This window comes from Henckelia pumila, chromosome 2 (genome assembly GCF_033568475.1).
Source record: "Henckelia pumila isolate YLH828 chromosome 2, ASM3356847v2, whole genome shotgun sequence".
NCBI lineage: Eukaryota > Viridiplantae > Streptophyta > Magnoliopsida > Lamiales > Gesneriaceae > Henckelia > Henckelia pumila.
The window spans coordinates 132,710,056-132,779,818 of NC_133121.1; the positions used below are offsets into that span (position 1 = coordinate 132,710,056).

Here is a 69,763-nt window from a genome sequence, read left to right on the forward strand (position 1 = left end):
GCGTCCCTGACTATCTTGTAGGTACCAAGTATTAGCACCGACCCTTCTGATAAGCTTGTATGGCCCCTCCCATCGGGCATCTAACTTCCCTACTTCCCCTGCTGGATTAACCTTCTTCAACACAAATTCTCCTTCTTTGAATCAGGCATTAGGGTGCGGATTACCCCAATTCCCCTATTTCTCCATTGTTTTTTCCTTTGATTGTGGTTGCTTTGTAGCAGCTAACGACTTCTGTATCATATTCTGAACATATGATTCGAGTTGATCCATAGGAATAATAATGTTCCGGCCCTGCTGGAGGCCATCTGGTGATGTTTGTTCATGAAAAACCATATCTACGTCTTATAGAACAAGTTTCCCACAGACGGCGCCAATGATGATGTTTGATAAAAACGAATGCCCGGGCTATCAAGGATAGTATAGTGGGCTTGACGAGCTGACCGGGCTAGTAGAGATGAAGTGTGGTTTGTCCCTCCTTGATCGAGATGATCTGTACACAAGGGAAAGAAATGAAAGCACATTAGTGGGACGCCAGAAGGTTTTTCGGCGGAGCCACTCCGATGCTTAAGTCAGACTCAGAAATAGAGTGGGCTTCAGGAAAAATGAATATAGTGCTTTGGAATTTTTGATGAACATACCTCTACAAACACCTGAGGCAAGAAATTTATAAGCCTTGGAGTGAGAGAGTCACTTAGCATTTCCAGGGTAGTGGCCACGATCTGGGTCGTGGGTGCAAGAGTTGCCCACGTTTACCTGTCACACATGATGAAGCCGGAAGGCTCGGGATTATGGCAATCGTGGGGATCATGCCCTGGAGAAATGGGCTTTGTCTAAGTCATGAAGACCTGGTCCTCCCGGGATCCTGGAGCTCGAGGTCTGCCTTTATACATCCCTAACGTCCCTGACTCGGTATAGCTCTGTTCACTGCCCTGACTAGCATCCCTGATGCTTCTGCTTTTCCTTAGCCCTGATACCCCTGACTTCCCGGGATATCACAACTCCTCCCTAAAAATAGTCGGGCTAGAACTCTGTTCGCTGTCCTGACTAGCATCCCTGATGCTTCTGCTTCTTCTTAGCCCTTATACCCCTGACTTCCCGGGATATCACAACTCCTCCCTAAAAATAGTCGGGCTAGAACCCTGTTCGCTGCCCTGACTAGCATCCCTGATGCTTCTGCTTCTGCTTCTCCTTAGCCCTGATACCCCTGACTTCCCGGGATATCTCCACTCCTCCCTAAAAATAATCGGGCTAGAACCCTGTTCGCTGCCCTGACTAGCATCCCTGATGCTTTTGCTTCTTCTTTGCCCTGATACCCCTGACTTCTCGGGATATCATGTTGCATTGCATAACATGTTATGTTTGTTATCCTTCAATATAGTCGTATTGAACAGGATTGCTCACTTCTTTTTCTTGGACAACCGGGGTACCGTGTGACATCAACTATCTACGGTGCAGATGTACAGTGTCCGAAACATTACGCCCAAGATCATAGACAGTGTGTGAGGCACCAATAGGATCTACAGAACAACATGCGCACACTTAAGTGCCTTTAGACTAAGACTAAGATTTTAGATTTGATATCTGATTACCAAAACATACATGTTTCATGCATTATAGATTTGTATACTCATGTTTTACGTACAATGACAATTTGTGGTCCACGTCCTTGTTTTTATTATTGGCTCCTCCATTCTACAAGACCGGTAGTTGGACATGCTAGACGGTAGGGCAATGGCTAGGCGAGGCCACTGATTATCGAGATGAGATTAATTGAGTTATTCACGTGCGGTTTTTAACATATTTCGATATGATTGTATAACAATAAATATTATTATTGTTTTGATGGTGATTGTATAACCATTTAAATTATGTTATGTTAATGCCGTCAATTTGATTATTTGTTTAATTTAACTTATCATGCATACTTAATTGGTCAAAGCATTTTTTTTTCATATAACGCGGTTATATATATTGATCCTGGTGAAATATAACACATTTTTACCGTTGAATCAAGTGTTCGAGAAAATCAAAAAAAATATATATATATATATACCGAATAGCCAATTGACAGTATATTCTTTCTATCAAACTACAGACGTGGCCCGTGGGCTGGCGACCGGTTCAAAATTTAAATAACAAATGGAAATTTATTTTATATATGGCTACTGCCGATAGTGAAATGAAAATCATACTCTTCAAAACAATTTTCAAATTAATTTCGGGAAATTGGAAGAAATCCATAATCGATTTCAGATCTACTTTTGAATCCAATAATCGATTCCCATTTCACTTCACTGAGTTCTTGTTGAAAAGCAAACATGTATAAACCTCAGCAGCAGCAGCATTTGGTAGACTTGCAAGACACCGCCGGGTTCGGTTCGGAGTCATGGCTATCAGGCGAGGACGAATCCTCACTCAGTCGCACCTTCTCCTCTCTGTCCGCCGCAGCCGCCACCGCCTCCGCCACCGGGAATGTGGACCGTGTTCTTTTTAACGATCTTGTGGAGATTGTTCCTCTCGTCCAGTCTCTAATTGTAAGATAACCGCTGCGTTTCAGTTCGTTCCATTTTTATTTTGTTTTTTGAAAAATTTGGAGAGATGTGTTTACTGTATTTCTTCTGTTTGACATTGAAACGCTAGGACCGGAAAGCGAGTTCTTCGTTTACGAGAAAGGGTTCAATGATCTATACCAAAACGCCGTCTAGAGAATCCCTTTACAAGAAGGTAACTTTTTTGTTCATTTTTTATGGTTTATGGAAGGCAATCTGTTTGAGATTTGTATGTCAAATGACTCCAATGCGTAGAGGGTTTGGGATCCTTTATAATGGACATTCTAAATGTGCACGAGATATTCAAAATATTACAACTTTGCTGTCAAGTACATCAATCCGAAAACACCCACAATCTACTTCGTTTTGGTCCTAACTCATGCATCACAAACTCAAATAATTAACAGGTTCAGAAGCTAGACCTTGCCAGAATCCTTCGAAAGTATAAAGAATACAAACAAAAATCCAAAATTTTATTGCAGCGAAATACAAAAGGGGGTATTCGAATAGAGGGAGGAGAGGGGCCAAATCAGACATTTATATGAGCATCATGAAAGAAAATCAACATTCAATCACAAATAATAAAAATATGGGATGGTGTATGTCTATTTTAGCCATTGCAGCATTCAATAATAAATTTTATGGATTGCAATTCATGCTGTTGATTATATTTGCCGCAGACAACGGGAAGGAGTGCTCTTCAAACTAAAAAGCAAAGGGAGGAGCCAAACAAAAATACAGCCAATAACCAAGATGGCTGCAATGACAATTTCTCAACTTTTTCCTCGAGGTCATTACTATCTGAAAAGGATAGAGAAGAACTGGTGGCATTACGGGACCAAGTGGAGGATCTGAAAAGGCAATTATCAGAAAAGGATGAACTTCTGAAATCAGCGGAGCTTTTGGAGAATGAGATGACTTCAATGCACTCGAAGTTCGCTGAGCTAAAAAATGAGGTTACAGAAAAGGACTCGTTGATTAAGTCCTCACAATTACAGCTCTCTGATGCGAAGGTATGAATGTCCTCAAAATCTGAAATTTTCTACTGGAACTAGGTTTATTATTTTGTCCTTTGCTGAATCTACCTACTCTTATCAAAAAGCGGTTATCCAAAAACATATCTTTCTCTAGATGTTACCTTGATCAGCTAGATTATGTGCTGATTTCTCACTTCTTTGCTTGGAACACTTCCATTTGCATTTCCATCCACTCCCCATTCAACTTAACTCCCAGGCATGAGTAATTGTTGGCCAAATTTGGCATAGACATAACCGGAGCATGTAAAATCGAGATTTTATTTTATTTGTTTCTTAGACAGTATTTATAAGACATCCGAAAAATGATTCCATTAGTCTCTCGCCTTTTTTCACTATTTCCCAGCAACAACTGTCACAATATATCATGTCAACAATGTGTCGATAACAATTTTAAAACAAGCAGCTTAATGTCTTTTTGATTGTAATTATATTTGTTATTCATCCCTACCAGCACCCCCTTTGGTGATGAATCATAACCGTCTCCCAAGATTTAAGACCTTACACAAAACTTAACATTTAAGGTGAGCCGCACCAAACCATCAATCCTTTTAGTCTGGATTTGTTTCTTGGTTGGTTCCTGTTAATAGAGGATAGATGTCCATGTGCGAATATTGCATTGGACTTTACTGAGGTTAAGAGAAACATATCAAGTGGAACAATGCCATTACACAATACTTGAGTGGAGGTGGCCAACTGTGGAGGTGGTGATATACAAGATGTTCTTGTGTTATACATGCTAAACTTAACCATCTGGGAGTAGGTATAGTGATTCAACACTTTATTCTCTCGTGCTTCTCCATTTTTCATTATAAAAGTGGTCATGTTGCGTCTGAAACTTATTATTAAATAAGAAACTACTATATGTCTGCCTCGTGCCTGAAAATTTGATTACTGAAGTAATGCTTTTTTTTTTTGTCTTACTATAGTTACACTGAAATGTGATATTTATTTCATCGTCTATCTCTGTTCTTGCGGGATATATATTGTTACAGATTAAGCTAGCAGACAAACAAGCTGCTGTGGAAAAACTACAGTGGGAGGCAATGACTTCCAACAAAAAAGTAGAGAAGCTTCAAGGAGACCTAACAAATGTAGAAGGAGAAATTTCATGTTTCATGTCATTAATCGAAGGCTTGGCAAGGACCGATTTGACTCTTTCTGATGGAGACTATGATTTTGTCTCATACCCTCTTGAAGAGGATCATGAGTCAGTAGGTTATTTATGCACATAAGCGCTATTCTTCTTTTGACCACCCTTCTCTTCCATTTACACTTCGTGTTTTAGAAAATATGTTCCATGTTCCAAGTAAAAAAAGTTGCCTGCACAAGTGCATTATATATGCACAAGTTTTATGCTTTTACTGTCCACTCCTTTTATTATTGTTCAGATCCTTTTCCATTTCGTACTTTATTTTATTTTAAAATACTGTAAGGTTGTGTAGGGTAGGGGGATAGCAGATTGATGATTCGTAACAGTGTATATTGCTATAAATAAGCTTGATGTATGACTTAAGTGAGTTGATATTTGCATTTAAAGATTTGACATGAAAGTATAGGTAAATGTGGAAATGTAGATCATACGAACTTTTCATGCCTTGGTTTATGTATGGACGACTATTTACTTCTCGTTTCGTCAAAATGGGCAGGAATCCTTTAATGAGATAGAGATGCAGGAATTGGAAGCGGCAAGGGAAGCTTACATCGCTGCAGTGGCGGAAGCAAAAGAAAAGCAAGACAATGAATCTATTGCTGCTGCCGCCAAAGCTAGATTTCATCTGCATTCGGTTGTTCTCAAATGAACATGAATATTGGACAACGACCAACTCCATGTGTCCAAATTCGTCAGATGCATATGTTGTTAACTTGTGTATTTTAGCTGTTGGAATGATTGTAATATAGTCCAATATATGTAATGTCTTAAATTAATCTGGTGGTACTGAGCTGGGATGGTTATTTTTGCATTTCGAGATGGGGTTTTATTATTAGTAACTTATGTCTGATTTGCCGGTTGACATAAATTACCTGTTCTAATTTAGTGCCGCATTTCCTTGAATGAATGACGAGTATTTAATTGAATTTCAAAATTATTTATAGCATTGATATGCCATTAAATTTACAAGTCTATTTTATATGTGCGTATAAAGTTAATGAAATGTTTAACTCGTAAACAAACACACTTATAAAAAAATCAAGTTTTAAATATTGTCAAAAACTCTTAAACAAACACACTTATATATATGTCACATTCACATTTTTATGAAACGTTCGCATTGAGAGTCAACCTGAACCCAAAAAATTGTCATGCTCTCGATCTGAACTCTAAGCATGATAAACGTTTAAGCCATTCCATGCAACACAAAGATTTACAAACAAAATCAAGAACAAAGTAATTAAGATGAAACGAGCTAGTTGCATTACATTGTAGCTAGCACATCAAAACACATTATAATGAACACCAAACGGCCCACATATTACGTATAACATGAAGGCTAGCTAGCTAACTAGCTAGTTTATTATATATCTCATCATTTGTCGAAACGACGCGATCAATCGGGGGTGCTGCTCGATGGCGTTTAGCTAGAATCTGCAGCAGTGAAGAAGCAAACTCGTGGCCTTGTGTTTTTCCGATTTGGGCATGTGAACCGGACTCCCTATCCATTCGACACCCAATCTGCATGCAATGTATAATCAAACCAAATTTAGCAAAAGTTTTATATATAGTGCATGCATGCGCATATGGCCACACTTGTTAAATTCTTCACTACAAGAAATTAATTTGCTGATAATAAATATTATTATATGAGATTTACTTTGGGAAGGAGAAGGAGTTTGTGCTAGTATCAGATTGATTAGAGTTACAAGACTCGAAAGAGTCTTCTTCGCATGCCTTAATGGCCCCAATATTGGTAGCAGACTCCATCTCTTTGATTTCATCTTCTGTCCACTCATGACTTTCCATCATCTCATTGTTGCTCCATTCTTTCTCATGACCCTACATGAAATGATCAAAATATATATCAAATCCGCCATTAATCATTTTGGAAGCATATAATTCTCCGAGTTGCACGATCTATCTATATATATATGTGTGAGAGGAACTAACTTTTTTGCTATTGTCATGATGATCATATGTTTTTGATGGCTTGTTTTCATTGATCATATGAATAGCTCCATCTTCTCTAAAGCAAAAAACTATGTAATCTTCTTCCGAAAACCGAGGCCATTTCGAATCTCTGCTTCCCTCTTCCACTGATTCACTCTCATGATTAGTACTATTATTCAGTTTCCAACTTTGAGCAGATGTCTCCCCTTTCTCTTCTTCATTGCATATTTTGTTTGCCACCGAGATTTTACTCGAACTCGCGTTTTGCATTGGAGGGAACGAGCTACTGATGGCATCAGATGATTCTTCGTCTAAATAGTAAATACATTTTAACACATGATATGAGTTTCTTGCAAAAAGTGTACTCCCATCTTTGAACTAGGATCAAGAACTAACAAACGTACGACACGGGAAATATTAAATTTGATGATTTTGAATTGGGAAAATCTTACCCAAGGGAAATCTGCAAGCGTAAAAGCATGAGGCCAGATCTTTTACTCGACATCGAACGAGCCTTGTACAAGGTGAGCTCATGATGATCCTTGTACGTAGTTTGTTGCTTTGCTTTTGTGTGTGTTAATTATTATGAAGAGGGAAGTAATGAGATTTTTGTTTCTAAAATTTGAATTTGAAATGAGATGAAATTTGGGCATTGAAAGGGAGTTAGTGTGGAGGATATATGGCCGGAGTCGGTTATGATTCTGTAAACATGGGATGTGAGTAAAATGTGGAGATTTAAAAGGTAAGTATCCATGAGAACGTTGGCTTCACTATTTTGATTTCCCAACCAAATTAGAATATATATTTTAAAAAAAGATTTATTAACGATCAAAAGTGTTGGGGTATCGCACATAAACATCACTCGATAAGAGAGATTTGAGAGTTTGAATCCGTGTTAACAATAAGAGAGATTTGAGAGTTCCATCCCGTTTCATTTTTTTTTTTATATAAAGAGTTTTGATTTGGTAGCATGTTTTCATTGTTTTGTGTTTGATTTGATATGATAGGGAAAAATGTTAAATAGCCTAAAAACATATATAGTTATTAGAAAAGTTTTGCAGAAAAGGAATTAACTTGTTAAAAATAGGTCCAGGTGCACTGGATTTGAGATTTTTTTTTTAAAAAAAAAAATTCGGATAAATAAAGGGATCATACCATAAACTCGATAAATTTTTAGAAGATGGTAAAAATTAACCAGATAGTGGAAAAATATTTTTGGTGTAATTTTTGAAAATTTCTGAAAAAAAATTATAAGACTAGTGATTTGATGAAAAAAGCTAAAATATAAGAAATATGTCTATATTCATAAAATTTAAAGAATATATGTTTGTAATTCTTACAAATATTTTACACATGTCCCAAAAAGTCTCTAAATTATTTTTGTCGTTTTTTTTCATAAAAAAACGAGCACATCACATAATTTTTCATGCTAAAAACTTGTCTCACAATTGTTTCTTTCAATTGCATACAACTGACTTGAAGAATTTAATATATATGTTGGTATTAACTATATTAGTTGTTCCTTTAAAAAAAACACTATATTAATTGTTAGCAAACCAAAATTAGTTTGCAACTAGCAAATTAACAACGGAGAAGAATACGGTGTTGAATACAATTATAATTAATCAATCAATAAATAAATCAAACACAAAATATTTATCAATGAATTATACTACATCTAACAATAAAATTTCAAATTGAAGACAAAATCTCATGATCTAACGTCTTGTTCGATTGTCAGACGAGTTATAATCAATCCGACGATATCATCACAAATTTAAAATAAAAATTTTCTATGTAATAACAAGGGATAATTATTTTAAAATCCCTAAACTTAAACATAAATTTCTCCTAACTTTCTACATTCAAATTTTTTAATTTGCACTCCCTAGTGGTCCCCAATTTTGATTAAACAAGTATTTAACTAATCTTTTATACTTTGGCGTTGTTTTACCTATCGAACCAGTTCATGTCGTGAAGAACTATTGGTTGCGCAAGGTTTCCAGCCTATATACTTTAGATTAGGGTCCAACATGCTTCCATAAAGTGAATCAAATTTAAATATCTATTTGACCATAATGTCGTCGGGTCATACCTGCCGAGTTTTACGAAGTGCTCCTCACACTCCAACCACGCAGTCGCAACAGATGGTTTCTGCACAAGCTCCTTCAACGACACCCAGCACAGCCTTAATTCGTTTTCTACCTTAAGGCGTATGGTATATAAATTTAATTATAAAATATGAACATGAAAGAACAAGAGACTTTAAAAAAATTATTCAGACATAATATTATTACATAAATCAACTCCTTTGAAGAGGAGAAGACAACTTGTTTAGCTACTCATAGTAGACTCGTTCTTGAAATACATAAACGAAAACTTATTACAATAGAAAGAGAAATATTACAACAATTTTATTCGTAAAAAAACTGAAGGGAATGATCGATGTCTTCAGCTTCCTCAAATGCTTGTATTTATAGCTGTAGTTCCACTCGTTTCACCGAGAAACTTCAGGGAATCTTACAGCTGTCTTGTATTTCTTTATGTCATTATTGATGACATCTTTTACTAGTGGAGGAGGAAGCTGTCTTGAATTTTTTTTATGCCATTATTGATGGCATCTTTTACTAGTGGAGGAATCACATGCCTGCCACTTTCTTTTGGCTTTATTTTCCTCACATGCCTGCTTTATTGTTGTCGGGGCATCTTTTGCTTTTGAAGTAGACCCCTGTGAAAACGCATCTTTGATGGTCCTTGTCCACCTTTGCTTGTCTCGGAAAAATCCTTTCGATCCGTTCGGGGTCTAAAGGTTTTTCCAAATTCTGGCTCCTTCTGATTTGGGCATTCTGGGCAGATATTCTCTGACCATCGTCCAATATGAGCCATGTTACAAAATTTTCGGCGAGTTTTTTTACTCCCCGGCAGCTTGTTGTTCCACAAAAGATTTCTCTTCTTTTCGAAGAGTTCTTCCGCAAATGCTGTAGTTTTTCCTGTCATTGTGTTCAACAGGAACGATCCGTTTACAGAATTCTGATAAAATTTGAATGGAAACTTGACTTTGTGTAAGACAGACCCAAATATCCCATGCCCTTCTGGTTGAGATCTCATTTTTCCCGAAAGTGGACACCAAGGATATTTCTTCAGTTTTAGGCTCCTTGATAAATTTATGACTGTTTATATCAGGTCTCCTCAGCTTGATAAAATGAAAGGGTTCGTGTGATCCTTTCACTGTTGGTTCTGGAGCTGCACTGAAAAAATATAACTCAAGCACATCTCCTCTGGACAAATGATCATTATTTGCCCATGTTTCTTGGACTGCTTCCTGAATCCATTTTGGTAACTGTGATATCTCCAGAAAGCTTGGTGACGTTGTATAAACTGAGGCCAAAGCCCCAAATTCATACGAGAGTTTTACATCTTTAGGATTGACATTGTTTTTTAGCCAAACTCTTGGATATATTCCTGCAACATCAACCCTGCAAGTGTTCGGGTTGATTTCATTCCTTGTATTCAATTTCTCCCACTTCTGTTGATAAACCTGGAATGGAGAAATAATAGATGGATTAGTATCAATCTTAGATTTTCCCTTGTCAGTGTTGGGCCTAAGATTGATCTCTTCCTCTTTTACCCCAGAGGCGGAGGGTTGACTTGATGAGTTATCCTCATCAATTGTTGCTTCATCCAGATCATCAAAGGCTGATGATAGATTAGCTCTTGTTTCTTGAGTTTTAGATTCCTCAACATCTTGTTTCACAACCGGTGGTTGTATTTCTTGTTCTTGTAAAACCAATGGTTTTAGTATATCTTGTTTATGAGAAACCAATGGTTTCTCTATCGCCTTCACAATTGGCCCTTGAATAACAGCCCATAGTTGTGTTTGAGCTTGCATACATCCTGTAATTCGATTAGATACTTTGATCCGATCAGCTTGTTGTAACCTGCCGGCCATTTCAGCATTAATGGCTAACTGGTTGAACTCGTTTTGAAGCAACCCAAGTTGTTCCCTGAGATGTCTCTGCATTTTCAGGATGGAATCCACGTCACTGCCTTCCATCTCTTGTTAAAAAATTTGGAAGAATATTTTCATGAGATTTAATAATAACAATATCAAAAATATAATTTTGACATAATGCTTGTCATCTTAATAACCTAGCTTTCTCAGGTTTAGATTCAATCTTATTCTTTAGGAAAGCTTTTACCTGGGTGTTATCAACCTTCAGAGTGAATTTTTTAGCAAGTAAAAATAATGGCCATTTTTCAAAAGCCCTTTTAACCGCATAAAATTCCTTCTCGTTGATATGCCATCTAATGGCCTCAGATTCTGAAAAAATACCGCTACAGTATCTGCATGGTATTTCCCCATCTGGAGTGATTTTGGTAAGGATTGCCGCCCACCAATCGTCGCTGGCATCCGTAAATAATACCAGATCATCTTCATCTACGGGTATAACCATTTTTGGGAGATTCTTACATATCTCTTTAATTGGTTTACCCCTTTAGTATGGTCATCGGTCCATATAAACCTAGCATCCTTTTTTAATAAAGGACTGAACACCTTTCTGTACATTGCTAGATTGTTAATGAACATCCCTGCAAAATTAACTACTCTAAGAAAACTCTGGAGTTGTTTTACATCTTTGAGTTTATCTGAAAAATTCTTTACCTTTTTCACAATATGGGGTTGTAGAATTATTCCAGTTTCATCAATCTCAATACCGAGAAATTCAATTTTCCTTGTTGCTATGACTGCTTTCTTTTCAGATAACACCAGTCCTTCTTGTTTACAAATTTTAGAAAAAATCTCTAAGTGTTTAACGTGTTCGTCTATATTTTTTGATGCTATAAGAATATCATCAATATAAACAAACATAAAGTTGAAATAATCTTTAAAAAGGTTATCCATCTTTCTTTGAAATATCTGGGGTGCATTAGCCAATTTCATAGGCATAATTTCCCAAATATAGTGTCCTTGTGGAGTAGAGAAGGCTGTGAATTTCTTACTGCCTTCTTCCATTCTTATCTGGTAGAATCCAGACTTACAATCAAATTTTGAGAACACTCTAGCATTTCGTACACAGCTAATTAGATGTTCTCTACTAGGTATGAAGTACCCGTCAAACTCCAGGATTTTATTAATACCTTGGTAGTTAATGACTAACCTGGGTTTCCCTCTTTTTATTTCACCATGATTTCTGACCAGAAAACCTGGGCTACTATATGGTGAAACTCCTTCTTTGATTAGACCAAGGTCCAAATGTTCCTTGATAATCATTCTCATATCCCTTTGATCTGTTATGTTCATCGGGATAGGCTTATATCTGACGAATTCATACTCTTTGCCTTCTTTTAGAGTAATACTGGCTTTGAGTTGATTTCTATCTCACCATGCCAAAGGATGATCATTATAACTTTCTTTGAGCCTCTTTTTGACATCTTCAAGGGATACCTTATTTTCTAACTCTATATCTCTATGATTTAGAGTTACCTTGAGAAGCTACATATCCTCTGTTTGGAGTTCTTGTTATGTTGTTATTTTCAACATGGTTTCTCCAAACCTTCTTGGATCTTTCATTTTTGGGTGAAAAAGTTGTCCCTTATCACCACGCTGGCTGCGAAATATTATCGGCAATTGTCGATAAAAAGCAACTTTGAGTCTTTGAACGATAATTTTATGATCACAAATTGTAGTGAACATAAGTCTTCTTGACTCATTGTCTTGTGTGTACTTCTTAAACATTTGTAAGAAGTTATTTTCTAACAGGATATCAGCTCCTGTATCATGGAAATAGATTGGTGGTGTCTTTACCTTGTACCAAGGTGTCTGACCTGCTCCTCCTATAAGGATCTCTGCTTGTTTTATTCCTTTGCAAAGAATTAAAATTCTTCGAGAGAAATCTCGTCCAGCAATTTTTGGCAAATCTTCTTCACATTTTTCAGGGAAGACTCCTCTTTTTGCTGTACAAATTTCTGCTCCCGAATCAATATAAGCTGCAAAGTATTCAGCCTTATATTGTTCATACAACATCCCTATCGGAATGTATATGGAGAAAGGACTTTTTGTCATTTTTTAAAGGGATTACTAAATGGCCCTGCCATTTTTAACAGACTGTGTTGTAACTCAGTAATCCGATTAAGACTATTCACCTTTAGTCTTCCTAAGGCTTCAGAAGGTAGAGTATGGTTACTCCTTTCTACCTCTTCGATGCGATCTAGTAAATCATGTTCATGACTTACTAATTTCAACAGCTGCTTCTTCCTCTGTTTGTAAACAGAGTTCTCGAATCTGATTAAGGTATTGTCCCTTATCCAATTCTCTTGGTTTTCCATTTCGTAGAATTCTTATTGAATCCTCCAAGTCTTTTCTTTTGCCATGAACTCTATTCCTTTTTCAAGGCGTTTCCATGGTTTATGGTCCTCCAGAAACTCTAGGCCAAGAATGAGCTGATCCACTTCTTTTCCTGGAATTCCACATATTTGAACTTCCAATTCTCCAATATTTATTAATCCTTGGTAAGTTCTTTTTTCATGTTGTTCCAAATAGTAAATCGAGTTACAAGGAAACTGGTTCCGATGACTTGTAATATCGAATACTATTTTCACTTCTTTCCATCCTTCTGGAGATCTAAGTTTTCCTATTATAGAAAACTCTTTTTCTTCTGGTGGAATTTCTTGAATAGGAGATTTGTCCCATCTCCTACTTGTCATTCGGTTTCCTTGAAAAGATAACCTTCGAGGTTCTATTTTAAGGTCTCTGTATAGAACCGGTCTGTCTTGGATTTGAATGTCTGTTTCCTGAATTAAAAGAAACTCGATTCTTTCTGGGTATATTGCATGAGCAACTTTCCCAAAGATCTCTGGAATTTCAATGAACTCATTTCTAATAAATAATTCAGAATGATGAGTATTAGAAAGAGCATATGAAATTTGATATGTAATAGAATATGGTCTATTACCTTCCTTCATTAGTCTCTTTTCCTTGAAGTTTTGATGCAACGTCAAGGCTCGACTAAAGTCCCTGTCAGCTAAATTGTAGGCTATTCTTGGATAGATAACTCCTACAATTTTTCCTGCACAAAGATTTCCTGAGATAGTACCCAGGACAGCATCTTGAATATTCCCCATTCTTTTATCGCATACTACGATATCTATGGGTGAATCTATTCCTTCTTTAAAAGTTGTCTTGATCATTATTTGAATTGCTCCAATATGAATCCAAGACATCGTCCTTGCTACCTCACCTTTCAACTTTTGCAATTCCTCTCTTATTTCTTCAAAAGGAATTAACTGCATCTCTATTTGATTACTTGTTAACTCCATGGGGATTGCCATTTCCCTTCTGGATACTTTGTAAATCAAATTATGTCTTTTTTGTCTAAGCCCTAGGTTGCCTAAGACTCTTTCTACTTGTCCTGCCAAAAATCTCTGGTACTTTTGTAACGTTGGATTTTCTCTCATAATCCTTTGGACCATATTATGAGATATCGTGGTTTGGCTAAAGAATCCAGCCAAACTTTCATGTGTTTCATGCCGAAACACTTCTTTATTCTGATTCTGATTCTGATCCATCCTCAGAATCTTCTTGACTAAACAATATCTCTTCTTCGTATATGCTTTCATCTGAGGGGATATCCTCAAATTGATATACTTGGACTAGATCTTGAAAGAAGACCGCATTATCCATATCTGGTGTTGCTTCAAAAAGTTTAACTCCTTTTTTCTCGTTTTCTGGACAATTTGTAGATATATGTCCTCTTGCTCCACATGTCCAGCAGTTGCAATCCTTGAAACTTTCACTTGCTCTTGTATGGGTTCTCCTGAAAGTTTTTCTTGATGGTGTTCTTCCCCTGCTTTGTGATGAGCTTGTTACTGGGGATGTTCTTGTAGGTCCACTTCTTCTTCCTGGCCTATAAGATCTGGCCTTTTGTTTGGACCAAAATATTCTTGGTTTCCAAGAACTTCTCATTCTTTTATTGTAGGGATTACTTCTGAATTTCTTCCTTTTAAATCCCTGTGATCTGTTTCCAATGATCGTTGGAAGATCAATATCTTTACAACATAAAGGTGTACGTTTATTTATACACCTTATTTTCTTGTAGTCCTTCTGTAATGCTGCCATATGGCACCATTCTGCCAATTTTTCTTTCAAAAAGGACGCGCGTCTTGCCAAAGTGTCAAGATGACCTGGAACGTATTCTTTAATCAGCATTTCTCTCCAGGAACTTGGCATTTTTGCGAAAAATAGCTGAATAGCTACATTTTCCTCGACTCCTGAATTCCATCTGTATTTAGTGAATAACATAATGTATTCATCAACTAAACAGATATCATGTAACTCGAGGCTATACAAAGCTTGAGTGTATCTTCTTTTTTTCTCTGTATCTTGATTATTGAAATAGTCTACCCCTATGAATTGTGCTTTAAATAGGGTGGTCATTCTTTCTCCAATTTCGCTGAGAGATTCTCCTGCTAAGATTGATTCCTTCGTATCTGGCATAGTCATCTCCCAAGCAATCTTGACAGATCCTATTAGACTCATTTCTAGAAATTTAATGAATCCTTCTTTATTGAGATCTAATGTCCCTGCTGCAATTCTCATAGCTGACGTCCAATCATCTATAAGATCTTTTCTGTTTTTGAAGTCCAAAACATCAAGGTTTAACATAACCCCGTAAGGATGTATTGGATCTAAAACAGTTTTTCCGTAAGGAGTTTGATGGAGTGGGATTTTACTCCTTCTTGATCTGGTTCCTGCTGGATGTGAATTTTCTCCAACCTGAAACTCACTATGTGGTTCTTCTGTTTTAACCGCATATCTTGGGGGATTCCCTATGGGTTGTTCACCCTCAGGGGAGTTCATTTTTAGATCTACTACTTTGAGATTCGTAAAAAAATCCGCGAGATCTTGTAGATCCTCGAGATTTAATCTCTCTAAAGTAGTCATCAGATAGTGTTTTTTTTTATACTGCTTTTATAAGATTAATCATCATTTCATCATCAGTTAAAGGTTTTTGAACCATTTTGGTTTTACCTTTCTGATGTAACAACGGTTCGGTACCAAACGAGAGTGGTAACTTTCCTCCTGTATTTCCTTTTCTAGAACCTGAAGTTTGTTCTAAATTTGTGATTTTAGTTTGAAGATCCTTTAGGGTTATAAGAATTTCTTCTTGTTTCTTAATGATTCCTTCAATCTGCCGAGGTATTTCATACAGCTGATTGCTGTAATATTGTACCGTCTTTTGAATTTCTCTAAGATCTCCGGAGAGTTTAGAGGAATCTGGGGTAATTTCTAAAAATTGAGAGTTAGAAATCATCTTTCTGTCGTAAGTAATCTATTGTGAACAGATTAACTTGTTTATAGGATTTCATATAAATAAAATCCTCTTGATTCAAACCTTCGTTTGAAGTCATCTTTTGTAAAAAATCTTCTCCTCAACAAAGAAAAGTATGAGTTAACGAATAATATTAAGTCTGAATATTTAACCTAAAGCTCTGATACCATTTTTGCACATAATTCTTTGTTCCAAAATAAGCATTAAAACATGAGATATAAGCACATAGATCTTTAGATATAAGTATAAAACCTTCAAATCTAAGCACAAAACAACCCATATTGAGTACAAGAATTAAATATTAAAATAATCAAGTTTTGTGGTCCTTAAGGAGTGCAAAGAAAGAATCTTTAAAAAAGAAAGTTGGAAGAAAAAAAGGTTTGGGTTTGGGGATTTATTCACACTAATAACAACTACAATTTCACCTCTCAATTGTTATTATTATTGTTTTTTGGAAAAAGAAAAACAAATGTCATCATCCAAAATATAAATAAAATTGAAAGGCCCAACATTTGAATGAATCGACGAGCACAGAAATCTACGAAGTGATTCCCTATTGACTTAAAAAATTAACTAATAAAATTAAATAATCGCAAAGATTGCGTACGGAGAAATCATACGCCCACTCGCCAACAAATGCATTATAAAAGAGATACATACACAGTTCACGCGAGGTGGTGCTTGTTGCGATGGGTGGTTGGGCAATAGCACTGCACGGCGGCGCCGGTGACATCCCGCGTTCGATGCCGCCGGAACGCTTGAAGCCCAGAGAAGCGGCCCTCCACTATTGCCTCCAGATCGGCGTCGATGCGCTCAAAGCTGGTCAACCACCCTTGGACGTTGTCGAACTCGTTGTATGTACTTAAGAAATTTTTATCCTCCTGCGTGTGTGTGTGTTTTTTTTTTAATTTTCTCGCTTCTAATGTATTATTGGTGAAAAAACAAAGAACTGCGTGATGTTGGGACTTGGGAGTTCAAAATTTCCGAGGTTCTTGCTAGTTTTTAGACATCGATTTGGTGTGGACAAATGAGGAGATGGTTGTTTTGGATATATAGATTGATTACGGATGTTGGATGATGCAGGTGCGTGAACTCGAAAATAACCCACATTTTAATGCGGGCAAAGGGTCCGTTTTGACCAGCAACGGCACTGTTGAGATGGAAGCTTGCATCATGGATGGAAACACGAAGAGATGTGGAGCTGTTTCTGGTCTCACCACTGTGAAAAATGCCATTTCTTTAGCTCGACTGGTAATGGAGAAAACTCCTCACATATATCTTGCATTTGATGGAGCTGAGGCATTTGCGAGGGAACAGGTTAGTGAGAGTTTCTGCTCAGTCTTTGTTTCTATTTTTTCTTTCATTTGGTATACTCCATGTTAATTTCTTATTGAAATTTGCTGGCACGTTTGATTTTCGTGGTTATGTACATGAATTTGTGCTCATTTAGTCCATAAGTTCCTCTTTTACTTGTATAATTTTGAATGCCACTCATTGATAGTCAGTAAATGGAACTAGGCTATACCGTCTAAGCACGCCCCATATGTTAATCAACGTTCTTCTTTGTGCTAATGTTTGGTATTAACAAATAATCTAACCTTTCCATGCAGCTCAATGTACATGTTTTTTTAAAAAAATTTATGCTTCAGTTTTTTCTCACTTTTTTTCATAGGTGGTTTCTAGTCATATTCTTATTTTCATAAGAATTTTTTAGGTTCAGAGTGGAGTGATTCTCACGAAAATTATAATGTTGAATAAAAAGTTCACCTTTTTGTCTCCTACTTGCTTGTGTTAGCATCCAATCTTTCCTGTCTTCCAATATGGAATGATAGTAGATTTCAAATATACTTCACATATTTTTTGACCTTGATAATCTATTTTTTTTGCTCTCCCTTGATGGAATCTTCTATTTTGCCTGTTTAATGAATTTTAAATATATAACCCGGGAAACACAAAGGTCATGTGATTTTTGTTTGTCCTTTTCATAGGACGTTGAAACTATTGATTCGAGCCATTTTATAACTCCAGAAAATATTGAGAGGCTAAAACAAGCAAAAGTAGCTAACAGAGTTCAGGTATGCTCTCTCTCCCTTTTTTCCCTATCTCTTTTTCGTTGTTATTGGTCTTGCTTCCATTCCCATCTTGAGAACTTGTGCTTCAATTATATGACGAATTTGAACTACTATTATCATTTCTAATCAATCTCATCATCAATGTTTCATTTTCAGATTCCTCTCTGTTTTTTAGTGATGGGAGGATTCTAATTAACTCGTTCATTTTTCAACTTGAGCAATAGTCTGTAGTAAGTTCTCTGAGTAGTAATCATGTTGCATATCAAACCTGCAAAATGTGCACCGCATATTATCTCCAATATCTCGTCGTTAACTTAGGGCAGTTTTGAGGCTATTTTATGATAAAAGGTTGAACATTTTAAACTTCAAAAATTTTGTCCAAAGGATGTCAAAATGCAATCCTTTCTTGACCAATGACAAGAGTATGTTAAGCTTGGCCGCTTGGGAAAATAACAGCCACTCATGCAATGTCATTTTAACAAATAAATTTTTATTGAATAACTTGGTAAAGTGGCATCAACATTGGAATGAATTTGAATATTGTCTGTTAAGATCCGCTGCTTTCTATGTTGAATCCAAACTTTTTTATCCCAGAATTGTATGCACATTCGGAAACCACTGACACTGAAAGATTCTCTTATTTGAATCACATAAATTTCTGTAAACCAGTGATTTTATAGAATATGTAATCAATGATACCATCAACAGCATGTAGAGTATTGTGTTCTTTCTCATATAGTTTTTTGTTTTTTTTAATCTGAGCCTTGTATGGTTTACACGCGTGCGACTTCTAAAGTTTGAGAAAGATCACAAGAATTTTAAACTGCAAGAGAACATCTAGGATGTCTAGTTCTCCCAAAATCGGAATTTGATATAAAGAATATTTGACAAGATACTTGTAAAGGTAGTGGCTAAGATTCTTGCATCAATATCTGTAGATTGATTTTACACAGCCCACTCAAAAAGTTGTTGAGAAGGCGTCGGTTCTTTCCCTGGATAGTCAAGATGGTACTGTTGGATGTGTGGCTGTCGATGGTAACGGAAATTTAGCTGCTGCTACATCTACTGGTGGATTGGTCAACAAGATGGTGGGGAGGATTGGCGATACGCCCATAATTGGCGCAGGAACTTATGCCAATGGTTATTGTGCAGTCTCGGCAACTGGTAAAGGTGAATCTATAATTCGTGCCACAGTTGCCAGAGACGTGGCTGCTCTTATGGAATACAAAGGGCTTTCTCTCAAAGAAGCGGCGGCGTATGTTGTAGAGGAATGTGCACCGAAGCACACTACTGGCTTGATTGCTGTGTCTGCCAAAGGAGAAGTTACCATGCCCTTTAATACAGTTGGAATGTTCTGTGCATGTGCTACTGAAGATGGCCATTCTGAGGTTAAGATTTGGCCAGATGATCCATTATGCTAAGGTTCAAATTGACGTATTTATGTCGAAAATTTGTATCAAGCATCATTCGACTAATTTCATGTTTGAGGAGACTAGGCTGCGTCGATGAGCATCTTGTACCTGTGGTCTTGTCTCTTGATGGTCATATTCACCTTACCTCCACTGGATTGTGGAGATCAAGAAATGCAATATTTTCAGCTTAGAAATCAGCCGATTTCATCTCAATCCAAAATGTTATAATTTTATCATCAAATTTTTTAAAATTTCATTCAGTCAAAAGCTAAAATTAAACCATTATTTCATCAGTTACTCGAAAAGTTATAATTTTATCGTGATAATTCCAAAAAAAATGGCATGATTAAATTTTTTTAATCAACTTTTATGTTCTTCAAATGTAATTAGAAGCAATTACTTAAAAAATTAAGAAAAAAAAAGTAGGTGTGGCATTTAAATGAATTTGTGATTCAATCGATTCGAAGTGAAAAATCAATCAATAGAAGAAAATAATAAAACAATTTCTTTCGATTCCCTTTTAACCTTGACCTTTGATTTCACATCATCATCACAATAGTAATATAATAATGCCTTTGTTCTTGCCACTCGTGAGAGTCAGAATGGCTACTCTCCTTCTCGCGCCTCACTTCCCCTCTGTCCATCGGCACGCCACCTATTCGATAAAATGTCTGCCCGCCTGCTCTCCACGTTTGTCTGTCGACACTTTGTGGAAGAAGCCTCAATCTTTCCTCCAACAGACCCGCCATTTTTCAGCTCGGGCTTTTGATACAGATGGAAACGAGAAAGTAACCGATGAGTCCGTGAAACTGGAAGCGATAAACAAGGACGTTGCTGATAGTGGAAGCAACAGTTCTATTGGTGGTGAGGAAAAGTACCCAAGTGGGGAGTTTTTGTTTGAGGGGTATGATATGTGGGAGAGTTTTGTTGTGAAGTTTAAAATGTTAATTGCGTGGCCTTGGGAGCGTGTCAAGAAGGGCAGCGTTCTGACGATGAAGCTACGCGGAGAGGTGAATTTTCGACTTTCGTCCTCCCTGTAGCTGCTGATTGTTATTTGGTGATGTTAGTTTGAGTTGTGGAGTTTGTTGTTCTTACGGTGATTATTGTAGTTTTTTACCTCTGGAAGTTTTGTGCTTTAACTCCGGAAATTACTGTGTAATTTACTACAAACATCAGAAGAGTGACTGATTGATATGGTAGAGGACACATGGGATACACTTAGAAATCACAACGGATTGTGTACTGAATCAACACTGCGAAGGACAGTATGCCATTAGAATTAGCTTGGGGGGAGGTGAAATGCTTTGCATTTGGTTTAATTTACTGAATCCTTCTAAATGGTGTCCATGTTGGTGGCATTAGGTTATGAAATTGAAAGCATCTTCCCTGTTTTTAAGACAGGTATCTGATCAGCTGAAGAGTCGTTTTTCCTCTGGATTGTCTTTACCTCAATTATGTGAGAATTTCATCAAGGCAGCTTACGATCCTCGTATTTCGGGTATTTATCTCCATATTGAACCATTGAATTGTGGGTGGGGAAAAGTTGAAGAAATGCGCAGACACATATTGGACTTTAAGAAATCAGGTATTCCTATAATTTCTTTTAGGGCTTGCACTTGAATTGTTTATGCTTCATGGCTCTGATAGTTAGGTCTAAGTCCAATTCTTAACATGATATCAGAACCCAGGTTCTACCGTTATGTGTTGCCGTGTTGGAGTGCTCATAGTTGGGTTAATTTCTCCGCGCACCAATCCTGGGCGTGATAAGTGTGTAGGTGTGTTAGTTGTGTCCTACATTGGTTAGGTAAATTTTCTGGGAGTTTAATATATAGACAAAGACAACCTCCCCCCTTCAGCTAGCTTTTGGGGTGAGTAAGGTCCAAGTTCAATTCTTAATCGTAACAAAGTAGATTAGCATTTCTGACCTTGATAGAGTTTAAGTTTGGGAAACTTAAGGATAGGGTGCTGAAAACTCTAAAACTAGCTGTCTTCCTCACACATAAATTAGTTTAATATATGGTACTGTTTGTGGCTTATTTTGTCCATTCCCAGAATTCTCCCTTGAGCCTGATCAAGATTTCTATTGTGGCCAATTAGGAATGTCTAGATACTTTCTTCTTCACAAACCTTTTGCGATTGGTTGCATTTGCTGTACATTCCCGCTTTATCTCCACTTTCATCTAGTCAATTTTGTCCATTCACTTTGTTTGTGCCTTGTGAGGGAGAAGTTACTGCTTTCTGATGCGCTGCCAGTTGTTATCAATGTACTCTTCCAATATCTCAATTTCCTCTGATGTTGACTGCATTGATCCACCAATCAACCTACATTTGGACCTTGGTGTCCTCCATCCCACCACTCTCGGAAATTTGTTGACTTGAAACAACTTTCATATGTGGTGAAAAAGGATGGGCAGGAGAGGACTAAGGAGGGTATAAAGATGGGGAGAAATGGGGTGGCCTTGTACAGAGAAACCTAAGGTGGAAAATTGGTGGTTTTACAGACGGGAAGATAATGCAAATACGAGGCTGAAAAAATGAGAGATGGACAAAATTGTCATTTCAGTAGATAGTTTTATCCTTATTCCTACCATGAGTCAAATATACCATACGTGTTGCCAATTAGCATTTTATTAATTTTTGAATCATCAGTCGATTGTATCATCAACCACTCAGCCTAAGAGCACATTTTCTTCTATGATTAGGAGTGTATGTAGAGATTAAATAGTAGGTTTTGGGTATTCTTCATTTTATGAAACTGATAACAAGGAAATTGGTTATCAAGCACTTCAACAGCTTCATTTGTGCTTTGATTATGATATTCACTATTCTCCATACTAGGTTAACTCAACAGTTAATATTCTGAACTCTACTCTTTCACACTCTAGGATTTTCTATGACTATGGTCATATAAACTGTTGAATATCAATTAATTAATATTATATGTCCATCTAAGCTCGGTTGTCAATTTATCAGTCGAAATTAATGTGCAGTTGATGCTTACAGTTTGACACAAGCAAATGCAAATATTTGATTACTTTTTGATGAAGTCTTATTTTATTGCATGCCTTTCATTTATTAACAAGAGCCTGTGCCTGGCAGAGTTGTGTTCGATTATGTCATGATTAGTTTATCATCCAAAGTTGCCAAAAGTTCATTTATTTTTACTAAGGCAATGTAATCTCATAGAGTTATTCAACTGATAACTTGATATGATGTTCAGCTGAAGTATTTCTCATCCAACACTAATAGAAACTGTGTATGAAGCTATACATTATTTCGTAGCTGGATAAAGTAGCTAATCTGGTATAGCTTATTAAATTGAGTTAATTAACCGAGGCTCTTGCGATTATTAAATGAATTTCAAAGTTGAAGTTCTTTTATCTAGCCTGATAAATCTCCATATTTCATAAAACAAAATTACTGAATAAATTTGTTGGGAATATGTAGGCAAGTTCATTGTTGGATATGTGCCAGTTTGTGGAGAGAAGGAGTATTATATCGGCTGTGCTTGTGATGAGCTCTATGCACCCCCAAGTGCATACTTTCAGTTGTACGGGTTGACTGTTCAGGCATCATTCCTTGGAGGTGAGTTGATTTGGTGGCTGAATAGGACCCAACATTTTATGCATCCATTAATTTGTTAGCCCAGATTGTAAGACTGGTGTAGATAGCACGAATTTGTCATTTCAAGTTGATTTGCAGTTTCAGATAAAGTTGAACTGGGACCCAGTTTTGGCAACAATAGAATGATGACGAGCAATCAGAATCCCAAACTCTTTGGAATATTCATAACAGGAGAATAATTTTTGAAAATCCCAATATATTTACATATATATATTTGAACCTCTGGGGAGGTAGATATCATTATAATTTTCGTAGGATATGTTTGTGCTATTTGAAATGATGTCAGAGGAAGTAGGTGTATTATTCCTCGTATTTTTGTAGGTGTCCTGGAAAAAGTTGGCATTGAGCCGCAGGTTCAACGTATCGGTAAATATAAGAGTGCTGGGGATCAACTCACGCGAAAAAACATATCCAATGAAAATCGTGAGATGTTGACAACTCTACTTGACAATATTTATGCTAATTGGGTAGATACAATTTCTCTTGCAAAAGGTAGCGTTGCGCTTTATGTGTTGGTTTTCTCAAGTTTTTGTAGAACAATTTAATATATTGTTCACCATGCAGGTAAGAAAAAAGAAGATGTTGAAAATTTTATAAATGAAGGAGTGTATATGATTGAGAGACTAAAGGAAGAGGGGTGGATAACGGATACAAAGTATGACGATGAGGTAAAGTAAGTTGTATGTTTCTTATTGGATAGTGGAGACCTAGACAATATGTCGCCTTTGTTCAATTTCTTTATACATGGTTTGACTCAAATAGCACCTGAACAAGTTGTGCTTCTACATGCCTGAATGTTCTTAGTTTATGCCTTTATGGGAAAACTTGAGCAATCTTTAAGGCTTATGCCTCTACTGGGACAGCATCTTTTAAGAAACATAGACATCACATTTAGTTATGTTGACTAATTCTGAGTTGGATGAACCACGCACTCTCACCCTTTTGTGGACCTATTTTATCTCTTGAAATAATACTCTTAAATTTAAATAAAATTGATATGTAGTCAATAGATATATACGAAAGCCTATTGGGATGTGAAATTAGTCAGGGAAGTCGTTTCCTCCTAAGAGTCTTAGGCTATGCTTGCTTTTGTTTTTGTCATTTGTTTACTTGCACATACTATTAGTGCATGATGACCCGTAGTGTCTGCTTATCACCTTTGGTACTCAGGCAAGTCCTCCCCACCATAGCTCCATCTAAGGTTGAGATTCCTGATTTCAGTATCTTTGGTGCTCACTGAAATAACATAACTAGACCCTTGGGAGTGTTTTGTGTAAGATCACATCTGGCATCATCGTCTGTCACCACACAAGTAGACACTCACATTTTCGCTTACATTCCTCTTCACAGAACATTCAAGAAATCATTAAATTTTTATCCCCAAAGTCACACAGGAATATATTTGGACTTAAATTATGTGTAATCCGGGGATATTTAAGGTTAAATGACTCGTGTGTCCTGAATTCGAATGTGCTCTTTATTATATTGATTATTCACTTACTTTTTTTTTTATTTTTATATTTCCGCGTTTCAGGTTACATCAATGTTGAAAGAGCGTTTAGGTATTCCTTCTAGTGAAACTCTTCCTACAGTTGACTACAGGTATGTTGAGAATCACGCCTTTATCATTTGTTCCCTTGTAATCCAGCCTTTGCCCAAAATTATTCGTTGCATGTGAGTAATTTATAATCTTTTACGAATGCCAATATGAATGTCTTTTGGCACTTTTGCATCAATTAAATGATTAAAGTATATGCATTAACTGTTCGCCTACATTAGACTTAAAACTGTTTTAGACTAAATATTAATTTGATGTTGGGTTAAATTACTGAAAATGTACCTAGATGATAATCTAAAATCTAATTTAGCTGTGTAAGTTTTAGAAACTATCGGTAGCACTGGTTTAAATCTTCAAACATTTTGTTATCATTATTTTTATCTGCGACTATGACTTTCTTACTCCATCATATTTTGATAAATTATTTTCTTTTTGTGGAATGTATCTCCTTATATGTTTTAAGGACAACAATTTGAGCATGTGCATATGCAGGACTTACTGCCGTGTTAGGAGATGGACACTCGGATTGACAGGTTATAGAGATCAAATAGCTATTATCAGAGCCTCCGGAAGCATTAGTCGTGCACGAGGTCCATTGAGTTCATCCAGCTCAGGGATTGTTTCTGAGAAGTTCATTGAGAAGATTCGCAGCGTAAGAGGTATGTGGATTGCTTCTGTGTATGCAAAAACATATATATTCTTATCTACATTTAAAATATTTGGTCCAACTACGCCTGATGTGGATATACATTGGAGTTCAAGTATACATATTGTCCCCAGTTATCAGGATGTCATCTGGAAACTAAAGAAAAGTTAGTGGGGTTTGCGGCTCCAGAGTAATACTTGGATCATCTGATCTGTTGTACCTGGATACAGTCTATGTCGTACTAGCCTCTAGCACTTGAATCCCTTTTCATTTTTGTCCGGAGGCATAAGCCAAGTGTTTTTCCGCGGCAAGCACCTCTGAAGCATTCAGACAACTCCTCATGTTTTCACCGATGATAACCTTTAACATTTAAAAAATTTATGAAGATCCAGTAAAAACCCTTCAATTACAAAATATCATCTCGCCATTGTGCTATATAGCCTATATTACATGTTAATGAGTATTGGTAATTTTTTCTTAGGTGGCATTGTGTCCTCCACCGTTCTTCTTGACATATTTATTTCTATCAGCACAGAGAAACCAACGCTGCTGTTTAATTTTTCCCCTTTTTGTCATGTCCTCTTAAGTTAAATTCAATCATATACTTCTCTATTTGTCTGATTTCTGGTCCACATTTGTATGTAACTTTTAACTTTTTTACCTATTAATAACATGACATTTGTTTCTGATCAAAAAAAAAAATTGTCTGATTTTTGGTGTTGGAATTTGGCAGAGTCGAAAAGATATAAGGCTCTTGTCCTACGCATTGATAGTCCTGGAGGAGATGCTCTTGCTTCTGACTTGTAAGGCACTATATATTTTTCTTTTCTTTTTCCTTTCCCGTGGTAGTATTTATTTGTTTTAATTGACATGGAACTATTAAATTGTCAATCAGAAAAATGATAAGTTTAAATAGTTGTGCTATTATATTAGGGTTAACTTAGTTCAGATTCATTGATTTAGTGCCCCATTGCGAAAATTTTAGAAAAACCCAGTATTTAGTCGCTGTGATGTTATTTGTCAACCAACTCACAATGTGTTATACGCATTGATTACCATGCGAAAGGATCATAAGAAAGTAATCACGAAAGGACCATGAGACAGAGTCCCAGAAGAATAATTCCATGTGTCTGAAACAACTATTGAAGGTGAAACACTTCTATTGTTCTCTTGGGAATAATATTCAATTGGCTTGCTAGACTCACAATCAACACACAATTTAATTGGAGAATCCGGAATCCTACAGTCCTACTGACAAAGTAGCTGAGTTATTTAAACAAAGGACGGACGGAAAGGAAAAAGTTCAATAAATAAACCTCATGAGCTCGCAAAATTTCTGAATAAGAGAATAGATATTGTACCTCATATGAAAAAACAAAGAACTAATTCTGGCAAAATATACAGAGTCTGCTGTGGATGAAGCTGCCATCAATGCTCACATATTATTTCAGTTATCAAACACAAATAGATCCTGAGGATTGAGCATCATTGCAGTATTGACATGATCATAAGAAAATCAACAGTACATAGGAGGCATTGTCAATCACAAATAAAACTCCATTGGTCAGTGTCAAGTCATAAAACCTAAAAGGAACAATATTATTTGTCTCTAAAGTGGCTTCTGGCTCATGTATAACTGTCATGAAGTTCATGTGCTTTTTCTTGTTTGATGGTAAGTTATGGACAATATACGAACAGAAGTTTAGTGAGTTTTCTTTTTTTTTTTCCCAGTTTAATGAAATTAATGTTATCTGTCTTTAAACGATCCTGATATCACCTCCATGACTATCAGGCTTCTTATATTTTTTGCCTCCTTGCACTGCTTCTGTCAGTGCCCGCATTATGGTTAGGGGGAAGTGTTACATAATTCCTCAACCAAAGAAAAATAAATAAAGCAAGAGTAATAAATTTATGTTTTTACCAAGCTTAGTTTTTACCCTTGGGGTGCAACACTTTAGGTGATTTATTTTTGTTTGGAAAAGATCCCAGAGTATGAGTTAGGCCACAAGTATTTGAAATTTGACTTGTTCTAGTTATTGTAAGGATTGGATTTCGCCTCTCTTGGTGATCTACTGGTTTAGATTGTAACAGCAAAGCTACAATATTTTTTTAAGAAACGAGATCATATTATATATATAAAAAGGACTATGTAATAATTAAAAAAAAGCAGATAAGTTAACCGCAGATGGATCCCTTAGAACCCACTAAATAGCGACAAAGTATCACGCTACAATCTCTTACTAAATCTAGAATCAAGAACATAGCAAACTCTTTATGAATCCTAATCCACATAGAAGCCTGCAATTTGATCTTTTCCCAACACTCTCTCCTAATTCCGCATTATCTTCAAAAATTCTTTTGTTCCTCTTCAGCCAAACGTGCCAGCAAATACAATAAATCACCACCGTCCAAATACAATGAAGCTACATTAACACTCGTGTTTTCTCAAAATTAGTCTTGAGCTGAGGTGGAGAGACATTTTCTGAGGAAAGTTTCATTGTTAAATAATGCCATCTGGCTAGCAGATGTTCCCAGAAATCCTGGTTTTCAAACGATTGTTTTTATGCGTATCTGTAACGGGATCTTTTCCTGTTAAAGAATGATATAATAAAAACATTTTGTGGCATGCTTTTGATTCTTTGCTGCCAGCGCCTGCACATGTTTGATTGGCTAATTACAAAATCCTTTCAGGTATTGACTGAGAGGGTGTTTGCTTTATTAAAAAAAAACTTATAAGTTGTTTTAAGAACTTAGAAGTTGTAAGGTCTTATTTTAAAAATAATTTGTTAAAATATTTGGATAAATTAAGGCAATGAATATTAAAGATTTTGGTTTGTTTGATATAATTTTTTTATATATGAGAATTCTTTTGATATTATAAGATCTTTTAATATGACAATTGCCAAAAATGACATAACATTAAAAATTAATACAATAACTATTTTAACATATTATAACTACGATGATGACTACTTATATTTATAATATTTTAATAATTATTATTAAAATTACTATAATGATATCAGTATTATTACTCATAAGCATAGTAATAAATTTTAAAAAAGTAATTTTGTATTAGTAATAATAAAACAATAATAATATAATTGTTAAGATTAATTGTATGTATAGACACTATTACATATAATAATTATAATTACAATTATAAATGTTTTCATAATAAACAATAATTATTATGATTAAATTAATAATGGTAATAATAAATAAATAAATGAAATTGTTATTATTATTTGAAATTAACTTGTATGATATATTTTATGAGGGTAGATTTGAGATATATTAATAAGGATAATTTGGTCTTTAAGGATATTTATAGAAAATCGTTGTAAGCTGTCAAACAACTTATTTTAACCACTTATAAGTTGTTTGACCAAATTTTTGCCGAACAAATTTGAAGGACGAAAGGTGGTCCCAGATGTTTGGCCCCTTTCCTTGTTTGATCCCAAATGTTTCAACGTTCCAAGTCTAGTCCTAAACTTTTAGAAATTTTGATTGAGTTGGTTTTTCCGTCAATTTAATGGGTAAACTAACGGTAAGCATGACATGTGTCAGTTATGACTCATGTCTCTAAAATCGGTCAAAATTTTGAAACGTTTAGAACTAAATCGGGAACATCGAAACATTTGGGACCAAATCGGGAAATGAGCCAAACATTTGGGACTAAACCGGGTCCGTCTTCCGTTAATTTCAACTACTAAATAAAGATCAACTCGGGCAAAGTTTTTAAACGTTTAAAACTAAATCGGAAAGTCTAAACATTTGGGATCGAACCGGTAAAAGGGCTCAAACATATGAGACCAAACCGGCTCTTTCTCCAATTTGAAGAGCTTATAAGTTATAAGATCTCCCAAAAACCAAGTTTGTCTTAGATTATTTGGCTATGTTAAAGTGTGTGTTTCAGATCTGTTGAATCCAATTATGGTGAATGCCCTAGCTCTTTCATCATTCCGTGAATCTTACCACAAATTCATTTTGATGGGTGGGTCTGATAAAAGAAATTTAATACTTTGGGATCAAAAGATCAGGATCCATAAAGAGAAAAGACACTTGCTCATTATCAATGTTGTTGCTTTCCATAGGATGTGGAGGGAAATCAAACTTTTGGCTGCCTCAAAACCTGTTGTTGCTTCAATGGCTGATGTTGCTGCTAGTGGAGGGTATTATATGGCAATGGGTGCAGATGCCATAGTTGCTGAGAATCTTACACTGACCGGATCGATTGGAGTTGTAACAGGTGATTTCTTGTTTAAAGATTTGTTTGTCTCTTGTATGAAAAAATCTTATTGTGCTGAACTTGAAATTTGATAACACGAGTAACTATAACAATCAAATCTCTCGAAGCTGCTCGATATTTACTGCAAGTGTATGAGTCAAGTTTTAATATAGTGTAATGATACGGGTATCGTTCCCACATATATTGATATCTGACAAATTTACTTCAAATTTAATTCGTTAGTTAACTAAAACGATAAGTTAATAAATTAATAAACTAAATTGAGATTCAAATGAAATTATTAAACACATGCAATATAAATAATTTAAATTAATTTTCTTTGATGATTGAATTTCAATTCTCAGGTCATGATTTTGACGGAATTTCCTAATATATCGATAATTAAACAAAATATACTAACCAAGTATCCTTGCGTTATTCAACAGTGCAATGGCATTTTTTGTCGAGCTATATTAAATTAAATAGAAATTTTGAACGATTTAATTAATACACAACTTAGATGCTTCGACCGTAGGATCAATATGAGAAATTTGTCACATATGAAATAAATTGAAGCGTGTGCCATTTATTTTCCCTTCCTCTGTTCCAATGTTCAAGTGTCTGTGTTTTATATAATTGGATCATCGAGTTAAAAAATAAGTATTCATAGACATCAAATTTGTTAGTCTGCTGTCAGCAATTATAAATTTATGTTCTATTGTTGGCAGTTTTCTTGAGTTCCATTGGAATAACTTTCCATTTCAATTTCTCTCTTGCCTGAATCACTATTCACCTTTTTGGAACATATTAGTTATGCTATTTTTTTCCTTGTCTTCTTTAGTGTCAAAGTTCAGTTAACTTCAAAATTACTTGCTTAATCTATGTCAAATCATACACATGCTCATTCCCGAATTTGAGTTGAAGGATGATTTTTCGGGAATATAATGGGTCAATATTAATAAACTATTTAAGCAAAATGGATCCTTATGCCTTTTATAATTTGCTCCTAGGAAAGTTTAATTTGGAGAAACTTTATGAAAGAATTGGCTTCAATAAAGAGATCATATCAAAGGGAAGGTATGCAGAGCTTACCACAGCTGAACAACGACCTTTCAGGTACTCATAATATGGTGCTATCAAAGATTCACGTGTTATTTCACTCTAATCAAGGAGGCATGCACTTTTCGAATTTCCTTTTGATTTTCGTTTAGAATGAATGGCATCTTTAGGACTCATCTTGTGCTAATAAAAATATTTAAATATGTAACCCCTTGAACTAAAATTATTTCCAATAGATATTGAAAAACATCTACTATTTGTTCACGGCAATTGTGTTCTGATTTGCTAATGATCACGAAGCTTCTAGGATTTAGCTGTTTGGATGATGACGAACTCCATTGTAAGTATTGGACGATAAAATTCGTCCAATGTGGGCTAGAAAAAGTTCAACCGATACATAAATATTTCCTATTCCAAATCTTTAACGTGCATATTGTACAACACAAGATTCCTTATGAAATTTTCAATGAAGGCGTCGTGACATGATTGATTGATGTCTAGAAAGTTATATTTCTAGGTTTCAACTAGTAAAACATTGTTAACTACTATGTTTCTAGCAGACACCTTACATTTACCTGTTGTATTAGTGCTACCATTGTCAACAAAGGCAATTTTGTGGCCTTTGCTAGTTGTAAGTTCGGTGAGAAGATTTTGTTGCATATCAGGCATCTTGAGCATTTACTATCCAGATATCATAAGGAATCCTCCACAACGTTGCCCCTCTATACCTATAATGACAAGAATAGTTTAACGAATTGTTACCCGTTAAGCATAGGTTGGAGGTTGGAGGTTGGAGGTTGGTGGTCAGGGCTTCATTTAGGAACCCGGACTTCTTTAATTCTATTTGGTTTAGGCCTGTCCCGATATGGTTCCTGAAAAAATAATCATATTTATGTTGGTTTGTGTGCTTGTCCTCGTCCAGTAAATCAATCGAGTCCTGGGTGAGCTTGGTTGAGGAGATGAAATACCTCTTTTAAGTTTTGCTGAACTTTTCTCCTCTGTTTTGGTCTCAGTATTGTCTTCCAGGATAGCCATTCTCTGTTTTGAATTTAATAGCATGGTTGGTGTAACAGTGTTGAACATCATGGTATCACATCTTATGTTTACTTTAGATGTCATGGCATTTCCTTTTTCCCCGAATATCTCTAGATAAAATGTGGTCTTGTTTGTGATTCGCAGGGCTGATGAAGCAGAACTCTTTGCCAAGTCTGCAGAGAATGCATATAAATCGTTTCGAGACAAGGCTGCCTCATCAAGATGCATGACCGTATGATTTCAGCACCGTATATAACTCCACTTGTCAGAAGATGGTGATTTTAATTCCATATTCATTGAACTTGAATTAATACTATGATAGGTAGAGAAGATGGAAGAGGTTGCTCAAGGTAGAGTTTGGACTGGTAATGATGCAGCTACACGGGGTCTGGTTGATGCGATTGGTGGCGTTTCTCGAGCTGTGGCAATAGCAAAACAAAAGGCTAATTTACCATTGGACCAACAGGTTTCTTCAAGGAAACTTCTGAGTCTTGGCATGCAATATGTTTTTCACTTTATCCCGCCATTTATGTTATTGCTTAAGCGTACGTCAAGTTTAGCGACTAGCATGACATGGGGTTGGCAAAATTTATTGAGAGATCATGAAATAAAATTATGATCTGTTGGCGAAATTTGTTGGAAAAAAATCCAATATAATATTAATCGGCCATCTAAAGATGAATAGCTAATACAGTATATAAAAATAGTTACATTTGTTAAGTGAGTGTGGTTGGCCAATGGCTCTCCTACTCTCCTTTCTTACTTCCAATACTCTTTTTGGAATTTTCGGTACGTATTGAAGATTAATTTTCCTCCATCCTTTTAATTTTGCATTGGTTCTTACTCCGGTTATTTTTGTTACTTGCCGTTCAGCATTTTGGCAACATTCGGAAAACTTATTTTTATTTTTCTCCTTGTGCTATTTCATGTCAAAATTTTCTTTCCACAAATTTAAATTTCTCAGAAACACTTTTTCAACACTAATCTCCGTTCTCTCTCTATCATACCATGTGCTTACATTTCAAATAAGAAATTCTAAACTCAATCCTAGTTGTTTTATCTTTGTGTCTGCTTCTCGCATCACAGAACAGTACCATCTCAATTATACCGATATTTCTCTCTTTTCTCAAATTCTTATTCTCTTGTTAACTAAATGAAGAGTATACAAATGTTACCTGAAGAATATCACCTGCAAACTTCATGCCCAAACCATTTGCTATGTAACAGTGTGAGGAACACTTCACTGCTGTGCAATGCAGGACTTTTTCTATTTCTTTTTTTAATTGCAATTATGTCTTAAGAGATGTATAAAACATTTCTAGAAATCATGAAATTTCTGTTGCCAACTTCAGTATTTTGTCCATCAGGGTGGGTTAAAAACATTTCATAGTCTTCTGCTGTGTCGCACACCCTCACTTGCATGGTTATTCTCCCACCCTTTTTTGCTTAGGTTCTGTAATAATTTATTTGGTTAAATTCCAAGTGTTTTGAGGAATTTTCTATAGTGTGTAATGTTGATGTGCACAAAACATGTGTTGATTAGTTTATTCTGGTTTAAGCAGTACTAAATGCAATTTTATTGTTGGGAATCAAGTTTAAAGAGTTCAGGCCTTACTTGATTTCCATATTTTCCTGCGTCTTGAATTTCTTTATTGGTCTTATTTACTAAAATGGTTTAACACATAGGTCACCCTTGTTGAGTTGTCGAAGCCCTCTACATCCCCGCTTGATGTCATTAGCGGATTGGGCAACTCCCTTGTTGAAACAGACAAAGGAATCAAAGAGTTGCTACAGGTTATGGCATCTTCTGATGGAATTCAAGCCCGCATGGATGGTATCATGTTTGAAAAATTCGATGGACCGGCTTCTTCTATCAGCTTTGTGTTCACATTCATTAAAGATTACTTGAGGTCTATTAATTTTTGAAGTTTTTCTTCGTGCACATATCTACCAATCACGCACTGGAGTATATATATATCAACATATGGCAGTCAAGAAACCACCAGGCGCCAAGGCTTGTAACACCTGAATTGATACCATTCGAGGGAGGTGATCCCATATTTCTTGCGTGCAAATGCATATTACTATTTACTGGTTCTGACAAAGTGCTTCCTTCTTTATATGGTGGAATTGTATCGTGACAATTGACAATGTACTATTTGTATGGATTACCTCATAATCATTATTATCGCCATTTATTCCATGCTAAATTTTGCATGACACTTGCACCTCTTATGATCCCAAGTTTGGTTCCCTAAGTTATGAGATGCTATTCAAGGTTGAAAGCCTCTTAACAATAAATTAGTCCTTATAGGTTGGACTCGTAGGAGATAAGTACTAAGAACCTTTGGGAGAGTCGATGGCTATAGAGCATGAGAAAGTTATCATCGAGTCAAATTCTCTAACATTCGTGCATAATATCTAGAGTTCTCTATCATCGTGACTTTCATATCTTTCGTGGCCTCGATGAAGGTTTTGAGATTCCGCCACTTACCATGCAAGAATCATTCTCGAAAGGTTGAATTGAGTTTATTAAAAATATTTCCTATTAGATAACTCTTGTAATGTCATTTGTGGTTTGTGTGCTTCTACGAAGAAGATTTCGGTATAATCTCTCCGTTGTGTGTCACCATTTAAAAAATAATACGCTCCGGGTGGCCATTTATTAACTGAAAAGAAATAAAAAATAAAAAAACTAAAGAGGGGATGAGTAGCATCGAAGTAACAGAGTGATATGACTAAATACTTGATTCAATATATCTATAACGTAAACAAAGAGGAAAAACATGATGCCTCACCAAAACGTGACTAAAAAGCTACTAAATTTCTCTTTCTAACTTTTTTCATTTGTTAAAAAGTTAAAAAAAAAATTGTTTTTCTTACCAATCTTATGGTTTTATTATACAGTTCATAACACACGATGAAACATGTATTTTAAAAATTCCCATTGAGTTTTTACAAGTTCACCATGGACTCGAAGTACAATGAAGCCAAGAACATATGATGAGACAGGGCAATGGAAATATTGAAATGCCAACAACTTTTAGGTGTAAAATCACTTGTCTTACCAAGACATTCTTCTTACCTTATACCCTATGATAAATATTCCAAAACATTTACACAAAGGGGATTCAAATAATTTTTTAAAAAATGACTCTCGGAAAATGGTTGATTTTATACGCTCCCAAGATGAAGCTCTACTTATGGGCAATCTTGTTACTAGTGAACTTTTGGCAAGCAGGTACATCCACTCTTTCAGATATTTGAACAATTTTCAACTTGTAAATTGCTCGTTTACATTACTGATTGTCATCTCTATGTGCTTCAAATTTCTTGGTGATTAGAGTCATTTGATCCATTGGATCCATTTGGGAACATTACAATCAAATGGGATGTGATATCATGGACAGCGGATGGATATGTGGTAAGCATTTTAATATACTCTATTGCTATGTGCACTATTAGGCGCTGATTAGTGAGGAGTACCAGACATTGATGTATTATTAATCTTCGCTTTTTTCAATGTTTGACTCGAGTTCTAGACATTGATGTATTATTAATCTTCGTTTTTCCAATGTTTGACTCGAGTTCTACAAAAGATTAACGACACGCATCAACATCTTATGCTATCATCCTTCTCTTATGAATCATTCATCTCATCTATGAGCCAAACAAGATCTACCATATATTCATAGTTCAAATCTAAATATATATTTGTACTTTGTAGCACCAGAATCTTGATTTATATTCCTATGTCTTGGTTTATAGGCAGTTGTGACAATGAACAACTTCCAAATTTATCGCCACATAATGAGCCCCGGATGGATCTTAACGTGGAGTTGGGCTAAGAAAGAAGTGATTTGGTCGATGGTGGGTGCACAAGCAACCGAGCAAGGAGATTGCTCCAAATTCAAAGGAAATACGCCTCATTGCTGTAAAAGAACACCCACAATAGTAGATTTACTGCCTGGTGTGCCTTACAATCAGCAAATTGCTAATTGTTGCAAAGGTGGTGTTGTTTCGTCATGGGGCCAAGACCCGTCCCTCTCGGTTTCTTCCTTCCAAGTTAGCGTCGGCCTGTCCGGAACATCCAATAAGACCGTAAAACTCCCCAAGAATTTCACGTTGCTCGGGCCGGGACCAGGCTACACTTGTGGACCTGCAAAGATTGTGCCTTCAACCGTGTTCTTAACACCCGATGGAAGGCGAAAAACTCAAGCATTGAGTAAGAAAATGTTGATCATTTATAGAAAAAAAGAATTGAATTCTTTTTTCTTTTTTTTTCCTGGGAATATGTTCAAGATCTTGATGGTTTTATGCAATGCAGTGACATGGAACGTGACGTGCACATACTCACAACTATTGGTGTCCAAACATCCAAGCTGTTGTGTTTCCTTGTCATCTTTTTACAATGAAACCATCGTCCCTTGCCAAACTTGTTCTTGTGGTTGCCAAAACAAAAAAGATTGCATCATGTATGCAATTCTTTCAATTTCCAAGCTACACAAACACACTAGCTTAAGTATAAATGGTAATTTCCTTTTAAAATCGGCCATCTTCTTGTCATGACATCAAACTAATGCATGCAGGAGCGATTCACACAAGCTAAAAATGGCGGGAATCAACACTCCGAGGAAGGATAACAAGCCATTGCTACAATGTACACATCACATGTGCCCCATACGCGTGCACTGGCACGTAAAAACCAACTACAGAGATTATTGGCGCGTTAAGATTGCCATCACAAATTTTAACTACAAGATGAACTACACACAGTGGACGCTTGTTGCGCAACATCCTAATCTAAACAACGTCACCCAAGTATTTAGCTTTGATTACAAGCCCATTGTTCCATACCAGTCTATAAGTAAGCTCAGATCCCCACTTTCTTGCACATCGATAGCTCTTGCTTGATTTAATTGAATTTCCCTTGGGAATTTTGCATATCCGAATAGGCATGCATACTCCATTGTGTGAATGACAAATTCGAGTGGTGCTGTCTTGATTGCAGATGATACAGGTATGTTTTATGGGATGAAGTTTTATAATGATCTGCTGATGGAGGCTGGACCCTTGGGAAATGTTCAAACTGAAGTACTTTTAAAGAAGGATAAAGATACATTTACCTTCAAGCAAGGTTGGGGATTCCCAAGGAAGATTTATTTCAATGGCGATGAATGTCAGCTTCCCCCACCTGATGCATATCCCACTTTACCCAACTCCGCACATAAAAATCTTGTGACATTTCTAAAGATTGCAGGTTCCATGATTTGGGTCTTTTTAGTTATTGGACCGTGATCAGTTTCCTAGTGATTAATTGATGAAATAGTTGATCTGCTGCTATATTTGGTATTTGCAAGTGTCCTAGGAACGTAGTTGCTTCACCTATTTGTAGTGAAGATTTGAGATGCAAATGTGTACCATCTTTTTATAAAGATTTTGATGAACGATGAATCTTTGTGGTTTCCAGATGAGGGGAACATCAGTGTATGGGTAAGGAAGATCATACATGTATAGGCACTGCCTTAATGCATATTTAAGGGCTGAGATTTATCAATACATGTGAAGTTTACTATTTTTTCAGTGGTCCCCACATGTATTGATAAATCTCCCGCCCTTAAATTCATCATTGAGATAATGTCCGTAAAAGTATGATGAAATTATTCTAGTGTATGATGGAAATGGGTACCAAGCCGAAAATATTTCAAGAACCTATGCAATTCTGTTGTACAAATACATGTATCATCTGTACAAAAAATGTGATTTCCATTCGAAAAATACATCGTCTCATCTTTTCAATTTTTGGGACTGCCATTTTTTGAGTGAAAAAAATACACACAACTACTAGCTTGTAACTCGTGATCCAACTCAAATCTTATGGGAACACACTTCAAATAAAGTAACACCATTCAATATATATTAAGTAATATTAACATATATATCAATACGGTCCACTAATCCATGGAATTGAGTACATAATACAGATGAACATTTTCCTATGGTGAAAGACAGCATTTATTAGGAGTTAAGACCTACATCCTGAATGCAGTCCACCCGAAATATGTGTAGAATGAAAAACAATTTACTAATTTAATTGAAGTAGTCATAAGTATAAAGGTGCATTCAAATTTTTGTCTACCTTATTTACTACATCCACAAGCAACCATAGCACGAAATGAAATTCAATAATATCACCACTCATAAATTTTTGTTGGCTCCAACAAGGACAAGAATTTAGAAACAGCTCCATGAAGCAAGGAAATGCTCACAAACAATCTCCATTTAGGGCAACAATAAAGTTAGGCTACATGACAATTCACAGCAACAGATGAAATTTAAGATGAACATGCTGGCAATGACCCGAATTAAAACGAGCCGAAGAGACAAACACTAAATCACAAACTCAACTTGGAATGTGCTGAGACAGAGACATTATTTGGAGCTGCCTCCAAAAAGGTATCCAAGGGAAGATCCACCACCTGGGGCAGCCTGGACTTTAGTAGATGGTCGGTCCTGTTACCAGAAAAGTTGAAAAATTATTATGGATTCAACAATCTAACCAGATCGGTAGAGTGGCAAGATGGCGACACAATCTGCACAAGCAAATCCTTAAGAGCAAACACCAGTAAGTATGAAGATGATGGAATAAGAAGTGAGTTTGTCATAACGAAACAAGAGATTTATGAAACAGCAAAATATTGGGGGAGACGACTTTCAGCAGACAAGGAAATCCAAAACATATTATGCAAGCCTAACGAATCTATATCAATAGTGTTAATGGCATATGATAGATTCAATGAAGACAATTAGCATATTCATATGGGTTTTGACAAAAATCCTGTCAATTTGAATTTCCATGGTGTGACAGTGAAAACATTGAAAAAGAGTGTCTAGAAATTGCAGTGAAAGAAAAAAATTAACCATTCAAAAGTGCAAATTATCGATGAGAAAAGAATACAGATCTGATTCAAGCATGATTTTCATTGGTTCTTTATTTTTGTACTACTGCATCTGAAAAAGGTTTATCAGCATGATTTTAACAGTTAACTTTTATGGTCCTACCATCACATGCCTAAATCTTGAGCAACTCTGGGCAGTAACACAATAGGTAAGAATTTGTCGAGTCAATTTCCCACTGAACGTGTATGTGCAACTAAGTAAAAACCCAATGCATAACTTTAACAATTGGATAATAGGCATACTGTGAGGAAGTTGCCAGTGTTTTGGCCATCGGCTCGGAGATAGTTGTTTGTTTGCCTTCCGGGGATGCCAGCTGGAATTTGCTTATCAGCAGAAGGAACCTTCTCTGGTACCGCCTGAGCAGACACTGGAGCCTGATTCGGAGGAGGAGCTTCCACAGTGTTTGTGGCAGGCTTTGGGGCAGGGGCACCACCATCTCCAAAAAGGTACCCCAAAGAACTCTGACCCCCACCACTGCTAACTCCTCGACCCATTCTTTGGTTCAAATTATCCCAATAAAAACCTGCTAAAATTTACAAGATAAAATACACATAAACAAGATATTAAACCCACAATTGTGTCCATCTGCTTATTCTTGAGGATGTTGAAATCTCGGGAAACAGTAAATTCAGTCAATTATTCACACATATTACCGGAATATGTTCAGAAAAATAAATCAGATTGATAAGCTAATGCGTAAAAGATTCTCCTAAAAGCTATCGAGAACGTAATCCAGAACAGTAGTATTCATTCCTAGGACCTTAATTTTTATTAAAACCCTCAAATTTTAAATTGGCATCGTGGTTTTACACTCCCCTTGAAAACATGGAAATGTTCTCCACTCAGGATCCTGGATCCACCCTTGACTATGAATTTCTATCTGATGAAAATACCAACTTTCGTTCAAGAAATTTTAAAAAATTCGACGACTTCTATTGCAGTAACTCATTTTTTTTATTGCTAATCTAAATAATAAATAAACGCCTTATACATCAAACATCACGTCTCTTTTTACTCATGCTAATCTTTCTCGCATTTTGAGAACAGACCGAAAAGATAAATTTAATCAGATCAAAATTACAAACAAAACCAATAACCTCGCAACCAAATCAACTGTTAAAAAAAAAAAGAAAACATATATCAGATGTATAGGTTGCAGTAAAAATCTACAAAAAAAAAAGAGCTCAGATCTAAATGACTGGAAATGAAATACAAAAAGGAGATCCGAGCAATGTCGCTACTGATCTTTTCTTTTTTCATCACAACGATCGCAAAGATCTAAAACGATTGATTTGAAAAAACATTGAAAGCCAGTGTAATCTGAGTTGAAACTGATTCGAAGCAATAAACATGGAGATTTTTGAAAATTGTAGAGAGAGAAAAAGTGCTGACCTGTGTTTTGAGTGAGGGATGAGAGAACGAGCTGAAACCTCGTGAACACACTCTCACTTTATATCTTTGATTCCTTTCCCCCTTCAAACAACCATGTACCATTATGCCAATAGTCAATACCCATTTATTCGCGCTTACCTAAAGTTATCAGGTTCGATGTTCAATTATAATAATCTTTTTTTTCAATTTTAAGAAAAAAAAACTTTTTATTCGATCCCGAGTAAAATGAATTGTGGTGGAAAATTAGACGTGACTCGTATTGTATTTATCATTGATCAATCCGATGATTAGAGACGGAATTGTTTTTATTGAAATACCTTAAATTAATTTCAAATATATATTATATCATATTAATTGTTATATATAAAAATTGATATCCATTATCCCATGATGGAAAACGACATTGTTTTTATTAATATATCTTAATTTATTTTCAGTATTTTATTATATCATAAGCTTATGATAATCTTGTTATATTGTAACCACTTCAAAAAATTACTTTCGTAGAAAATGTGTGCATACCTAAAAAGCCTTGACATTAGTTAAGTAACTTGTTTGGTCTTAAAATATTGATATTCTATTTTACTCTTCTTAATAACGGAACGGATGATATTTATTTCTAATAGTCCAAAACTACTTGCATATGCTAGCATCGATTTTCCTTTAAAACATCACGACACCATATTCACATCTCATATTTATTCATTTAATCTTATCTCTATTTTTTTGTGCAAATTGCTCAAAAATCTTCAATGCAAACATGTTTTGCTCTGCACTCCCTAGCCACTTTTTTGTACCACAATTTCTGTTAATTTGTACCACATCTTGTATGGTTTTGTACCACATCTTGTATTATTTTGTACCACATTTTATGACTAAGGACCCCAAAGCAAAACATGTTTGCATTTGGGGATTTTTGAGCAAATTGCCCTTTTTTTTCGTGTCATGACTTTTCATCTCGGTAATTTTTGCCAGGAGAATATGTCAGAGTGCGTATAATTATATTTAAATATGGAAGAATTTGTATTGTAATTACAACAAAATGGATAATACAATAATATATTTTGTAAAGATACAGAAATCGAAATCAAACGAAAACGTGTAATAAGTTACAGTTTCTTATAATATATTCGTCCCCTGAAGTTTATTGTGAACGATTGTTCCCTATATATGACGGTGAAACCTGCAACAATTTAGCTCAAAGTATTGAACAGTATCTTAACTTTATCACGATTTTGACAAAAATAGCACAGATAAAAGTTGAGAGAATAAATGAAGTTAATTTGCTTTCAAAGGTATATATAGAATGAAATGAGAATGACGTCTATATCTATTACTACTATTATGTAAGAGACATTTAGTTGGTCTCTTGGTATGCCCACAAAAATATACAATATATATGTATATAAAGAAAAACACACACCATAAACCGCTTCCTTCGACTATCTCAATTATTTTATTTTTTCATTTAACTATTTCTCTCATTTTTCTCAATTTTTGTATTTAATATATAGTACAATCATTTTATTTGACAATTTTAATTGAAATATAATTTTATTATAAATAACGGATTGTTTAGCACGCAATGTGCCAATGTGTGCAACAAGATGCTAGTATGATATAATCTAAGAAAGGATAATATCTTTCAAAATAAAGGATCAGTGTCATTTCAAAATATCAATGGTTATTTGACATTTCAGAAAAGATTATATATTGACCATTTGGAAACTCAAATTTTATCGATGTTTCAAAAACCTAAAAGTTATTTGCTTCTCAAGAAATCCAAGAATTATTTGACTTTTTTAATTTTCTATTTACTACTAGAATACAATAGATTTTCTCAATCAATTTCCACACACATATTATTTCCCCATTTTTCATGGTGCGTGTTTTTTATTATTAAAATAAAATACATTACAAACCACTCATCATTCTCTTACTCCTACTTTTTGATTGTAACAAGATCATTTTATTTGATAATTTTAATTGAAATATAATTTTATTATAAATAACGAATTGTTTAGCACGCAATGCGTGCAACAAAATGCTAGTCTAATATAATCTAAAAAAGGAGAATATCTTTCAGAATGAAGGATTAGTGTCATTTCGAAATATCAATGGTTATTTGATATTTCAGAAAAGATTATTGACCATTTGGAAACTCAAATTTTGCTTCTGAAGAAATCCAAAAATTATTTGATTTTTTTAATTTTCTATTTACTAATAAAATACAGTGGATTTTCTCAATCAATTTCCACACACATATTTTTTTCCCATTTTTCATGATGCGTGTTTTTTATTATTAAAATAAAATACATTACAAATCAGTGTTTTCATAATCGGACCAGTGATCGAACCGGTTTACTTAAAAAAATGGTCCAACCGGTCGAACCATTTTAACCGAACGGTCGAACCGAAAAACCGTTTATATAATTTAATATAATAAATAATATATTTTGAAATTTTAAAAAATAAAAAATTATATAAATAAACATAAAATATATATTTAACATAGTTTAAAAGCTAAATAAATATGTAAATATATTTAAAATATCAATTATAGTTATAAATTATTTATTTTTAAAAAAACCAATAATTATAAAAAAAAATTAAATGAAGTAGAAATTTCAAATAATAATGTATTTATATATAAAAATATTAAATCTAAGGTTTAAAAATAAAAAAAAATTAAATTTTCAAAATAAAAAAATTCAAAAACCGGTTCTTGGCCGGTCCAACCGGTTCTTGACCCGTTTTAACCGGTTCTAACCGATTTTTCGGTTTATGGGTCGGACCGGACCGGTTCGGCGACCGATCGAACAGTCCGGTCCAGCCCGATTCCGAAAACACTGTTACAAACCACTCATCATTCTCTTACTCCAACTTTTTTATTGTAACTTCTTGTTGCTGTCATTCATTTTTTTTTCTAAAAACATACTTATTCAAATTTTGAATAAAATCGAAAAAATCGTAAATCCAAACTAGAAAAATCAAACACCGAACCAAATCGAAAATCGTATTTTATAATTCGGATATAAATTAATCTTAAAACCGAAGTTTATTTGATTTGATTTTGGATTATATATGTCAAAATCGAACCGACCGAAAAAACCAAAATTTCATTAAATTAATAATTTTATTTATATTTGTATTTATATTATATATGTTATGGGATGATATTTAGTGAATGAATAATTATTTTGAATAATTATTAGTTGATTGTTGTTTATGTAATTCATAGTTGATTAATTGATGATTGTTTAATGTAATTTTTTTTTTGTTTCTGTAATTCATTTAAACTTTATTTTTAAAAGTTTTACTAATAAATCATTTTAAAAGATAACATATTATATTTTACAATATATTTATATTATTAATAATCTTATCAAAATCGAAATAACTGACCGGAATAATCGAACCTCTTTGGTAAAAAATCGAACCGAATCGAAGAAAATAGTTCGGATAACGGATTATATATTTCTAAAATTAAAGCCAAAAAACAAAAATTAAAAACAAAAAATGAAATCGAACCGGCCGATGAACGCCTCTACATTTTATTGTGTTATGTATTATTGATCAAAATAAATATTATTTATTGTATACATATATTATATGTTTGTTTCAAATCATTTTAAATTTAAAAATGAAATTAGTTGCATGTGATTAAAATACGAATATTATTTAGCTAGTGTTTGCAACCTCTAAAAATAAGTTAATCACTTATTTTTAGAGGTTGCAAACACTACCTTATTATACATATGTATTAATTTTTGTTTCAAATCAATTTAAATTTGAAAAGAAAATGAAAGCACAAAAATGAAGATCATAATGGATAAATGAAGTTTAAAATAGAGATAGAGATTTAAATTTGAAAATAAAATAAAATCACATAAATGGAGATTATAATGAACAACTGAAGTTTAAAATAAAGATAGATATTTTGTTCTTTTGTTTTTGTTTTTGTTTTTTTATTTTTTGAAGGGTATTTTAGATATTTCGTCTTTGACTTCAGCAAATTAATTTTAATTCGGTTACTAAGTGGTGCTCTTCATTAGTAAGATAGTAAGATAATAAGCCAATAACATATATGAAAGATCATTGTTTATACATCTTTAATTAATTAAATACAATATTTGATATTTTACACATTTGATATTTCATAATATTAATATTAAACCATAAAAGATCAAGCATGGTAAAGCAATATTAGGAAGAAAAAGAGTGAAATTGTCAAAAATCAGAATATGCAGAATTAAAATTGAAATATAAATATATAAATGATCGAAATCGTAAAGTGACAAACATATATAATAAAAATTGCAGTTTTCTCTGTTTTTTACGAACGATTTTATGAAAGCTCTAACTATCCCGTATTTCAAATTCATGATAGATACATAATTTATCATCATCATCTTATTATTATTTTTTCAAAAATTTCGTTGGTACAATTATTTTGATCAAATATCTATTGCCTCGAGTCACGTCACGAGTAAATTGAGTGGAGCCTTAGAAAAATGGGCCGTTGGACCCCGAACCGGAACCCGGATACCCAATAACTCAACAAACCAAACCCGAAACCGCCGCTTTCAGTTCGTCGTTCCCAAATCCAAATAGCTAAACACCCCCTCTTTCCCCAGGGATTCATACGACGTCGCCTGAGACCGAAGGAAAACCAGTGGAGAAAGGATAATTGAAGTAATCAGCGGATAAGCGTCGCAATGGTGAAGACTACGAAGGGTGGCAAAACCATGAATCCAACCGATGCTTATCGGAAGGAGATTCGTAAAAAGGAATTGAAGCGGGTGGGGTATTCTGTTTTTGTTACAGTTCATTTACGTAAATATCAATTGGGTATAGGCTGAGTTTTTCTTTTTGTTTTTTTGTTTTTCCCCTATTTATGTGCGTTTTTTTTATGTTCAGGATTATAGTTTTTGCTCAGTTAAGTTTTTTGGTTTATTTAAATTTAGAAATAGGCATTTGATTGGAATTTTGATGATTGATGGTATAGAAGTGGTTATTTTTTTTTTACTAGTGCGGTAGGAGCTGGTTATTCAGAAAAATTATTATGATTTTAATTGTTTTGTATTCGCGGAGATTTATGCCTTTGCACTTCCCTTGGTACTCCCATGGTGGATTTTACGAACTGTGGTTAATGTGAATCTTCATTGGGCATTGTCAACCGACTGAAGTTGTTGAGAAACTTGTTATACAGAATAAAAAGGAAAGGAAGAAGGTGCGGGAAGTTGGAATCTTGAAGAAGGATCCCGAGTCGCTGAGAGATCAAATTCAAAAGCTGGAAGCGATGAGTAAGTTATGAGGTTTTACTTTTGTATAGTATTATACCTGTCACATGATTAACTACGTAACTTTAGCTATCACCGTATGCCCTGTTATGGCATCACCCTGTGTTAATTGCACGGGAAAGGTGGTTTTTCAGCTGGGCAAATCTTTTTGGCAAAGATTATAATAAAGCGACAAGCTATACTCTGCCTCCATATTCACAATTTTTTGTAGCACTAGCTAATACAGGTATGCTTGATTTTAGAATCAGCATGATGGCATCAGATAAATATTTAATTAGGCTAATTACCACATCTTTAATTAGATTAATTACCTGCCAGTGAAATTTTTGTAGTAGAAGATGTGATGGCCCAGTTCTTTCCCAAATGTAATTATATGTCATCTTCCTTTGCCTAAAGTTCTTGTTTGTTTTCCTTTTTTGTCATTGATCTCTTCTATACGGACACAAATTCTCGAGACATACTACATACTTTTGAACTGGTGGTTGTAAAATGGTCTGCTCACATGCTAGTGCTAGTGTGCTAACGATATGATTGTTGCTGCTTCTAGGTCCTGCGGTTGAAGAGTTCAAACCACGGTTTTAGTTAAATTAAACACTTGGCACTTCTATGTTTGACCACGGATAGGTCAACATTCTGCATTTTTTGTTTGTATCACTGTGTATCACACATGATCAGTTTGAGTGATGATGGAGAGAGGGTAGGAGGAAAGAGAGAGATGCTCTAGACTATTAGAATTTGTTTTCCCTAAGAGAAAATTCTGATTTTTATATGGGTTTCCTGATTTGTCTTCTATTGATTTTGCAGAAGCAGATGGAGCCTTGGACAAAGCTAGAAAGCACAAAAAGCGGCAACTTGAGGATACACTGAATCTTGTGATCAAGAAGAGGAAGGTGATTGGCTGATTGCTAAACCTTATGCACATAGGAGGAAATTCTATCATTTGGTCTCAGATATTAATGTATTCTGCAACATCGTAAACAATGAATTTGTGTTTCATTTTTTCCACTATTGATGATTTTAGAAAAAAAATAGATTATATTGGGACTTCAAATTGCATTAATCATTATGAACACACATCCAACCTCACTGCTTAAGATGTGCTAAGTAATACTATTTGTCTTCTTGGTTCATGGGTATTGATTAGGCAATGACTGCATGCACATATTTCACTTGCTAGGATGTAATGCAACGTCAAACACTCCACCAATTTTTTTGCCTACACGATTATGGAAATTTTTTTGTTTGTTGGAAACATATTTGCCATTATGATCTTTGTGGCTATTTTAGCTTGCCGCACTGGAAAAATTACTGATACTGCTCAACGATATACATTCTCGTTAGAGTTTTGCAGAAATGTTGTTCGATAATCTATACTATATATTAAGTTAGAGGACACTAGTGATCTCTCTGGTGTTTCACAATTTCTATAATGTGGATTTAGCTAGAGGATAGTATAAGGTGACATTAATAGTCTGATTTCTCTTTATTTGTCCAGGAGTATGAAGACAAAGCCAAGGAAAAAGGTGAAGCAACTGTTATGTTCAGGTCAGCTTTCCCTTGCTCACTCATAAAATTATTCTTTTATTTTAAATATGGATATTCATATCAATTCTCAGTTCTAAGTTCTGTTATGCTACTCTTTTTTCTAGCCATTTGGGGCCTGTTAAGAGGCGGACTACTGCAGAAGAGGAAGAAAGAGTCAATCATCCCAGACCTGAAGTAAGTTCTTATGCAGTTTCCATGGTTTACGAAACTTTTTTTTTTTTTTTTTTTTAATATGTGAACCAACATATAGAGTTTTATTTGACGTAGGACTCTGTATATCATCACCCAATTCTAAATCCTTCTGGAGCTCCTCCACCTGGAAAACCACCAATGTTCAAGTCATCCATAGGTATTCTTTGTTCTTTTCTACTTTATATTTCTCAATGTTCAAGTCATCCTGGTGTATGTTAATTGTTCTTTTTTTCTTTTCACCACACCATATTTTTTCTTCCCTACTTAGTTACCTCATACATAATCTCTACATTTTGGATTCTGCTGTTTATTTTGAATTGCAGGCCCCAGGATCCCTTTACCAGAAGCTTCAGCAAGTAATATTGCATCTTCATCAAATCCCGAGTCAGAAGATGCTGCTTTATCAGTCCCGGATTTTCCACCTCCACCGCCCCCTTTGCCTCTTTCTGATTTAGATTCTGGAGATGGTTCTGTTCTTCCTGCGGGTTTGCCTTTGCCACCCCCACCCCCTATGCCTCCAAAGCCTGCAAATGCAGATGTTACCACAATATTGCCTCCACCACCTTTGCCTCCGCCTCCTCCTCCTGGTCCACCTCCAAAAGAATTGCTTGCTGTTCGACCTCCTCTTCCTCCTCCCCCACCTATTCACCAGTCTTTTCAACCACCTCCTCCTGGTACTTTTGGAAATGAGAAGCCGGCAAAATCAGATGATTCAGCCACCATGAATTCAAATCAGGTATACCTCTCACACAATTCATTCCTACCTTTGATCTCTTGGCCTTCAATCTTATAAAATGTCATTTTTTTTCCAGTGAAAATATATGCTGCCAATTCATGCAGACGTTATTATCTATTTTTGTGAAATTATTTCATAGTCCATTCAACATATTTTTATATCCCTAGAATTCTGTGTGTGACCTTTTTCTTTTAAAACTTATTCTACCGTATTTAAGACAAAAGACTTAAATCAAAATTTAGTATTTTTTTTTCTCTCAAAATCACCCCTGAGGCCCTGATCATCTTGTTTTGATAAAAATAATAAACAGTTAATAACAACATGATCTTTCTTCTTATTTTCCGAAGTGATTTTCTTATATGCCTTGGTAAATAATGGGAAATATATTTTCTTCTTGTCACATATTGATTTATTTTAATCAATTCTTTTTTCAAATTATGTTGAATGATTTGGTTTTTATTATTCTTAAATCTATATTTACGGATATGTGTAATAGTTTTACATGAGAATATATTAATATGTATCATACCAACATACATATAATGAACATATACTACATTTATCTATTTATATCCAAAATTGTTTGGCAAATGCTAATGAATTAATGTTAATTTTTTTTGTTACATTCCAGTTGTGTTTTACCATGAAATTTAAAATACCGGACATAAAATGATACAAGTTTAATAGCACATAATGTTTATTTCTAACCAGTATGGAATTTTTAAAAAATATTTTAAATTTTTAGACGAAATCCAAAGTTGTATTTATTCTAAATCCATTTGAAATACAATTCCATGTTTAATACATGCCAAACGTAGCCTTAATCTAAAAAATTTGGTGGATTGCTCGTGGAATAATTTTCTTACTTGATGATTATCATTTTTTGGTTCTCTCAGATGCTTCCTGTTCTTCCTCCACCTCCGCCGCCACCAGGGCTGTCTTCTAAGTCTGGAAATAATCAACCAGAAAGCTCATATTCTGAATCTGTAATAAAAGCTAATATCGAGAGCAAAGATTTTCTAAACATGGTTCCTCCACCACCAACAATAAGGCAGCAACCACTAGTGACGGGAACTCCTATGCACCCAAATTTGCAGCCACAGCCAGATGTACCACCTCCAGGAATTTTGCGCTTTCCACCACCCCCGCCTCCAAATGATATGCGCCCTCCTCTGCCCTCTCCTGGAATTGCCGGACAACCTGTTCCACCTGGAGTCATGGTGCCACTATTACCGATGCCACCTTTTGGACCTCCTCCCGGTCCTCCACTAATGATGCGACCCCCACTTCCACCTGGCCCGCCTCCCATTGGACAAGATGGTTTTATTGCTAGAATGCCTGCTCCTCAGAAGCCATCTTATGTTAAATCTGCTGCTTCAACTGTTGTGAAGAAGCCTCTGGCACAGCATACCCCTGAGCTCACGGCTATGGTGAGTTTCTGTACTAATTTTTCCTTGCCTACTTACCAAATTAAAATAGATTTGAATATGGTGGTGCATGATTCATGAATGATGATATGTGCATCTCAATAATAGATTAAATTGGTTTCACACTCGGTCTACTCCTGGCTAATAAATGTTGGGGAGACCCCAATCGTTGCTGAATTTTACACATAATGTTGTGAATCATTATGCAATCAATCTTACCTTACCCCCCAACCCCCACCCATTGTGTACCAAGTTCACTTAAAGTATTCCTGGTAGTGTAAATTATTTGTTGGTTGCAAGAAATTAATTAAATGTACCATGTTGTAACCGATAGTAATGATTACAATAGATTGCTTTAAAATAACGAGCAAGGCTGGTTTCTTGAGGATTCTTAATTTTAGCGCAGAGTGGTTTGCGTTAAAAGGAAAATGGAACTCAGATCGGTGCACTAATTGTATTGGTATTCAGGTGATGACATAGAAATTAATAGGCACATAGGGCTTTCACGTTTTCTGTGTTTTAAGTTTGCCCTGCAATTAATTGTTAGTTAATATATTGCACTCCTAAAGGTCAAATAAAATTAATGTGTACTCACATTTTATTCAGTATAAAGTATTGAGGTTAATTGTGAACATACAAGTTCTGAGTAAATGGATAGGCAGTGAAGTGGAGTGTCTTTTTATTCATTAGCATGAAGTCCGATGCCAATATGCATTGCTCACAAAAATTGTGCATAGATAATCTCTAGCCTTGTGTGTGGCACCCAAGAATTTTGAAGGATCACTACTTTTGGTGTTCTTGATGGAGGAGAGAAAAACGTTTTTGTCGGGAAAAAAATATATGAAAATTTGAAATTTTATGATCTGGTGGTTTCTCTGTTTCAGGTTCCTGCCTCCGTGCGCGTCAGGAGAGAGTCTGCACTCCCAAAACCGAAGTCAAAATCATCAGCTGTTTTACCCACAAACCGGCCTATAGCATTACCCGCCAAAAAACAAGAATCCATTACATCCTCTTCTGCAACAAAGCCCCAAAGTATTGATGATTCATATACTGCATTCTTAGAGGACATGAAAGCCCTTGGGGCACTTGATAGTTGATCTGAAACTTTGCACGATTGGCTGCCGAAAGCACGAAAATGACAATTTCGCCGTGGCAAAACTTCATCTTGCAGCAACATCACCTTCATTTTCTACTGTAATTTATTTTCACCCGGAGTCGTCGTCAACTTTATGTTGCTCACATACAGTGGTGTGGAGTAAGCGGGCGATCTCTAGCGGCTGATTCCTAGAGCCTTGTCGATCTATGTACGTGGGGAGGTTACATTTTATTTACTCTGTAAGGAAGTTGTAAGTTAATTCAAACCATTTGGCTCATCTCACGCTGTAGTTGAACTCGCGATGATTTGGATTCGAAGACCACTATTGACAAAATTTCTCATCAGTTTTTCATTTAAAATTTCGATACTTTCAATGTTTGTGCAAAATGTTATTTGAAATATATTTTATTTATTTCAAACATAAAAAGAAATATATTTTAGTTATGTTTGACGTGTCATTGATGCGATGCTTGAGATTTTTTTAAGCGATGCCTGAAAGTTAGCAGCACAGAAATTGTTTCAATTTTAGTCTAAAAGAAAAAAAAATTGTTTTAACTTAAAGACAAAAATCTATCCATCATTTCTTGAAATAAGAAAAATTAATCGAAATCGTCTTAAAGAATTATCATCGTAGATTTATTTGAAGCCCAAAGGGTCTATTCTGTTGGGGTTGGGGGTATAAAAATTTAATGTTCAATAGATAGTGCATTTCTGTTATGTATGGTGTAAACTTATTTAAACAAATTTGTGTGATATTATGTTTATTTCGCGACAATTGTTGCGATGCCAATAAATATTAACAAAATTGAGTCAATAAATCTTTATTTCTTTAAATAAAAAATGTGATTTTTTCCAAGTTATTGTCAAATAAAACCATGAACTAAGCTACTATGAAATACTTTGATTATAATAATTTTTTTAAAGTCTAACTCCTAGTTTAGAAGAGTAAAGATTAACAATTATTTCCGAAATCATTTTATAATTTCGTTGTATGATCGGTCTAAAAAAAAAAAAAATCGAATGTTTCAAAAAAAAAAGAAAGAAAAAAAGATCATATGCCGCAGCTGCAGCTCATTCAGGATTTTTTTACTGTCCCCGATCGATCGGAAAGCTGACGTAATGCCTCTGCTGCTCCTACATAACACTGCTCGGAGCCTTACTATGGCCCGTGGAAGTGAAAAGAGCCATCTTTCTTTCCTTCGGTGTCGTCTTCTCTTCTTCATCCCTTCATCTGTTTCGGTTTCTTTAGCTTTCAGGGCAACTGTTATTCACACCTTCAAAATTACCCCTTTTTCAGCATTCTTCACCGTAGCATGGCGAAATTGCGATGGATCAACTTCTGTGCCGCGATAATACTACTTGCGGGTTACAGTTTCTCGTCTTCTCAATCACTAGGTATGGTTAATTCCTTCTTTAGTTGTTTTCCTGGAGACCCATCTGTTTATTATCTGTTACTTTGATTTATTATTTTTTAACGTGGCACTGCAAATTGCATTCCATATTTCATTCTTGTGACAGGATCTCTGTCAAGTGTGATAGGATGGGGTCTTCTATAATCGCATGGATTGTGTAGGACGAAATGGTTTGGGATAGAATTTAAATATTGAAATCGATAAATATTTTGTTTTTGTGTCTGAGTGGAGGAAAGTGGTTTTGTTCGATGCCATTCAGCCTTTCAAATTAAGTGTTCTGTTATTGGAAATATTGCTCTAGTATAGAGACTTTTACGCAATGGATGGGCGTAATCAGGGGCTGTGGATATTCTGTAGCAAATTTGCCTCGTCTTTCATAATTATCGCGACGACGGGAAAACCTAAGACAATCCCAATGTATTAGAGTGTGTACTAGTCTATGTCTTAGGCAAACTTATAAACGTATTACTTCAGAAATGTGTAGCCTCAGTACCCTGCTTACAAGTCTATACAAAGAGAAGTACACTTATTAGCATATTTTCATTTGCATGGAATAATTTGGTACCTTTGGATTTTCCGACCCATACTATCCATGGAATAACATTTGAGTCAGTCTCTAATTTTTCCTTAAGGTGATTCCATGCTTCTGGCAAATTTTAGAGAATTTAATCTAACCTTAACTAACTGTTAACACGGTTTTCATCCTAATTAACCTTGAATTTGTTTCTTGCCACTGGAAAATGATAATCATTTTGATTTGAATCCTACTATTTTCAGGAAACTGGAATTTTGAAATGATTGATTTGAAAAATAACTGAACGAGGTACTTATGAAATTACTATTTCCGATCGTGTGTTCCATAACTGCTGTCGTCGGTTCAAGCAGTGAAGTTTTAGGTATGAGTTTTCTTAAACGAGGATTTTGCTAACTGTATTTATTGAATCATATTACTTTTTTAGCAGAAGCCAGAAAGGTATTTTAGTTGTTTTGTTACTTTAATTGGACATTGCATTGAAATAGGGCTTGGATTTTTCTCCAAATTATTTGTTGACAGTATCTGCTGTTGGTGATCGGCAGAGTGCCTGTGAAAATATGTAGTTATGTCATTTGTATGAGTTGTTTTAGAAATTACTATACCTTTTCTATCATCTGGTACTTGGAACACTAAATACTTCTTCACATTCTCGTATATTGTTCAAAGTCTAGAGTGCGACTAGAATTTTTCTTTTTTTTTTTTTGATAAGAGATTGTGACTAGAATTCAGGATTTTATTTTTCATCTTATTCTTATAATATTCATATACACCCTAATATTTTTCTTGTAAACCTTTGTATTACCTCTTGAACTAATCATTATCTAACCTTATACAAGCATATGGTCTATTTGGACATAAAATGCGAAATAATCAACATGATTCATCTACCCATCCTGTTCAATTGTTGCGAGGGAATGTGCTCAAATATTTAGATGGCATGTACTGATTACAAATGCGCATTCCTAAACCATGGTTTGAGAATGGGTGCGGCGGAGAGTGCTCAGGCTGAGTGTATGGGAGCTGTCTTTAAATACAATTTATCAGTGGTAAAAGGGGTAAAGGACCAAGTGAAGTAAATCTAAAATGAAATCAATGCAATCGCCTCCCTGGATTTACTTCTTTAAATAGTTTCATTCACGATTACAACATATAATGAACATAATATGCATTCATATTTAAAGAATTAAATGCTGTAATCCCAAATGGCATCCATGCGATCTCTGAACATTTATTATTTATTATTGTAAATACATTTACAAATTTACTTATATCTACACACGTATGAACACATTTTCCAAATGGCGTGTATGCATGTTGTCACCAATTCAGTTCTTGTGTAACTTCATGTTAGAACAAACGAATTCAAAGTTGACTCGCAAAAAGTTCTTTCCACTCTACATTCACCAAAAATTGATGTAATCTGTAATCCCAAAAATATAACGTAATCTCTGACATTTATTACCTCTGACTAATATTCTTTTCCTCAACTGTTTTAGTTATGATACAGCTTTGCACACACGCGCACACACTCACCAACAATCCTAGCCTTTTTGAAAACTTCAAAAATACAACACAGCACTGACACATTCATATTCCCATTCACTTTTATAAGAACAGTGCCAACTTGGTTTGCAATTTCACTCCCTTCTGCATAAACCACACACTCAAAGCAGGAGCACCCTTGGTCACTTCACACACACACAGAATCAAGAGGGTTACTTGAGATAAAATGATCGGAGAAATGGAGAAGCGTCAAATCATGCAAAACTTGTTTGGTGACCAATCAGAAGATGAGAAAGTTGAGTCAGAACGTGAATCACATCAGTCAAGCCATGTCTGTATATGAATTTTGATTTCAATTTATTGTACTCAAAAGTTTCAAATAATTTTTCTTTTTACCAGTTTAAAATCCTCGAAGTGTGAGGGATTCTTTGAATTGAAATTAATTACATCAAATGCTTGTTTACTTCTTTTTTTCTTTTGAAGTGGCTCAATTTATCAGTGGATCTATATGTTAAAATTTCCATTGATACTCTGTGTTCAATGCATTATAAATGTTTATCAGAAAACCCAATCCCCTATTTTATCTTCATTTAAATTATTCTTTATGCAGTCTTTTTTTAAAAAAAAAAAAAAAATTTTTACAAGCATTTGATGTTCATCGCATCATTTACTTGAATATTTTTTTTGTAGACATCAATTTGGTGTTTATCCCTAAATTTGTTCTTGAAATTTTATCCATGCATTCCTTGAGTCGTGTTTGTTCCAAATATTGCTGGAAACTTATTTTTATGAAACTTAAATTCTTAATTTTTATTGAACTTCAGATTTCGGCCTACACCATCATTTACATGCATTTTCAAATTAAATGGAGTTTCTTTACCATTCATTCATAGCGCTTTTGTGTCTCGTTCTGCTGAAATATTTTTTTTCATTCTCTGTTTGGAATTCATTTGATGCATGGAGTAGTTAATTTTTTTTGTTTAGTTTTGTAAACTATTGTTTTGAGCACATTTTTGGGTAAATAAATGGCTTGAAATTTCTATTTGTTGGTGTAACAAAAGTTAGCGGATCAAAATTTGAATGTACTAAAAAGGAAATCCCGGCAGCATTTGTGGTAGCCTTTATTGTTTCATTTTGATCCATATCATGCAGGATCAAGTCAGCATGTCAAAACCATTTCCCATTTGGGAACCCTGACACATAATATACATGGAGTTTTTGGACTGTATCCATTAGTTTCATTAGTGTTCTTGGCATGCACGGACATTTTATAAATTCATGTTTAGCAGAAATTAGGTTTTCATGCCTTTTGTGTAAACAATATACACATTGACTTTATTCTCTTTCAAATGGTACTCCGTACATTTTTTTATTGTTTGCTGCTTCATATACAGTTTTGTCAACAACTTTCGTAATTTTTTGGGTTTTGATGCCTAGATGATTTTGACAAACAAACTTCTATGACCATGATTTTCCTTGTTTCTTGTTAGTTTTCTTTCATTGTTTTATTAACCCTTTTCCCTTCAGCATGAAAAGGACCGGGGGCCCAACCCTGAGAATGAACACCAGACCAAAAGCCAAGGAGAGGCTGAGCTACCAAGTGAAAGTGTGCCTAAGAATTCGGGTCATTGTCAGGGAAAAAGCTCAAGGTCTTTGATTAAATCTCTATCCCTACTTTTTTCAACTTTAAAAGTTGAACTCTTTCATTTTAGTAGGATCTATTACATTTCACTCTTTGTAGTTTTGAATGCATAAATCTTTATTAATCGCCGTCATTGTCTCTTCTCTATGACATATTTTCCACTTACGTACTTTCTTGAAATCTTTTTCAGTATTCAGGATCATGATATTTTCTTTACACTATACTTTTCATTGTATCTGGGCTCATATTCATCTAATATTTGTAAAGGCGATGAATTGAAAAGCAATATCTTGGATGCTATCCATATTGTGAAAAATTCACGAACCCTCTTTATCTTTTTACCTTTACCCTGTATTTTTCTTCTAAATCTCATGCTATAAATTTGCTAGCTTGTTTTATCCTGTATGCCCGTAAATTTTCATCTTAGATGCTTATTATACTGGTGTCTTCTTTTTTTCCCTATGTAGATCTCCATGTAATGAGAAAGACGTGGATCCAGCAGTGTTGTCAGCTTCAGTCGTGCGTGATGTTTTCGGGGACACCGACAGTGATGAAAAAGAAGAGGATGGAGGTCACAATGAGATTGACAAAGTGGGGAATGTCAGATAAGATGCTGAAATAGTTTCAGTTTCTGTTTTTTCTTGCTTCCATGCTGTGAATACATTGAAAATTAAATATTCAAAATTTTTTCCCCTAATCTAGAGATTATCTGTGCACAAAAAACGTCCTCCCAATATTGCACCTGATGAAAATGCGACATATGAGTGTCAAGCAGAACATGCTGAGTCTAATAAGCTCAAGGGCAAGTATGTTGATGCGGCGGACAAGCTCCCACTGGTGTTTGAGATTCCTTCTAGCCCTCCCTCTTCTTGCTCAAATAAGGTTTATACTACGTTTTATTCTCATTGAATTCAATAACATATGTTTTTTTACCCAAATTCTTACCTAATTTGTTTTCTTATGATTAAGTATTAACCTTTATAGATATGGGTTAATGCCTGTTTAATAATGAGTTTCCATAATTTAATCAGACCCGATCTCTTCAGTAAAATGCCTGTAGAAAAGAATTCTAGAATTTTTAAAATGCCTGTGTGAAAGAATGCAAGAATTTGTTTAATTTCCCTACTTATCAAAGTTGGCCACTTGCTTCTTTACTTCAATGCTATCGGTTCCAAGAGAAAAATTACATGTTTGAAATTATGAAGATCAGTGCCTGTTCATATGTGGTAAAACACATTATCTTGCAATATTGTTACACTCTCTCATCTGTCAGTCCATCTGAATTTGGTCATATTGAAGAAGAAAAGAGCCTGAGGATCAGTTTCACCATACCGAAATTTCATTTTGCAGAGTACTTTATATCATACTTTTTTTTTTTTTCCAAAACATGAATTGTATTCGCTGTTTGGCAAAAACCCACACTCAAAACATTTCACGCTGCCAAGAATTTTTACTGATCAATTTTTCTTCTTTCTTCTTTTCTTTTTCCTTTTATTTTTGTTTTTCTACATTATGTTATGTTCTCTTTGTGCAGATGGCAACATTCAACATCTCCAATATAATTGGCGTTGACCCCAAACCATTTGATCCCAATACATTTGTTGAAGAGAACTATTATGTGACTGATACATCTGGATCTAAACGGCATCTACCCTCGGCCAACATAATCCGATGGAGACAAGTTTCTGGTCCTGATGGAAAAATATCTGTAAGTTATCATGTGGTATCTTGTCACGAAATTAAATGCTAAATAATGCATTTGTAATATATCAGTTGGAGCTAGCGAGGAATAAGTTTTGAAGTAAGACACGTAGCTCAAGTTAGGAAATCAATAGTATGGATGAGTTCTTTTAACTTGTATTACGGTTCAAAGGACCAGGTCAACAAACATTTAATCAAACTTAATACAATATATGGGGAACATGGGGATTGGGAGGGGCAGGTAAGGAACATATTATGCATTCTGTTTGTCTACGTCCTTCAACTATGTTTCAAGGGATGTGTGTATTCAGTACCTTGATGCATTTGGCTTTTTTTTTTCTGAATTTGTGGAACTTGAAAATTTGTTGTTTCTACTTATTGATTAGTCCACTTGATGACATTTGTAGAAATTAGACTTATCTATTGGTCAATGTGTATTTTTTTGTGCAGCTTGAAAGCAATGCTCGCTTTGTTACATGGTCGGATGGGAGTTTACAGTTGCTTATTGGAAACGAAAGGTTTAACGTGTCTGAGCAGGCTGTAGAGGACATTCAGTCGCATCTTTTTGTCAAGCTCAAGCATGAAAAGGTGCCTCTTGGGTTCATCTCTGCTCATACATGAATTAGACGACATACATGGGTGTTTAACTTACTAATATCTAGTAATTGCTGTATCGTGATGTTCCTCGTTTCAAAAATTGTCTTCCAGTACTTCTATCTCTGAATCGCTTCATTATCACAATCATTTGTTTTTATTTTTATGAATTGACCCTTGATTTTCTGCCCATATTATACAGGGAAGTTACCAAGCTCAGGGCAGAATCACAAGAAAGATGAGGTTTATGCCTTCATCCTTATCATCCAATTCCCATCAAGTCTTGACTGCTATGGTTAATTCCCGAAATCAAAAGGGCAGCAAAGTCAAGCAGTACGTTACTGACGTGGACCCCGAGTTTTTAGCGGAAGAACAAATGAGGGTAAATGCTAGGTAGAATTTTGTTCTGCTATTATTAGCGTGGATTTTACATTTTTTTCATGACTTTTCAGGTTGAAAAGCAAATTATGAAAGCTGAGAAACAACTTAAAGGAAAGAAGAAAAAAGCAGCGAAGAAGTACAAAGCTAAGGGTCACAAAGGGAAAGGACTTGCGAGTGAATATCTGGAGGATCCAATTAACAAGGTATCCATTCTTGCATGTTTTTCTTCTCATTGGAAACTTTTGTTATGTTTCCATGTTTGTGGGGTAAGTAAAGGAAACCAGCTTTGATAATCAGTCATGTCCTCTACGTTTTTTCCTGAATAGTTACCATGATTTATAACATGCTGTAAATAACCACATTCTTGCAAAAGGTACCCAAGAAATTAGTATCTGAACCACATGAATAATGGAGTCTATATGAAAACTCACGTTCAAAATTTAGTCAACTATCTGCTTGATATCCTAATTCCGGCATATCATATTAGTAAACTGTCAATTAATGACAAATATCTCAACCCTTGATGCCTTTACAATGGAATTATATATATATATTTCCATATTTAGAGACTATTTGGTTGAGCTTGTAAACTTCTCAAAGCATCTTCTATGATTAGGGAGTCAGTTTTTTATTTTGACATTCGCGGATCTCTTGTCCGCTTTTTGTAATCATATCTTTATCGTATATAATATATGTTATCGTTTCTCATAAAAAAAAAAGTCGAGAAGGAAACGCAACTCGTCAATGAAATATTTTCTTTAGTTCTTATGATTTCGTTTTTTTATTCTTTCTTGTAGTTGTGTCGGTTAGGAGGTTTTAGTTTAGTCACTGTCCTGTTCTGTGTATGATTTCTCCTATTTTCAATAATATCACTCTTCACGCTGTTATTTAAAAAAATCTTATACACTCTAAAAGAGTCTAAGATCCTTGACCTACGTTTGGTACCATGGGAAAAATAAAATTTTGTAGAATTTGGAATTAGAAATGCCATTTTAAGTATTTGAAAAGATGAAGCTTCAAAATGAAATTGGTAATTGATGGAATTTAATGCGATCTGGTTTAACTAAATGAAATCCCTACAAAATTGAAGGAATTTCATAGGATTTGAGCTATGGAGAAAGGTAAAAATTATTTTCAATTTTAACCATGTATATCTTCTTCATAAATTTTTAGTCCATTTTTCAAACCTAATGAAATATCATATTCCTAAAAATATGTACTCTAAATTTACACGCTTTTTTTTATTTCGTTTGACATAGTTATGTCAAAATCAAATAAAAAACTTCTATTCTTCAAAAATTCTACAAGTAATTTCTTCCTCTTAAAAACCTCCATTATTTTTATTACTAAAAGTCTAATATATCAATTTTCGTCTAATTTCCTCATGGTGAACTTCATATATATTTTTTAAATTCTTGAGAAAATTTTTCCATAACAATATTTTTTTCTTGTTAATTTTTTAAAATAAAATTTTCTTCGATATGACTATATCATTATAAATGATTACGTAAATGTTATTAATAAACAAGATATTTTTTAAAATAAGTGAGAAAATTTTTTTACGTCAGGGAATATTATTTTTAACTGTCATGCAATTTTGAAGTGTATTTTATTTTACTTACCATATGACAAAATGAATTCCTAAATCAGTGGAGTTCCAATTCAGGTTCCAAATCCGAATCCAAATCCCATTTTTATTCAAGTATAGATAAAATTAGCTGAACGTCTTCAAATGGTGTTTATTCATGGCATTCCTTGGCCATTACCTCTTCGAATGATGTTTATTCATGGCAATCCTTGCCCCTTGCCGTACAAAGCTGCAACGGGGGAAATTTATATTTTACACACAAATTTAAAATAGAGTTCAGGGAAATATTGTTCTCTTTATATTTATTGGTTCATTGCGTTATTTTGTTCAGAATCATTATGAACCTGAACTCTCTGATGCTCTGCTCCATTTTGAGTTGGACCAAGAGAAGGAAGCTGCAGCAGAGAAACGTCTATTGATCTCAAAAAAGGCATTTCATTTACTTCGTAACACCCAACTCTTCAGTGTTTCTTAATAAAACTGAGATCACTTTCATGAATACTATCTAACAGGACTTTGTGTAGGGACCAACTGATCCTTCAAGGGAAAAGCCAGTGTTAAAAGATGGGCTTAAAGGAGGAACGGCTGAAGGTTCCATACTGCACGGGAAAGTCAAAGAAGTGCAGGAGGAACATGAAGAAATCTTTGAAGATTCAGAAGATGATGCTACGGTAAGGACTGAATCTCTTTAAAAGTGTTCTATCATCTATGGGCACACAAATATTCCTGCAAGTTCTACGGTGTACTACCTGTCGGTTTTAAGAACTCAAGAATCGAGACATTATTGTTGTCATCACATTTATTTTGCGGATATTACATGTTGATTGCTAGCTTCCTTGTATGTGGAGTGTCCTTACCTTTATTAAGTTTGCTTTGCTGCTAGTTGAATTAACAGTTACTAACTTTTGTTTGCATATAATAGTCAAGTAAGGGGTATGGTAGTTCCCCAACACATGAAATTCACATTTTAAAATTTTGAACGCTGTTAAACAGCTAATGCAGAAAGAATAAAATACATTTGAAAAGCGTGTAAAATGAAATTTAAATAATAATTAGAAATATTTGGATATATGAGATATTATTACGTTGTCCCATATGCTTTGCTACTGCTATGGTGGAACTTTTCCAGAGTTTTGGTAACTTTATATTTTTTTTTATATAGGAAACAATATTATATTAATGCAAGATTTTAATTACAAAAGCGGACCAGAGGCCCACGCAAGATAAAAAAAGAACCTTAATAATATTAAAATAGTATTAGATGTCAATCCCTATACGAATCTGAGACTGAAACCATTTTAAACTCCACAGCCTTCGAAATCCAGCATGAACCTGAATTAATCTTGTCCCAGCATTCTTCAAGTGAATCTTCTGCATTGTCAAAAATCTTCCTATTCCTCTCCCACCAAACTGATCAACATGAATACCCAGAAAACTCTACCTCTTTTCTAGATCGCGACCAAGATCTATTGCGAATAAATCTCGAGTTGATCTCGGAGATACCCAAACCAGGCCCAACTCCACCAATGCATTGAACCAAAGAATGCTTGTTAAAGGTCAATGAATGAGCAAGTGGTCCGAGGTTTCCACATGTTGCCTACACAGCACACCAACTGGGGTTCCTCTTCTGCATCATCTTGCGCGTTGGTAATTTGGAGCACTACATACCACAAGAACACTTGAACCTTGGATGGAATAGGCGCTTTCCAAGGAAGGAAATCTCTTAGCTGGAAAAAAAGACTCGAAGAAGGATTTAACGGATAACAACCCTGAATGATCCCAAGCCCACTTCCTAATGTCTTCAGCTCCTTCGATCAAACTAACCCCATCCAAAGACCCTAACAACTATTCACTTTCTCATCTCTCAAATCCTGACAAAGTGCCAATTCCAAGAAATAGTGGACAGGTTGGATGAAGAATCAGAAGCTCAAAAGGTGGGAAATAGGCTGATTATGAGACGTATAAATATGGAATAATGACAGAAAAAGAACCTGAAAAGTGAAATACCCCCACCATCTATCCTTTCAAAACCTATATTTTTCCTTCTTGCCACAACCTTCTCTGACTGAAGAAAAGTCGGATAGATCCTAGAAATAAATTTCCAGGGACTCCTAAACGTAAGACTCCTCGCAGGAAATTATGCCATCAAATAATGCTCCACGATCGGATAAGGGCCAGAGTGCCAGAAATTAGGTTTCTATCCACCAATTGTCTTGCTTTGTATTTAGAACTTTACGGCTCTGTTACCTTGTTAAAAAGAGCAATGAGAGCAATATCATATCATTGAATTTCATGAAGAAAAGTTGTACTGGATTTACAGGCTATCATCCTCCTGTACTTTAGGAAGACATCAATGTTGAAGAAATCGATGAATCAAATCTGATCATCAATAGTATTTAGATTACAACGAAGGAAAGAATATTGGGAATGCCAAACTAGTTGGTTCCATGTCTTGGAATGGATTATCGTCTCAGCTTTTAGTTATTTAATCATTTCATCGACTATCAAGGTGGCCCATATTAGATGATTTTCCTAAATCAACAATCAACGAAAATGTGAGAATCTTTATCATTAAATTATACCCTGACTTTATATTTCAAGGACAAGGTTATCAAAAATAAAAAAAAGGGAAAAGAAATGAAAGCAATCCTAATCCTAAGAATTAAAGTGTCTAATACCCTAAAATTGGTTTGTTATTAATATCGTCGTTGATTTGTTTTAAAAAATATTGGCCTTCGACAGATAGTTTAGGTGCCTAGAAGGTGTATATATATATCAATAAATGGCTTCAAGGAAGCGGCATTGCCCTTGTCCAGCACTGAAAATGAAAACTCAGAACAAGAGATAATTAATGCAACATGAGAAATTAGATCTCTGAAATATTTATGAAGGTATAATTACATCTCCGGGTTGGGACGCGTGTTATGGGGTGGGGATATGATTTATACTAGGGATTCTTCTAATCTAATCATCCATCCCCCAAAAATCATAGTTATTGCTGAAATAAAATAAGATCATGAAGCAAGCAAGACCCCGAGAATGACTTGGAATGTTGTGACTGATCGGATTCATGGAACTTGAAGTTGCCCATCCTTAAACTAGATGAAATATTTCCACAAACCTTAGCGTTGGAGGTAGGTAGATAAAAATGAAAGGTACGCGTGATCTATCAATAATATTCTTGTCCATTAACGACTAGTTAAAAGATAATGCACATAATTGGAAAAATAAAAAAGCTAGGAAGACAAGAAAAAATAAACAACCAACCTCATTTTCTATTTAAATGCAAATGAAGCAAGTGGAAAATTGAAGTGAATGATAAAAGCATGAGGCAAAAGGCAAAGAAACATGAAAATGTAAACCAAAAAGAAAAAGGAACTCTATATATAATTTATTTTAAACCAATATCACATTAGTGGGAACCAAAAAAATGAAAATAGTTGACAATGTTTTGACTTTGATAATTTCCCAAAGCTTGTGAAGGAAATTTTGAAGCTCAGAGAATCATAGAGAAAGGTGTTCGCGGAAAAGTTCCCTTCTGAAAAATATCTTAACAAAGATGACAACTCTGCATATTGCACTCAAGTTTAGGACACCGAAATTCAGCACGAGCAAACTTAGGTAAATGGAAAGAACATCCTTTGTCACAAACATATTAGAGGAATAGTGTAGAACCATTGTGAGCAAAGGAAGACAAATTCTGTGAAAGAGATTGAAATATATGCTCGTCAAATTCAATCATAATGTTTTGAAAACATTTAAGATGGTTCATTTGGATGAACGGAGCCTTAAAAACCGCAAGAAATTGAAAATGATTGGATAGATGCAAAGCGCAATAAATTTAGCAATTACTAAAATAGGAAAAATAGTGCTAGTGTCCCACATATACTTTATTTTAAAGCCTTTTATGGCAATTATTGATGGGAATCTAGGCGAATTAATATGTTATTAGTTGGTGAATATCTTTATTTATGTATGACAATACAATGAAACATACTTGTGGGATGCCGATGACAAAAGTCTTCATTGAAAAACATTGGTCGGGACCATGAAATGTGTTTTTGGTTTGATGGCCTAGTCTAATGGATTTTAGAAAGGAGATTATCTTAATACTTGTCTTTATGAGTGACTTATATGTTCTAGTTAACAATAAGATAGTGACATAAGCAAGGTATTTGCTACGTTTTATCTCAATAAGTGCTCTTAGTGGAGATGAATTCATATTTAAGTGGTCTTTTTTTTTAGAATATGCAAGTGTCCTTCATTTTAATGGATGATAGTTTGTCATGCGTCGGACACAATGTTTTTTAAAAGCGCGCTATGAGGCGCGCTATAGCGTGATTTCCATATAGCGCTCAGCCTTTAGTGGAAAGCTCAAATAGTGCACGCTATTTGCCAACCTGGAGCGCCTTAGCGCAAATTGCGTGCACTATTGGGCTATGGCGCAAAAAGCCCACGCTATTTGGGCAAAAATAATAGAAGCCCATTCGATAATAATTAATAAAAGCCCAAACCACAAACCCTAGAGCCGATTTCAGTTGTAAATTTCTGCTTTCTTGGGAGATTTTGGGTCGATCATTGGGTTCAATTGCTGGGCAGATTGATGAATTTTGGGTACATTTTGTTGGATTTGTGGGCTGAATTTCTGGGTCGAATTGCTGGGAAGATTGTTAAATTAAAATTAGTTGTAAATGTCTATAAAACTGATTTGTGGATGGGTTTATTTTGGCATGTAAAGATTAATTATTATGATTTCATGACTAATTATATATTTTTTACTTATATAAGTATATTTATATTTTTTTAATTTAATAATAGACGCGCACGAATAGCTTGCGCTATGCGCTGCGCTATTTACGCTACGCTATGACAAGACAAATGCTATAGGTCAACGCTACGATTTTAAAAGCACTGGTCGGACAAGCTATTCCATGATTTTCTCACCATCTCCAGAATGATTGATCATCCTTGTGGGTGGTGATTGAGCAATATATTTCACAATTATTGATTAACATTCTCATTTAAGGCATTAGCTGATGGAGTGGAGCGACTAGTTGTGTCACCCTAAATAGCCTAGTCGAATCAAGTTAAGTAATATGTAGTTGCGTGAGTAGGGATCCCACGAGAAGTGTGGACTTTATGTGCGAAAAAATTTAAAACAATAAAAAATAAAATAATCGGGTTTCATAAAATTAAACCCTGAAAAGAAAAAAAAATGAATTCCAACAATAAATTAATTAGCAACCAACCAATATTAAAATTACTTGACAATCAACGAGTACTGACCTTGATTTCGGGCGATTCTACCATTGGAATTTTATAACTCGATCACTGATGCAACAATTCCAATTTATATTTGAATACTCATCATTGAAATTTCAAATCCTATTTTTGCGTTACTATTTGTTAAATAGAACCATTGGAATTTTATAACTCGATCACTGATGCAATAATTCCAATTTATATTTGAATACTCATCATTGGAAATTCAAATCCTATTTTTGCGTTACTATTTGTTAAATAGAAGCACACACTCTAATTAATCCTTATCAATTAAATAATCTCATGCAAAATTAAAGATATAAGTTATTGTTAGCATTAAAAACTAGCAAGATGAAGAAGCTAAACAATATAGACATAAGCGGTTGCATTTAATCTAGTCAAATGTTTTGCCTGAGAATTAATAAATTCAAAATTAAAAAATCATTTCTTAATTGTCTCAGAAATTAGAAGGAAATATAATAAATTATGAAAAACAAAATAAAAATTGATGCTAAAAAATAAACCAACCAAAACTATGCACACAGATTAAAGCTCACAAGTTATATAATTATTCTAAGGTTTTGTCTTTCTAAACCAAGAAAATAAAATTTGGCCAAGTAAGACCATTAGATTTTCAAAGATTTTGTTTTTCCGATGAATGTCAAAGCAAAGAACAAGAAAATAAAACAATAACTAGCTACCTAAAGGGATAGATATTTTCGTGCAAGACTATAGATACTGGTTTTGGATTCTTCGGGTACATTTTCAGTTAAATTTTTTTTTTTTTGAGTTTTTCCTTCCCAGCGTCCTCTTTTCCTTCTTTTCCGCTTTATCATGTAATTTGGAAGATGCCAATTCCTTCTAAGGTTAAAGTCTTCTCGTGGACTGGTGCATTTGGTAAACTTCCGACTTCGGAGGTGATGCAGAGAAGGAACCCCTCGTGTTATCTTGGTCCTAGTTGGTGTGTTTAATGGACGCAGGATTTGGAGACTCGGGATAATGTGCTTTTACATTGTCCTTTTGGCCAGTCACTTTGGAGTAAACCTTGGTAGATTTGAATTTGGTATGGGTTGTGCCAAAATCTATTTGGGATTTGTTTGATCTGGATCTAGGACGTGTTTTGGTTAGGAGATAGGGGATTTTCTGGAATACGGTACCTCGTTGCATTTGTTGGTCTGTTTGGCTGAGAGAAACAAGAGGATTTTTGAAGATCTAGAAGACTCGGCGTAGATTGCTGGGACAAGATTAAGCTTAGGGTGCTTTGGTGGCTTCAGTCTTCTTCGGACTTTAAATCTTTTGCTGTGTCAGGCGCGTATAGGGATTGGAGCATTATTTTGAGTTAGCTATTTGAGTAGTTAGCTTTGGTAATGTGTTGACATCTGGTCCATTGTAATTATCTTTCTCTTTTATTATTAATACTATTCGAGTTTCCATTTAAAAAAAATTCTTGTAAGGAGTTTTTCCAAAAAATGGAAGTTTTTTTTTTAAGAAACGAGATTATGTTGTATAAATATAAAAAAGATCAATTAATAATTACAAAAATCATCCGAATAAGTTATCCGCAGATTGAGCCCTCAGAACCCACTAAATATCAACAAAGTATCACGCTCCAATCTCTAACTAAATATAGAATCGATAATATAGCAAACTTTCTTAATCCACATAGCCCGCAATTTGATCTTTTCCCAACACACATCTCCCGATTCCGCTTTATCTTCAAAAATTGAAAGTCAACAAAAGATTCAAGGAGCCTGTTAATGGATCCTCCTTGTGAGAGGTGTGAGGTGTACAGATTGTTAGCAATTTCTCATTCTGTCCTGCAAAACTAGTGAATTTTGTTCTTGTCTGAGTAGATTTCAGTCATCTTTTGGTTTGTTCTTTTTAAATTTTGGTGAAGCCCACCGGCCAGGGTTGTAAAGGTCGAATCTTTGATTTTTATAGCACGTTTCTGGATGTAAGAGAGCTCAAATTTGCTTCTTGGTTTCTCTAATATTGATTGGTTGATGATTTGATATGCAATGACTATGTAAAGTAATAACATTTAAAAGTTTTCTGCTGCACCTATTTGCAATTCTAATTCATGTTTTTTCTTGTTAAAATAGATGCATCATCAGGAGTCAAAGGCAAAAGGTATGAAGTTGAGAAGTAGCCTGAAAAAGATGTACATTGAATCAGACGAGGAAACCCCTACAAGGAGAATTGCTACCCGACGCCAGATGGCAATGGTGTATGATAGCAGCGAGGAAGATGTGGTCAGTGTTATATTTATATTAACTGGTCTATACTCTATACCTTTCAGTTTAAATGCATGTGAGATGAGATTGACATGTTTGGATGGTTTTATCATATATTTGAACGAGCAATAAGCAATGCCTGCATGAGCTGCAGCTATTGGTAGTTGATGGAAACTGGTTAGGTGTTCTAAATGATATTTTCTAATAAAAAAAGGGGTCCAGTAGCGTCATGAAAGGGACGTCTGTCCACATGTAAAGACGCCATATTTCCTTGTCCAAGGAAACATTGTTTTGACTTGGGTTGTGTCTGCTTGCATTAGTGTTTTGGTTCCTCATTTGTTATTTTGACTTGTGAAACACACAGAAAACTTAATGTTGATGCATTCTTTTTGTCGGGAAGGAAATTCAGGTGTTATTCTTTGGGTATTCTTTAATAATCTCCATTGTTGGTGTATAGACAGTTGAGAGTCACCCCTAAATTGAAAAAAACATGCACCTAAACACGTACTCTGTTATATAGGATCTGATTTGTCAAGATATGATAAGTATCAAATTCCAAAGAATTTTCCCTGCATTTGTCCTCTGCCTTTACTAGATGTCTTTAACAATCATCCTGTTTAAAGTGCACGCATACTGTGTATGTGAAATTGTGGAGCCCTAAACCTGCAAGGCTTCCTCTGGGTAGAAAGTAACTATTCTGATCCATGCATGTCACCAAAGGGGTTGCAACTTGCAAGATTAGAAAGCTTCAGATGGCCATCCCAGTTCGTCATATAAACCATCTAAATGTACAGTTTAAAAATTTAAGGAATCAGGGGATTGCACCTAACAAGAGTATTTGTTTTATTTATGTGACATAGGTAATCTTAATTCTTATGGAAATAGTTACTTCTATTCATGTCTGTATGCCATCATCAATAACTGCCGTCGGTTTGATAATTTGGCCTTGTCAGTTGTCACATTCATGAGGTAAACTATTCCACTTTGTGGATCCTTGGTCATCTCTCTGTTTTCTTCACTTCTGGAAATTTCCTCTTGCGTTGTACTGCTCATTTAACAGGTGCATTTTTCAATAGTCCAACTACTACATAGCAACTTGTTGATAATAGTGCAAAGAGGAATGTTGCCTGAATACCTGGTTGTCCATTGCTAGTTGAATCTGTCATATTTTTCCTTGCAATTACTTGACTCTGGACTATTAACAGGATTGAAGGATTCAAGATTGAACCAAAATGTGCTCAACATCTCCTTTCGGTCTGAAGAGCAGGCATGAAGTTGGTCCCATGAGGGATTTCTATTTTATGTCATTTTATTATATATTCGAGACATTATTGTGTCAACAATCGTCTTTGCATTTGTGAATGTTTGGTGGCGGTGTATTTTGCTTTCGGTGTTCTAGGATGAGAGTCATGAATCGTTTTGTTTGTACTGGTGTGGGTATCGATGTCATATGCTGGGATTCTCTTTAAGAGCCCGGTAAAGAATTGTTGTGAACTTTTGTTCTGGAAAATTTCATTTCTTATAATATCTCGTGATATATCTGTTCATCAGCAAACTAGTCGTGACGTTTTCCAATTACTTTTTCCGTCATGCATGTGACTTTCAAAATGATGAGTTATATATTTTTGGGCATAGGGTGCAAGAGCAGATGGAATCGGTCATTCGTTTTTGGACTATTTGCAAACTTCTTCTTCTTGTTGTTGTTGTTAATAGGTTGAGGAATTCCTATCTAAAGTCCACACAAGTGGAAGAGTCCGTGTGATTTGAACTCGGTAATTCATACGTCTTAGGACCTCATTCTTGTGACTAAACCAAAGTGATTTTTAGCATTTCTAAATTTTATTGGTCTTGAGACATCACCCTTGTCGCTAAACCAAGATATCTTTATCATTTTCAAATTCCATTTGCAATTTGAAAGATGAACTATTTTATCTCGAATTTATTTCATATCGTGTTGAAGATCAAATGTTTTGGCTTGATTGGTTTGAGTTAAACAAGGACTCTATCAAGCACATATATAAGGTTAGGTCATCTTCAACCACAAACATCATTTTGGTGCAAGTTTTGCACTAAAATAGTGTAACTTCTGTACCAAACGCAACATCTATCTTCATCTCATTCACACTAAATCTTGCACCAAAAAAAATATTCTTGTAATATTCATTTTAGTGTACATATATTAATTATTATTATTATTCAATATATTTATACAAATTATAAAATTAAGATTTATATTAAAAATATATTTTATCCTTAATTATTTAGTAATTATTTAAAAATAAATTAAATCAATAATAAAATATTTATTCATTAAATTAAATAATTATAAACTAATTTTTTTTCTAATATTCAGTTATTAAAATAATACAAAAAATATTTAATTAATAATTATATTTATAAAAAAACAAATAAAAGCTATTAAAAAAAATAAAAGTATAGCACCAAATTTGCTGCAACAATTGGGGGCGCCATTTTGGCGCAGGGTTTGGCACCCCCCATTGGAGAGCTCCAGCTGCGCTAAAATGGTGCAAAGTATCATTTTAGGGCAATGTTAGGGTCGCTCTTAGTATCTTTACACTACATCTAAGAGTTCAATTTTACTTTG

The 69,763-nt window shown here is 34.9% G+C and overlaps 8 protein-coding genes across 13 annotated transcripts; 6 read left to right on the forward strand and 2 right to left on the reverse strand.

Moving 5' to 3' along the window:
• The first annotated feature begins 2,164 nt into the window (after window positions 1–2,164).
• Window positions 2,165–5,625, forward strand: LOC140882930 (protein MICROTUBULE BINDING PROTEIN 2C). 3 transcript variants are annotated; one of them, XM_073289194.1, is made up of 5 exons: window positions 2,165–2,534; window positions 2,641–2,724; window positions 3,230–3,562; window positions 4,579–4,801; window positions 5,233–5,361. In XM_073289194.1, exons 1-5 carry the CDS (start codon window positions 2,319–2,321, stop codon window positions 5,241–5,243), a joined length of 867 nt encoding a protein of 288 aa, XP_073145295.1. In that variant the 5' UTR covers window positions 2,165–2,318; the 3' UTR covers window positions 5,244–5,361. The 3 variants fall into 3 exon arrangements, with proteins under 3 accessions (XP_073145295.1, XP_073145296.1, XP_073145294.1); XM_073289195.1 differs by having other exon boundaries at window positions 2,166–2,534; window positions 4,579–4,793; window positions 5,233–5,625; XM_073289193.1 differs by having other exon boundaries at window positions 2,166–2,534; window positions 4,579–4,797; window positions 5,233–5,623.
• Window positions 5,626–6,163: 538 nt separating this feature from the next.
• Window positions 6,164–7,223, reverse strand: LOC140878441 (protein BREAKING OF ASYMMETRY IN THE STOMATAL LINEAGE). Its single transcript, XM_073282043.1, has 4 exons — window positions 7,142–7,223; window positions 6,690–7,000; window positions 6,397–6,578; window positions 6,164–6,257 (listed from the first exon to the last, which is right to left on the reverse strand). Exons 1-4 carry the CDS (start codon window positions 7,221–7,223, stop codon window positions 6,164–6,166), a joined length of 669 nt encoding a protein of 222 aa, XP_073138144.1.
• Window positions 7,224–16,633: 9,410 nt separating this feature from the next.
• LOC140882664 (isoaspartyl peptidase/L-asparaginase 1) lies at window positions 16,634–19,699 on the forward strand. The gene is made up of 4 exons (XM_073288799.1): window positions 16,634–16,872; window positions 17,102–17,335; window positions 18,007–18,093; window positions 19,029–19,699. The coding sequence occupies exons 1-4, from the start codon at window positions 16,708–16,710 to the stop codon at window positions 19,509–19,511; spliced, it is 969 nt and encodes a 322-aa protein (XP_073144900.1). The 5' UTR covers window positions 16,634–16,707; the 3' UTR covers window positions 19,512–19,699.
• A 284-nt stretch (window positions 19,700–19,983) lies between these two features.
• Window positions 19,984–33,846, forward strand: LOC140879414 (serine protease SPPA, chloroplastic). The gene is made up of 13 exons (XM_073283115.1): window positions 19,984–20,512; window positions 20,904–21,087; window positions 22,950–23,087; window positions 23,448–23,618; window positions 23,691–23,794; window positions 24,661–24,728; window positions 25,177–25,343; window positions 26,064–26,133; window positions 29,428–29,582; window positions 30,572–30,677; window positions 31,800–31,887; window positions 31,978–32,121; window positions 33,342–33,846. Exons 1-13 carry the CDS (start codon window positions 20,072–20,074, stop codon window positions 33,579–33,581), a joined length of 2,076 nt encoding a protein of 691 aa, XP_073139216.1. The 5' UTR covers window positions 19,984–20,071; the 3' UTR covers window positions 33,582–33,846.
• Window positions 33,847–34,818: 972 nt separating this feature from the next.
• On the forward strand, window positions 34,819–37,091 carry LOC140879415 (COBRA-like protein 4). Its single transcript, XM_073283116.1, has 6 exons — window positions 34,819–34,896; window positions 35,000–35,079; window positions 35,424–35,880; window positions 35,983–36,130; window positions 36,245–36,522; window positions 36,667–37,091. The coding sequence occupies exons 1-6, from the start codon at window positions 34,845–34,847 to the stop codon at window positions 36,951–36,953; spliced, it is 1,302 nt and encodes a 433-aa protein (XP_073139217.1). The 5' UTR covers window positions 34,819–34,844; the 3' UTR covers window positions 36,954–37,091.
• A 730-nt stretch (window positions 37,092–37,821) lies between these two features.
• Window positions 37,822–40,123, reverse strand: LOC140883063 (protein SPIRAL1-like 1). Of its 2 annotated transcripts, none has more exons than XM_073289369.1 (3): window positions 40,008–40,123; window positions 38,858–39,138; window positions 37,822–38,168 (listed from the first exon to the last, which is right to left on the reverse strand). In XM_073289369.1, exons 2-3 carry the CDS (start codon window positions 39,107–39,109, stop codon window positions 38,088–38,090), a joined length of 333 nt encoding a protein of 110 aa, XP_073145470.1. In that variant the 5' UTR covers window positions 39,110–39,138; window positions 40,008–40,123; the 3' UTR covers window positions 37,822–38,087. The 2 variants fall into 2 exon arrangements, with proteins under 2 accessions (XP_073145470.1, XP_073145471.1); XM_073289370.1 differs by having other exon boundaries at window positions 38,858–39,141; window positions 40,008–40,088.
• Window positions 40,124–44,587: 4,464 nt separating this feature from the next.
• On the forward strand, window positions 44,588–50,680 carry LOC140881244 (protein EARLY FLOWERING 5). The gene is made up of 9 exons (XM_073286404.1): window positions 44,588–44,809; window positions 45,220–45,313; window positions 46,115–46,200; window positions 46,806–46,855; window positions 46,960–47,029; window positions 47,123–47,204; window positions 47,371–47,783; window positions 48,680–49,213; window positions 50,095–50,680. The coding sequence occupies exons 1-9, from the start codon at window positions 44,726–44,728 to the stop codon at window positions 50,305–50,307; spliced, it is 1,626 nt and encodes a 541-aa protein (XP_073142505.1). The 5' UTR covers window positions 44,588–44,725; the 3' UTR covers window positions 50,308–50,680.
• A 2,649-nt stretch (window positions 50,681–53,329) lies between these two features.
• On the forward strand, window positions 53,330–68,685 carry LOC140881108 (protein LEO1 homolog). Of its 3 annotated transcripts, none has more exons than XM_073286150.1 (12): window positions 53,335–54,087; window positions 55,284–55,405; window positions 55,866–55,998; window positions 56,101–56,280; window positions 56,933–57,106; window positions 57,550–57,687; window positions 57,896–58,075; window positions 58,146–58,277; window positions 59,994–60,092; window positions 60,187–60,333; window positions 67,027–67,176; window positions 68,364–68,685. In XM_073286150.1, the coding sequence occupies exons 1-12, from the start codon at window positions 53,983–53,985 to the stop codon at window positions 68,367–68,369; spliced, it is 1,566 nt and encodes a 521-aa protein (XP_073142251.1). In that variant the 5' UTR covers window positions 53,335–53,982; the 3' UTR covers window positions 68,370–68,685. The 3 variants fall into 3 exon arrangements, with proteins under 3 accessions (XP_073142253.1, XP_073142251.1, XP_073142252.1); XM_073286151.1 differs by having other exon boundaries at window positions 55,866–55,989; XM_073286152.1 differs by lacking the exons at window positions 67,027–67,176; window positions 68,364–68,685 and having other exon boundaries at window positions 53,330–54,087; window positions 59,994–60,108; window positions 60,187–60,326.
• The last annotated feature ends 1,078 nt before the right edge of the window (window positions 68,686–69,763 follow it).

Bases quoted from the DNA above. Each gene is read 5' to 3' on its own strand.
- LOC140882930 (XM_073289193.1), top strand. From the start codon at position 2,319: ATGTATAAACCTCAGCAGCAGCAGCATTTGGTAGACTTGCAAGACACC. The intron at 2,535-2,640 runs GTAAGATAACCG...TTGAAACGCTAG, and splicing joins CTCTCGTCCAGTCTCTAATT to GACCGGAAAGCGAGTTCTTC. The intron at 3,563-4,578 runs GTATGAATGTCC...ATATTGTTACAG, and splicing joins TACAGCTCTCTGATGCGAAG to ATTAAGCTAGCAGACAAACA.
- LOC140878441 (XM_073282043.1), bottom strand. From the start codon at position 7,223: ATGAGCTCACCTTGTACAAGGCTCGTTCGATGTCGAGTAAAAGATCTG. The intron at 6,579-6,689 runs GTTAGTTCCTCT...CATTTCATGTAG, and splicing joins ATCATGACAATAGCAAAAAA to GGTCATGAGAAAGAATGGAG. The intron at 6,258-6,396 runs GTAAATCTCATA...CATTGCATGCAG, and splicing joins AACTCCTTCTCCTTCCCAAA to ATTGGGTGTCGAATGGATAG.
- LOC140882664 (XM_073288799.1), top strand. From the start codon at position 16,708: ATGGGTGGTTGGGCAATAGCACTGCACGGCGGCGCCGGTGACATCCCG. The intron at 16,873-17,101 runs GTATGTACTTAA...TGGATGATGCAG, and splicing joins TGGACGTTGTCGAACTCGTT to GTGCGTGAACTCGAAAATAA. The intron at 18,094-19,028 runs GTATGCTCTCTC...CAATATCTGTAG, and splicing joins AAGTAGCTAACAGAGTTCAG to ATTGATTTTACACAGCCCAC.
- LOC140879414 (XM_073283115.1), top strand. From the start codon at position 20,072: ATGCCTTTGTTCTTGCCACTCGTGAGAGTCAGAATGGCTACTCTCCTT. The intron at 25,344-26,063 runs GTATGTGGATTG...GGAATTTGGCAG, and splicing joins GAAGATTCGCAGCGTAAGAG to AGTCGAAAAGATATAAGGCT. The intron at 29,583-30,571 runs GTGATTTCTTGT...ATTTGCTCCTAG, and splicing joins ATCGATTGGAGTTGTAACAG to GAAAGTTTAATTTGGAGAAA.
- LOC140879415 (XM_073283116.1), top strand. From the start codon at position 34,845: ATGAAGCTCTACTTATGGGCAATCTTGTTACTAGTGAACTTTTGGCAA. The intron at 35,881-35,982 runs GTAAGAAAATGT...TATGCAATGCAG, and splicing joins GCGAAAAACTCAAGCATTGA to TGACATGGAACGTGACGTGC. The intron at 36,131-36,244 runs GTATGCAATTCT...TAATGCATGCAG, and splicing joins AACAAAAAAGATTGCATCAT to GAGCGATTCACACAAGCTAA.
- LOC140883063 (XM_073289369.1), bottom strand. From the start codon at position 39,109: ATGGGTCGAGGAGTTAGCAGTGGTGGGGGTCAGAGTTCTTTGGGGTAC. The intron at 38,169-38,857 runs GTATGCCTATTA...TTCTGGTAACAG, and splicing joins ACACTGGCAACTTCCTCACA to GACCGACCATCTACTAAAGT.
- LOC140881244 (XM_073286404.1), top strand. From the start codon at position 44,726: ATGGTGAAGACTACGAAGGGTGGCAAAACCATGAATCCAACCGATGCT. The intron at 45,314-46,114 runs GTAAGTTATGAG...TTGATTTTGCAG, and splicing joins TCAAAAGCTGGAAGCGATGA to AAGCAGATGGAGCCTTGGAC. The intron at 47,784-48,679 runs GTATACCTCTCA...TGGTTCTCTCAG, and splicing joins CCACCATGAATTCAAATCAG to ATGCTTCCTGTTCTTCCTCC.
- LOC140881108 (XM_073286150.1), top strand. From the start codon at position 53,983: ATGATCGGAGAAATGGAGAAGCGTCAAATCATGCAAAACTTGTTTGGT. The intron at 54,088-55,283 runs GTCTGTATATGA...TTTTCCCTTCAG, and splicing joins AATCACATCAGTCAAGCCAT to CATGAAAAGGACCGGGGGCC. The intron at 55,999-56,100 runs GTCAGATAAGAT...CCCCTAATCTAG, and splicing joins AGATTGACAAAGTGGGGAAT to AGATTATCTGTGCACAAAAA.